Raw genomic sequence first — 72,089 nt, 5'->3', positions numbered from 1 at the left:
GCCAGGTCGCAGTTGTAAATGAGACCTTGTTCTCAACTGGCCTTAAATAAAGGTGACATTTTTGTTTTATTTTTTAAACTTGAACTCTATGAAGCATTTATTTGGGCTGCAATCTGAGGCTGGTAACTCTAATGAACTTATCCTCTGCAGCAGAAGGAACTCTGGGTCTTCCTTTCCTGTGGTGGTCCTCATGAGAGCCAGTTTCATCATAGCGCTTGATGATTTTTGTGACTGCACTTGAAGAAACTTTCAAAGTTCTTGAAATGTTCCGCATTGACTGACCTTCATGTCTTAATGATGGACGTAATGATGGACTGTCGTTTCTCTTTGCTTATTTGAGCTGTTCTTGCCATAATATGGACTTGGTCTTTTACCAAATAGGGCCATCTTCTGTATACCACCCCTACCTTGTCACAACAACTGATTGGCTCAAACGCATTAAGAAGGAAAGAAATTCCACAAATTAACTTTTAATTGAAATGCATTCCAGGTGCCTACCACATGAAGCTGGCTTGAGAGAATGCAGAGTGTGCAAAGCTGTCATCAAGGAAAAGGGTGGCTACTTTGAATAATCTTTATTGGTTACTACTTGATTCCATATGTGTTATTTCATAGTTTTGATGTCTTCACTATTATTCTACAATGTAGAAAATAGAAAAAATAAAGAAAAACCCTGGAATGAGTAGGTGTGTCCAAACTTTTTACTGGTACTGTATATATATATATATATATATATATATATATATATATATATATATATATATATATATATATATGGTCCCGGTGGTTCTGTGTAACGTTCACAAACTGAGTTATTTGGATCTAGCTAGTGGTTGACAACAAAACAATAAATCGTTTTGCAAAACTATTCATGGTTAACCCTGTACAGTCAATGAGTTAATCAGCTGCTGTCTTCTTTCATTGAAAAGCAAATCTATAAAAAATAAACTAAGTATAATGTTAAACAAAATTCTTCAGGTTGAATGATTAGTGTTTCCAGTTGATCCCATTCCTCACTTGAACCCCATGTAAAGCAATGTGCTCAAATGTACTATATGTCTTCTTGTTTGTCTTCCTTCCAGCAGGCTCTCTCTCCACCCTCTGATGGACTGTCTCAACCTTCCACCACCATTTGCCAAATACTCCGACTTTTCACAGCCTGAAACATATGTATGACAACAGTTTTCACTCATAATAACATATTATTTGTTGAACAATTACGGTCCATCCATTCAGGTTTACAATACTTTTTTTTTGCAATACTGTACCTTCCACCAATGTGTGCCAAATACCCAAAATGTGAATCTGAAGGCAGTCACCCTGAGCCTGAGCTGGGCACTGTATACCCATTGATTCTTGAAGAAAATAATATATAAATGCTTGTTGAGCTTAGTGTAACTGTTCTTCCCATCAGAACCAATCATAGGCCTGTTTAACTGAAAAAAAAGACTGTATAGCCTCAAAACATGGTTAAAACTATAATTTGTATATAATGGATGGCCAGTCCTTGCATCCATTGCTCCTAAATGTTTATGGGCAGTGCTAACTGGAATCCTTGGGACGCCCCTAGCCTAAACCATAACCCTTACACATAACCAAATCCTTTACCTAACCATTTTAAAATGTCAACTTCAGTGTAGTAGGGATGTCCAAATGATCTTAAAATTGCACGGACATATGTTTATCATCTGAGAGCTGTATCCATGAATACTAGGCAGGGGACACAAGATAAGCTAGACTGGTGTGAGTGACCTTAGATTGACCATTGAATTAGGAATTAGAATGCTATTATGACAGCCTGAAAATAGAAAATAGTTATTTTCAGAGGAAAATTGATCCGAGGCCTTTGTGGCCTGCCGGTTGCCCATAACTGACCTATATATATATCTATATGGCATCCATGGACCAATGTCTTTCGACACAATATTTTCCAGACTAGTATGTCAAACAACTGACCAATAAACATTTTTGAGATGGTGAGACAGAGAAGTTTGTCAATAAGGTTGCTGCAGCTTGCACCAGACAAAGACGGAGGCAGAAAGGTTAAGACCGAACACAGCAAGGAAAGAGCGGATAGATCCAGAGAGATGTAGATACAAAACATACAGTGCATTTGGAAGGTATTCAGACCCCTTGATGTTTTCCACATTTTGTTATGTTACAGCCTTATTCTAAAATTGATTAAATATTTATTTTCCCTTCCCAATCTACACACAATACCCCATAATGACAAAGCGAAAACCGTTTTTTAGACATTTTTGCAAATGTATTGTGACGACCCTGGGCGCAGTGTCCCTTGGAGGTGTGGGTTCGTATCCCACTTCTGACACCAATGTAATGAAACAGGCAAGGAGCAGGTCTCGAACCCTCGACCTTCAAGCCCGAGGTCCGGAGCGCTATCGACTGTGCCGCAAAAGCATGCTCAAGCGGCAGAGTCGATTTCCGCGCTTATAAACCCAGGGTCGTCTCACTATAAAACATTTCAAACAGAAATACCTTATTTACTTAAGTATTCAGACACTTTGCTATGAGTCTCGAAGTTGAGCTCAGGTGCATCCTATTTCCATTGATCATCCTTGAAATGTTTCTACAACTTGATTGGAGTCCACCAGTGGTAAATTCAATTGATTGGAAATTATGTGGAAAGGCACACACCTGTCTATATAAGGTCCCACAGTTGACAGTGCATATCAGAACAAAACCCAAGCCATGAGGTTGAAAGAATTGTCCGTAGAGCTCCGAGACAGGATTGTGTTGAGGCACAGATCTGGGGGAGGGTATTTAAACATTTCTGCAGCATTGAAGGTCCCCAATAACACAGTGGCCTCCATCATTCTTAAATGGAAGAAGTTTGGAACCACCAAGACTCTTCCTAGAGCTGGCCGCCCGGACAAACTGAGCAATCGGGGGAGAACGGCCTTGGTCAAGGAGGTGACCAAGAACCTGATGGCCACTTTGACAGAGCTCCCGTGTTCCTTTGTGGAGATGGGAGTACCTTCCAGGAGGACACCCATCTCTGCAGCATTCCACCAATCTGGCCTTTATGGTAGAGTGGCCAGATGGAAGCCACTACTCAGTAAAAGGCACATGACAGCCCGCTTGGTGTTTGCCAAAAGGCACCTAAAGGACTCTCAGACCATGAGAAACAAGATTTTCTGGTCTGACGAAACCAAGATTGAAATCTTTGGCCTAAATGCCAATTGTCACATCTGGAGGAAACCTGGCACCATCCCTACAGTGAAGCATGTTGGTGGCAGCATCATGCTGTGTTTTTTTTCAGATGAGGGGGAAAAAAAACAATTTAATACATATTAGCCTGGAAAAAGTCAAGGGCTCTGAATACGTTAATCCAAAAAATGTCATGTGAAAAAGTAGATTTTCAGCCGGTGCCTGATATTTCTGGTTTGAGCAACATTGTAACCTGTTTGAGACCAATGCGTGGCCTTGGTTGTGTTAAAAGCGTGCCTGTCTCTCTCACAGAACTAGAATGAGATTCACTCCCCCTCTCTGCTCTGACAGACATCTCTCCAGCATTGCACTTCATCATTTAGTTCCTTATAGAATCATAAGGGTTCTGGAGTAGTTGCAGCACCCCTGATAAATTGAAATACATTTGGAAAAAATGTTAGTTATTGCGGTTTGTTTAGATATAAATGTAATAATTCAGAATAGTCTACTACACCATGAGAACGCCTATATTTTTGCCCCAGAGGATCAGTAACGTCTTATAAAAAATAGCCTAGCTGTGGAGTGTAGCCCAAAAACAAGGCATAGCTTACAGTTGGGAATGCGCAGCAAATCTGTCATTGAACAAACAGCTTGCAGACAAAACAGGCCATTTTGCAATATTTCAAATACAGTCGCGGGTAAACACAGGTTGGAAAGGAAATTTCTCCTGCTGAAAAGAGAGAAAGAGGCTTTTGGCACGAGTGCATCGGCCATCACCAGCGAGTAAGCTGCGCATTATTGGGTGAGTCAGTGAAACTGGATATAATTTTTAGGACTATAATTTCCTCATATTGTACCCTGCAATATGTGTCTCCACACATAGGCCTAGAGCTAGAATATTGATGGATTCAAGACAAGGTAGTTTTTATTTAGGACGTAGAATTGCATGAAAAAAGTTTGTTTATAAAAGGCAAACATTTTCCCGGACCTAGGCCACTAAAACTTTTCCCATGTGTGCAAATTCTGTAATGCCTCTACTCTTCTGCTCTATGCCACTATATCAATGCGATGATATGCATGCAATGCTATGTTATCATAACGTTTTTTTTTTTTTTTCTCATGCAGTTCGGTACCTCAGAGCTCCCCAGGTCTCCCCCCTCTTGCGCTCACTTTTTGTTCCAGCACCTCCCGATTTTCAAGTTAAGCACTGCCTAGGACCATATAATACCACCATAAATGAACATGGACTATAAATGGAGACAAGTTTTTTTCTAAGGCATCAAACTGCCGACGTATTTACCTCACGTTCATGTAATGTGACACGTACACGTCATGTAGACAGAGAGTTCACCTCGTGTACATGTGATACTGGCACGTCATGTGTCAGTTTGTATGGGGGGGTGATAAGGGCTGTAATTAAGCCTTGTGAAGCTACTCTCACGAAGCCACTTAACGTCTTCCTAGCACCATAAAATACCGGCATGAATTAACATGGACTGTCAATGGAGACAAGTTTTTCTCTAAGGCGTCAAACTGCCGACGCGTTCACTTCACGTGACACGTACACGTCATGTAGATGTAGTGTTCACGTTGTGTAACTTGTCACTGACACGTCACCTGTCAGTTTGCTTGTAAGTTTATTATGAACAATCTTACCATGAAAGCCTTAAAAACGTCTACGTGTTATGCGTCACGTGTTAGTTTGTCTGTGTCACGTCCTGACCCTAGTAAGATGTCATTTTCTATAGTAGAGTAGGTCAGGGCGTGACAGGGGGTGTTTTGGGTTTTCTATTTCTATGTTTAAGTTCTAGTTTGTCTATTTCTATGTTGGGGTTGTTTGGGTTGATCTCCAATTGGAGGCAGCTGATCCTCGTTGCCTCTGGTTGGAGATCATATTTAAGTTGAGGTTTTTCTTCCTGGTTTTTGTGGGTAGTTGTTTTCTGCTTAGTGTATGTCACCTGACAGAACTGTTGGCTGTCGTTTTGTTGTTTTTGTAAAGTGTCGGTTTCATTCAATTCAATTATGAGCACTCAACACGCTGCGCCTTGGTCCCCTTTATACGACCTGCGTTACAATCTGTTTAGTATATTCTTAACGATCTCACCGTGAACGCCTTACAAATCATGTACATGATTTTGTAAAAAGTATTTTTCATTGCCAAAGTAATCAATTTAATTTGTTGATTTAGCTAAAATAGGCATATCACCTCAATACAAAAATTATTAGGCTAGTTGATATCGCAGCCAGCCACAATTACTGTGTAGATATGCCTATTTATCATCAATACAGACACAAGGGCTTCTTTGTTGGAGGTAGCCCTATTCAGAAATAAGAGGTAGCCTAGGTCTCTACTGGCGCATTCAAAACAACTCGGAAGTCGGCAATCTCTGACTTCCAACATCAGTGCGTTCAAGACAACTGGGAATTCTGAAAACAACGAGCTCAGATTGGGATTTTTTTTGAATGGTCAATTCGGAATTCCTATTCAAACTCTGGCATCTTTCTCTGACCTGAAAATCACTGATGTCATGATTTGACCTATTTTTTTCCCCCACTTCCCAGTTTACCAGATTAACAGACACAATCACTGTCACCATGCAATCTTTAGGCTATACATTTCTGTGGAGACGTCTTATGGTTAAAATCAGGGTTCGAATTGAGGGGGTATGTGAGGATATAGGCCTAAACCTTGTTATAGAGATGGGCAAAAAGCATATGCTACCCTTTGTTTGCTTAGCCTTAGGAAAAACAACGGCCCAGATTATATAAAGCGATCTAGGATTATATCCGCATAGTCTACTAGCCTATCGAAGGTCTTGCTCAGCCTCAACATCACAGGAAAATGTGGTTGGTTTATTAAATGCTCTGCAATGTAGAGCTATGCCTACCGCAAAATACCAAACAGTTAGAATCAGTATGGGTCTATGCATAGACCAAACAGTTTAACAGATAAAAACATTTATTATTCAGGAGAATCCCATTGAATCAGGCTATTAATTTCTGTGTGTTCTTTAGCACAACCTTTACCGTAAACGGAACCGAATACACCCCAGCCTGTTTTGATCATAGATCAGGATGAAGCCTGAACATTTCAGCTGTTAGAATTTGATTTAGCCCACAATCACCTACAGAGTTGATACACATGAAGACCTTTATTTAATCTGGATTTGTCAAACAAAAGCCTGACTAGCATCTTGACTTTCTCCCACATCATATTTGTTACCAATTAGGCTAAATGTATTCCTATTAATAAGCTTTTGTTTTCCTATTAATTTGCATAGGCTAACCATTGCGATTAATATTATTTACCATCTTCTGCTTTTTCTGAATAAACAGGCATTGGGCTAAAAAATATGATTTCGATGCCACCCCACACATTGTTACTTATCTTACTGTCATGACTTTCCCTCCTGGGTGAGGATCAAAGAGAGCCCCCCTCTCCCACCAGAGAGGAAAGGGGGAAGTGGGCCGGTCTTATGACTTTAACGACAGGTCGTAAACTCTCTCTCTGGACCTGTAGTATTGAACAAAGGAATTCTGATGTGTGTAGAGAGAGAATCTATTGCCAAAACTTCCAAAAGTGGATAATGAAACAATATTCCTAACATAAAGAATGTGGGAAATAATTGGTGGGGATCGAAACAATAATCATGTCGTATCATTTAGCATTTTGCGATGTCATTATGGCTAGTATAACAAGATAACTGTATCTTTAAGAGCTTTCACAATGTAGATATCAGATTTACATCTAAATGTTGTAAAACTTATATGATTAAATATGAAACTATTTGTGAAAAGATAATGTGAATTTACCCTTCTAAATGAGATAATTGTTGTCATATAAAGTTTTACCCAGTCAGTAACCACGCCCACGTGAGCACAGACATTTTGCCAAAATGATGGAAAGCCCTTTTTCCAGAATGCATAAAAGGACTGCTAACAATATTTACATTAGACCAGAAAGCATGGCTACACATTGAAATGGTTTAAAACTAACATACCAGAAAATGGTAAGACTCAAACTTGAGTGAAGAAGATAAAGACTACATCAGAACATTCAGTCTGCTGCTGTTTAAGTACTTTAGTCTAATAAACTCGACGAAAGTGTGATGTACCCAATCTAACGAACACTCAGAGACAAAGAAGCCTACAACTGAGGACATTGTGACCTCTGGTGGACTACAAGAGACTTACACAACCAGAAACTTTCTGTCGAACTATTCGTCACAGACGGATCGAGTGGCTTCAGAGAGACGACAGACAAAGGCGTCTGAGCGTAAATATATGTTGCATTTCTAAATCCGAATGAGCGGTTGTTAGGGTGCTAAATATCCATATTTACAGTGAAAGTATTATTCAACTGTATGTACAATAGCTGAATTCCTTTGTCTCTCCTTCTCCCCCTCTTTCTTTCCCTACCCCTTTCATTGTGTAACAAGCTGTCATATCGGTGCTGTCATATCCACTGGAGTCATACACCTTAACAGTACCTACCTAGAAGCGGCTGTTACTTAACGTGACCCAGTGGTTAGCCTTGATATTTACTATTTGGAGAAACCCCTGGGCCAGTGTTGGTACTGCTGACAGCATGGCGATGCCGCCCACCACGAGGAGGTAAATGCAAATAGTTATAACCTGAGATGTTTATATTCACCTTAATGGATGGTGACACCAGCTAGGAGCGAAACAGCACCAAGGTTTCCCAGGTCTCACCTTCCTTTCGTCCTTCTTCCAAGCCAAGTCATTCACCCGGATGTCAAAGCACTTGGTCTCCTTGATTCTCCTCCGGTGGCTCTCCTTCTGTTTCTCCTGTGCCTTGTCCATGTTAAGTCTCAACTTGATTGATAATAGAAATAATAAATGGTGGTGGGGAGTTAAGATAATCAGAAATACTATGAAACATCCCCACTATTAGCACATATTTGCAAGCAGGCAAAGTAACATGTGTGCGCTGAGGCATGTGAGATCACTCAACATTGACAGGACTGACAAAAAGACATGCTCACATGCAAACAAAAGATAACGTGTCTAACTTGCACCTATGCAATTATTAGGAGACTAAATACAAATAGCTAATCCTGGCTACCAATGTTCTAGCATTAATTTATTGAGGCAAGTAGATCAGAGATGTCAAGGTGGTACCCAAGCATATGCCATGTGTATATGGAACACACACATATGTATGGTCATATTGTTGATGTTTTATTTTGTTTGTTATTTTATGGAGCCATTTTCTATAAATTTTTGTTTTCAGCCAGCAGCATACCACCACTGCTGGCTTGCTTCTGAAGCTAAGCAGGGTTGGTCCTGGTTAGTCCCTAGATGAGAGACCAGATGCTGCTGGGAGTGGTGTTGGAGGGCCAGTAGAAAGCACCCTTTCCTCTGGTCTAAATAAATATCCCGATGCCCCAGGGCAGTGATAGGGGACATTGCTCTGTGTAGGGTGCAGTCTTTCAAATGGGATGTTAAATGTGTGTCCTGACCCTGTGGTCACTAAAGACCCCATGGCACTTATTGTAAGAGTAGGGGTGTTAACCCTGCTGTCCTGGCTAAATTCCCAATCTGGCCCTCATACCATCATGGCCACCTAATCATCCCCAGATTACAATTGGGTCAATCATCTCCCCTGTAACTATTCCCCAGGTCGTTGCTGTAATTGAGAATGTGTTCTCAGTCAACTTACCGGGTAAAATAAGTGTTAAATAAAAAATAAACAGAACAATTCTAGACCTCCCAGGTATTTACATTTAATGTATGTATATGATTACTGCTGCTAGGGGGAGCTGTGACATCAATAGAGTGTGTTAGTGAGATTTTTTTCGTTTCTCCGTCTCATTATTTTACCCTATTAATTCAGGTACAGTTGAAGTCGTAAGTTTACATACACTACAGGTTGGAGTCATTAAAACTCGTTTTTCAACCACTCCACAAATTTCTTGTTAACAAACTATAGTTTTGCCAAGTCGTTTAGGACATCTACTTTGTGCATGACACAAGTAATTTTCCCAACAATTGTTTGCAGACAGATTACTTCACTTATGGGAAAATCCAAAGAAAACAGCCAAGACATCAGAAATTTTTTTTAGACCCCCACAAGTCTGGTTCATCCTTGAGAGCAATTTCCAAATGCCTGAAGGTACCACGTTCATCTGTACAAACAATAGTACGCAAGGATAAACACCATGGGACCATGCAGCCGTCATACCACTCAGGAAGGAGACACGTTCTGTCTCCTAGAGATGAATATACTTTGGTGCAAAAAGTGCAAATCAATCCCAGAACAACATCAAAGGACCTTGGGAAGATGCTGGAGGAAACAGGTACAAAAGTATCTATATCCACAGTAAAATACGTCATATATCACCATAACCTTGAAATTCGCTCAGCAAGGAAGAAGCCACTGCTCCAAAACCGCCATAAAAAAGCCAGACCATGGTTTGCAACTGCACATGGGACAAAGATCGTACTTTTTGGAAAATTGTCGTCTGGTCTGATGAAACAAAAATAGAACTGTTTGGCCATAATGATCATCGTTATGTTTGGAGGAAAAGGGGGAGACTTGCAAGCCAAAAAACACCATCCCAACCATGAAGCACAGGGGTGGCGGCATCACGTTGTGGGGGTGCTTTGCTGCAGGAGGGACTGATGCACTTCACAAATAGATGGCATCATGAGGAAGGAAAATTATGTGGATATATTGATGCAACATCTCAAGACATCAGTCAGGAAGTTAAAGCTTGGTCGCAAATGGGTCTTCCAAATGGACAAAAGTTTTGGCAAAATGGCTTAAGGACAACAATGTCAAGGTATTGGAGTGGCCATCACAAAGCCCTGACCTCAAGCCTATTGAAAATTTGTGGGCAGAACTGAAAACGCGTGTGCAAGCAAGGAGGCCTACAAACCTGACTCAGTTACACCAGCTCTGTTAGGAGGAATGGGCCAAAATTCACCCAACTTATTGTGGGAAGATTGTGGAAGGCTACCTGAAGCGTTTGACCCAAGTTAAACAATTTAAAGGCAATGCTACCAAATACTAATTGAGTGTATGTAAACTTCTGACCCCCTGGGAATGTGATGAAAGACATAAAAGCTGAAATAAATCATTCTTTCTACTATTATTCTGACATTTCACATTCTTAAAATAAAGTGGTGATCCTAACTGGCCTAAGACAGGGAATTTGTACTAGGATTAACCTCTATGGGCTAGGTGGCACATCACCATCTCACTCTATTCAACAGCCAGTGGAACAGCGTGGTGCAAAATACAAAAACCTAAAAAATGCAATAATTTAAATTTTTCAAACATACAACTATTTTACACCATTTTAAAGATAAGACTCTCGTTAATCTAACCACATTGTCCGATTTAAAAAAGGCTTTACAGCGAAAGCAAAACAATAGATTATGTTTGGAGAGTACATAGCCCAAAATAATCACACAGCCATTTTCCAAGCAAGCATATATGTCACAGAAACCCAAAACACAGCTAAATGAAGCACTAACCTTTTTTGATCTTCATCAGATGACACTCCTAGGACATTATGTTATATAATACATGCATGTTTTGTTCAATCAAGTTCATATTTATATAAAAAAACAGCTTTTTACATTGGCGTGTGATGTTCAGAAAATGTATCCCCACCGAAAACTTCCGGTGAATTTACTAAATTACTCATCATAAACGTTGACAAAATACATAACAATTATTTTAAGAATTATAGATACAGAACTCCTTTATGCAATCGCTATGTCAGATTTTAAAATAGCTTTTCGGCGAAAGCACATTTTGCAATATTCTGAGTACATAGCTCAGCCATCACGGCTAGCTATTTTGACACCCGCCAACTTCGGCACACTAAACTCAGAATTAGTATTAGAAAAATGGTTTTACCTTTGCTGATCTTCGTCAGAATGCACTCCCAGGACTGCTACTTCCACAAGAAATGTTGTTTTTGTTCCAAATAATCCATAGTTATGTCCAAATACCTCCGTTTTGTTTGTGCGTTCAGGTCACTATGCAAAGGGTACCGCGCGAGCGCATTTCGAGGCAAAAAAAATCAAAATGTTCCATTACCGTACTTAGAAGCATGTCAAACGCTGTTTAAAATCAATTTTTATGGTATTTTTCTCGTAAAATAGCAATAATATTCCAACCGGACAATAGTGTATTCATTCAAAGAGGAAAAGAAAAAACAGTGTGGTCTCGTGAACGTGCAAATCCAATCTCTTAGTCACCTGAGAAACTGAGCTACCATACTCTGCCCAGAGACAGGAGACGCCTCAATCTGCTTTCTGAAGGCTTTAGAGAGCCAATGGAAGCCTTAGAAAGTGTTACGTAACCCCAGAGATACTGTAGTTTCGAAAGGGACTAGAAAGAAGAACTACAAATTCTCAGACAGGCCACTTCCTGCTTGGAATTTTCTCAGGTTTTTGCCTGCCATACGAGTTCTGTTATACTCACAGACACCATTCAAACAGTTTTAGAAACTTCAGAGGGTTTTCTATCCAAATCTACTAATAATATGCATGTTCTCGCTTCTGGGCAAGAGTACATTTACATTTACATCATTTAGCAGACCCTCTTATCCAGAGTGACTTACAAATTGGTGCATTCACCTTATGATATCCAGTGGAACAACCACTTTACAATAGTACATCTATATCTTTTTTTGGGGGGGGGGATGAGTAGAAGGATTACTTTATCCTATCCCAGATATTCCTTAAAGAGGTGGGGTTTCAGGTGTCTCCGGAAGGTGGTGATTGACTCCGCTGTCCTGGCGTCGTGAGGGAGCTTGTTCTACCATTGGGGTGCCAGAGCAGCGAACAGTTTTGACTGGGCTGAGCGGGAACTGTGCTTCCACAGAGGTAGGGAGGCGAGCAGGCCAGAGGTGGATGAACGCAGTGCCCTTCTTTGGGTGTAGGGACTGATCAGAGCCTGAAGGTACGGAGGTGCCGTTCCCCTCACAGCTCCGTAGGCAAGCACCATGGTCTTGTAGCAGAGTAGAGTAGTAAGAGTAGTAACCAGTTTAAATCGGGTACGTTTTTTATCCGGCCGTGAAAATACTGCCCCCTAGCCCAGACAGGATAAATGTCAGGAATTGTGAAAAACTGAGTTTAAATGTATTTGGCGAAAGTGTATGTAAACTTCCAACTTCAACTGTATGTAATGTGCAGAAGTGCAATATGCCTCAAAATATTGAGGTTAATTACATAGTCCATGAGTTTGGTGATGTTTGGTGATGTTTGAAGGCAATTGAAGGGAGTTTTAACGGAGTGAAAAATTGGTTTGTATTTTCCCCATTGTAAGTAATGGAGTTAGGCTAGGTTGCTAATGATTTCCATGTAAGAGAAAGGATTAAGATGGCGTCCGAACTTTCTGTACTTTTTTTCAACAACGTTTTAGATCCAATTTGTTTTATTTTCTATGAACAAAGGCTCAGTTTACTTTAGGTAATATATGTAAATATGTGATGTCACGATAAAATATGTTAGCGTTAATATTTGTACGAAAATAGCATTTAACAGTTCGCTAGCTTGATGCTAACAAAAATGTAGCTTGCCTAAGTGCAGGGTTAGCTCTAGGCTAGTTGGTTTTAGTCAATGTTAGCTTACATGTTAGTGCCTAATAGGCCTCCAGTAATTAATAAAAATTGAAATTGACACTGATAGTACAGTGAGTTATATGTAGTGTGAATGTGTAGATGTATGGTGACTCCAGGTTTGGATGAAGGGACCAACGGGACTGCGATGGGCAAGTCCCTTGACGGCTACTAGGAATGGTGGGAGGACAATCTGAAGGTAATTGTCTTGGCACACAACAGCAGTGTCCAGGCCTCCAGAGTACTCACCCTATCGCCTGCTGTACGGAAGGGAGCCGCAGCTGTTTACTGAGGTAAACAATGCAATTGTATATACAATTATCGCATATACTGTAGTATAAAACATTTGTGTTTGACTTAGTGTTTTTCCATTGCTATTTTTGTAGAACGTACTTTGAGATCACTGATACTCCATCTGATGTGGTGGAAGATCTGAACGCCTTCGAGGACCACTGAAAGATTATTGGAACCTGTGTGGGTATCTGGACAGGTAGGATGACGGACAATAGTGAAGGTGAACAGGTCAGGAATGGATGAGACTGAGGCAGGAATTCCTTTAACCACAAAGTGGTATATTTACTGGGTAATTTCTAGAGGTCGACCGATTATGATTTTTCAACGCCGATACCGATTATTGGAGGGCCAAAAAAAGCCGATATCGATTAATCGGCCGATTATTATGATGATTTTTTAAATATGTATATACACACACACACACACACACACACACACACACACACAGCTCTGAAGTGACAACGATAGTGAAGAGTCTGCTTAGGAGACAAATACTCTCAACTGTTTGAATAATAAAAATAGAGTTTAAGTTACCTGTGATGAATGCTGAAAACAAAAACTGTAATTTCTATATGCAGGAAATCCTATTTTAATAATGGGCATGGTAAGAATTGACTACCAAAGTGCGAGTCACAATTCCCATGACACCTTCTAGCAAAATCTGAAAAGTGGTTTGTTCATTTATTCCATAGGATATTTTTAGGTTAACTTAAAATAAGGTCTGTGTTTGGTTTAGGCTTACACCACCTTGCCAATTTTATAACTGTGTAGATATCCATAGGATATAACTCTGATCAATATAAGCGAAGATCATTTTTTTTGTAGAGTGGATTTATGAAAATATGTTGACAAACGTTACCTAGTGAGATTTACACGGGTATCAAAACGCCGAGGCGGTTTAAGCACAAAACACAGACCTTATTTGAAGTAGATCAAGACATTCTCTATGGAAGACATAACAATAAAATAACGAAGGAACACCTTTCAAGTTCAGCCGCAAGTTATTACAGGAATTATGACGCGTCGACTAAACCATATATCTTTGACTATTACGAGCCTGCTGCTGCCTACCACCGCTCAGTCAGACTGCTCTATCAAATATCAAATCATAGACTTAACTATAATATAATAAACCTTAGGTCATTAATATGGTCAAATCCGGAAACTATCATCTCGAAAACATTATTCATTCAGTGACATACGGAACCATCTAACGGGTGGCATCCATAAGTCTAAATATTCCTGTTACATCGCACAACCTACAATGTTATTTCATAGTTCCGTAAAATTCTGGCAAATTAGTTCGCAACGAGCCAGATTCTGTATACCCTGATTCTGCGTGCAACGAACGCAAGAGAACTGACACAATTTCACCTGGTTAATATTGCCTGCTAACCTGGATTTCTTTTAGCTAAATATGCAGGTTTAAAAAGATCTACTTCTGTGTATTGATTTTAAGAAAGGCATTGATGTTTATGGTTAGGTACAGTCGTGCAACGATTGTGCTTTTTTTCGCAAATGCGCTTTTGTTAAATCATCCCCGTTTGGCGAAGTCGGCTGTCTTTGTTAGGAAGAAATAGTCTTCACAGTTCGCAACAAGCCAGGCGGCCCAAACTGCTGCATATACCCTGACTCTGTTTTCAAGAGAAGTGACACATTTTCCCTAGTTAAAAGAAATTCATGTTAGCAGGCAATATTAACTAAATATGCAGGTTTAAAAATGTATACTTGTGTATTGATTTTAAGAAAGACATTGATGTTTATGGTTAGGTACACGTCGGAGCAAAGACAGTCCTTTTTCGCGAATGCGCACCACATCGATTATATGCAAAGCAGGACAGGCTAGATAAACTAGTAATATCATCAACCATGTGTAGTTAACTAGTGTTTATGATTGATTGATTGTTTTTTTATAAGATAAGTTTAATGCTAGCTAGCAACTTACCTTGGCAAAGTAAAGCAGGTGGTTAGAGCGTTGGGCTAGTTAACGTAAGGTTGCATCCCCAAGCTGACAAGGTAAAAATCTGTCGTTCTGCCCCTGAACAAGGCAGTTAACCCACCATTCCTAGGCCGTCATTGAAAATAAGAATGTGTTCTTAACTGACTTGCCAATTTTAAATAAAGGTTTAAAAAAATAAAAAATAAAATAAAAAAAATAGGCAAATCAGTGGCCAAAAATACCGATTACCGATTGTTATGAAAACTTGAAATCGGCCCTAATTAATCGGCCATTCCGATTAATCGGTCGACCTCTAGTAATTTCTGTGCTGCATAACAAAGGAAACAGAATAACATGTATCCAATCAAATTCAAATCAGAAAGTCAAATCATAACAATCATTCTCATTATTAACAGAATGAGGTAATTCAGCAATAAGGTTCCATTGGAATTCAATATGAAGCAGAATGGAGTCATTTAGGATCATAACCATTCATCATAATCATGAGAAAGATAATGCATATAAAAATCGATCAGTTATTCAATCCATAATCTCCATTAGTCTGATATCAGAATTTCAGTTCAGCAAACAATAATTACGTTTCATATTTGATCCTTTCAGGTTTGTCTTCATATGTACATGTTATTTCATTACATATTAACTCTTGAGGAGCCCTTCGAGATACAATCCCGATAACGGGATTGGTTGGACAACAACCAGTGAGATAGCACGGCGCGATATTCAAAACAAAATAATCTCAAAATTAAAATTCAAGTATTATACGGCATTTTAAAGATACTCTACTCGTTAATCCAATCACATTGTCCGATTTCAAAAAGGCTTTACGGTGAAAGCAAAACATTAGATTATTTTAGCATAGCACCTCAGCAAAAAAAAGAGCTATTTTCCAAGCACGATAGCCATCACAAAACCAGATATACAGCTAAAATTAAGCACTAACCTTTGACAATCTTCATCAGATGACACTCCTAGGACATCATGTTAGACAATACATGCATTTTTTGTTCGATCAAGTTTATATTTATATCCAAAAACCCAATTTTTACATTGGCGCGTGACGTTCAGAAAATGTTTTCTCCCCATAACTTACGGTGAATAGGCACATTTAATTTACAGAAGAACTCATAAACGTTGATAGAATTTATAACAATTATTTAAAGAATTAGAGATAATCTACTCCTTTATGCAACCACTTTGTCAGATTTCAAAATAACGTTACGGAAAAAGCACATTGTTCAATATTCTGAGTACAGAACTTAGCCTTCAATGCTAAGCTATACAGATAGCCTACAACCACGACGTCGACAAATCTCTAACAATATGTTCGAAATATTTACTTACCTTTGCTGATCTTCGGCGGAATGCACTCGGATGGGCACCCACTTCCACAAGAAATGTTCATTTGTTCTGCAAAGTCCATCATTTATGTCCAAATACGTCCGTTTTGTTGACCTATCCAGAACACTTTACAATGCCATGTGGCGTGGACGCAAATCCATAGACGAAATGTTCAAAGTTCCATTACCGTTTGTAGAAACACGTCAAACGATGTTTACAATCAATCCTTTAGGGTATTTTTTTATGTAAAATTGCGCTACTTTTACAACCGGGCAATAGGTATCCATCCCAGAAGAAAAAAAAAAAAACGAAGTCACGTGCACGAGCGTCATAAGACACTCTCCTCAGACTGGCCAGTGATTGACTGAGCCATAATTTTCTGCCCGGTAACAGATGACGGTTGAAACCAGTTCCTAAAGATTGTTGACAGCCAATGGAAGAGTTAGGAGGTGCAACGTAAATCCTATGTCACTGTAGTTTTTCAAGGGATTCAAAACAAAAACTACATTTCTATTTTCTCCCACTTCCTGATTCAATTTTTCTCAGGTTTTTTGCCTGCCATATGAGTTCTGTTATACTCACAGACACCATTCAAACAGTAATAATATGCATATTCTATTTTCTGGGCCAGAGTAGTAACCTGTTTAAATTGGGTACGTTTTTCATCCGGCCGTGAAAATACTGCCCCCTAGCCCCAGGAGCGCCTTTAGCACCTCGGATTCAGTGACCGCCTGCAGGGAGAAACTTTATAGTGGGCAGGGGGAAAAGAGGGAGGAGCCCCGGGGCTAGTCGCATTAGAAGAGGTGGGAGATGAGAAAATGTTGGACGGGCAAGGAGGCATGGCTGAGTCAAATAGGAATCCTGACTTAAAGAAGTGGTGGTTAAAGAGCTCAGCCATGTGCTTCTTGTTAGTAACAACCACATCATCAGCATTATTATTAAGGGACATGGGCAGCTGTGAGGAGGATGGTTTATTCTGTAGGTCTTTTGAACTGTTTTCCAGAACTTCTTGGGGTTAGACCCACAGAAAGAGAACTGCTCTTTAAAGTAACTAACTTTGGCCTTCCAGATAGCCTGAGTGCACTTATTCCTCATTTGCCTGAACGAGAGCCAGTCGGCCTGAGTATGCGAGTGCTGAGCCTTTTGCCAAATGCAATTCTTGATTTGGAGTAACTCTGTATGATCACGGTCGAACCAGGGGCTGAACCTGTTTTTAATTCTCATTTCTTTATGGGGGCGTGTTTGTTAACAGTACAACTGAAAATATCAAAAAAGAAGGTCCAAGCATCTAACAGAGGGGCTCAAGCTGATTCTATACCAATTTACAGAGACCAGGTCATGAAGGAAGGGTTGCTCATGAAAGTTTTTTAGCAAGCTCTATGACAAATCAGGACAGGTCGTTTCACTGAGCAGCCATTACGAGCACAGGCTGTAAAACAGTGATCAATAAGGTCATTACAGAAAACCCTGATACCTATCAGGATTTATTTGTGAGGATAACATCGAGGAGAGTAGCCTTTTCTGGGTGTTTGTGGGATTGGTAATTATCTGATAAAGATTTAGGGAGTCCCATTGCTTTAGGGCTTGGTCAGGTGGTTTAAGCATGTCCCAGTTTAGGTTACCTAGCAGGACAAATTCAGACATAGTGTAAGGGGCCAGGAGAGAGCTTAGGGCAGGTAGGGTACAGGCCGGTGCTGATGGAGGACGATAACACCCAGCAACAGTCAACAGAGAGCTATTTGAAAGTTTAATGCTTAAAACCAACAAATTAAATTGTTTGGGGACAGACAACCGAGCACTGAAGGTGATCCTTGGTTAAAGATTGCCACTCCACCACCTTTGGAAAATCTGTCTTGCCCAAAAATGTTATAACCAGAAAGGTTACCATCAGTATTCAACACTCTTCCTTAAACACATCTCAGTAATGACCAACACATCTGGAGTGGTGCTGTGAAACCACACTTTCAATTGATCCATTTTAGGTAATAAGCTTCTAGTGTTAATGTTTAGAAAACCCAGGCTTTTACGAGAGCAGAAATCAGTGAAGCAGATATCAGAGCACAAGTCAGAATTGGGGCTAGCAACAGTAGATGGGCCAGGGTGTACATGCACATTTCCAGATATCATCAGCAGTAGTAATACAATCTGGAGGGAAGTTTATCCTGTGGAGGGTAGCATCCTGTAAATGTGAGAGCTCGCATGCAGCTGTGTGTCTCTCCCTCTAGTACTAATTATGGCAAATAATATATAGCAAATAGAAATCAAACTTGATGGACATCTGAAATAGATGGGAGGGTAGAGGAAGGACAGGACTAAAAACAAACAAAATAATACTATTGTAAAATAGATTGTGTCCGTAAAATGTATATAGCGTGTATAAGCTGGAAGTAGAAGCCTATGTGTTCTTGTTCATTCGTTTACTCTAATTAGGGGAGGGGTGATAGGGTTAGAGGAAAATTTAAGGAAAATATATTTTTAAAAGACATATGTATGTATGTATGTATGTATGTATGTATGTATGTATGTATGTATGTATGTATGTATGTATGTATGTATGTATGTATGTATGTGTATATACACAGTACCAGTCAAAGGTTTGGACACAGCTACTCATTCAAGGGTTTTTCTTAATTTTTTACATTGTAGAATAATAGTGAATACATCAAAACTATAAATTAACACATATGGAATGATGTAGTAACCAGAAAAGTGTTAAACAAATCAAAATATATTTTATATTTGAGATTCTTCAAATAGCCACCCTTTGCCTTGATGACAGCGTTGTACACTCTTGGCATTCTCTCAACCAGCTTCATGAGGTAGGCACCTGGAATGCATTTAAATTAACAGGTGTGCCTCGTTAAAAGTTAATTTGTGGAATTTCTTTCTTTCTTAATGTGTTTGAGCAAATCACTTGTGTTGTGACAAGGTAAGGGTGGTATACAGAAGATAGCCCTATTTGGTAAAAGACCAAGTCCATATTATGGCAAGAACAGCTCAAATAAGCAAAGAGAAATGGCAATCAATCATTACTTTAAGACATGATCATCAGTAAATCTGGAAAATTTCTAGAACTTTGAAAAAGTTTCTTCAAATGCAGTCGCAAAAACCATCAAACTGGCTCTCATGAGGACCGCCTGTAACGTACACGCTGGGAGTCAGGAAGCAAGTACAGGGAGTGCAAATTGAATAATAAATAAAACATAGTACAAGACAAGAAACACAAAAAGCTTACAGACATGAAACAGAAACATAGTCAATAACACCTGGAGAAAGAACTAAGGGGAGTGATAGATATAGGGGAGGTAATCAGGAAGGTGATGGAGTCCAGGTAAGTGTCATGAGGCGCAGGTGCGCGTAACGATGGTGGCAGGTGTGCGTAATGATGAGACAACTGGTGACGTCGAGCGCCGGAGAGGGGGAGCTGCAGTAAACGTGACACCGCCACAGGAAAGGAGGACCCAGAGTTACCTTTGCTGCAGAGGATCAGTTAATTACAGTTACCAGCCTCAGAAATTAAAGCCCAAATAAATGCTTCACAGAGTTCAAGTAACAGACATATCTCAACATCAACTGTTCAGAGGAGACTTTGTGAATCAGGCCTTCATGGTCAAATTGCTGCAAATTAACCACTACTAAAGGACACCAATGAGAAGAAGAGTCTTGCTTGGGCCAAGAAACACAAGCAATGGACATTAGACCGGTGGAAAGTTGTCCTTTGGTCTGGACACACACACCAGCAGAAGATCCTGTTTACCAGTTAGCCAGTGGGGGTAAACCAACCAATAATACCTCATACAATAATAATGATCAGAGTAACTCAGAGGCAACTTCATAAAGTCAACAGACAATAAAGAACCCAGCAATCAACAAAGGATTTACAATAATCTATATTCCTTCCCAGATGGAGGAGTGACTGGGTCATGAATGTGTATTTGTGTGTGTGTGTATAGACAAAACAAAAAAGGCCTTCAAATGTCTCAAAGTCTCTTTGGCCAAATAACAAAAGTCCCACAAAAATCTATCCAGTTCAATCAATTATCCAAAATAATAAACAATCTCAAATGCACACTCCATTGAACACCACTGTCAATAATAAGTCCTGAAAGCAATAATAGTTCAGCCGCACTGAACATACCAGTGCGTGCAGCGCTAAAAAAAGAAAGTTGAGCGAGAGGGGGCTATGGTCTTAGCTGTTAACTTTAGGCTTGCAGTTGCACTCGTCCGTCCGTCCAATAGGGGAAAGGGGGATACCTAGTCAGTTGTACAACTGAATACATTCAACTGAAATGTGTTTTCCGCATATAACCCAACCCCTCAGAGAGGTGCGGGGGGCTGCCTTAATCGACATCCATGTCATCGGCGCCTGGGGAACAGTGGGTAAACTGCCTTACTCAGAGGCAGAACGACAGATTTTTACCTTGTCAGCCTGAGGATTCGATCCAGTAACCTTTTTTGCTACTGGCCCAACGCTCCTACCCCCGTTGGTTTGGTTTGTTGGTTTGTTTGCCAAATCTACTCAACAGTGTTACCAGTAATCCAGGAAATCAAGGAAATGCCTGACAGTTTGAAAGACATTTTGGACACTACAGTGAAAATGGTTAACTTTGTTAAAGCAAGGCCCCTGAACTCTTGTGTATTTTCTGCATTATGCAATGATATGGACAGCGACCATGTAACACTTTTACAACATGCTGGTTATCAAGCGGCAAAGTATTGACACGTTTTTAAATTGAGAGACGAGCTTAAAGTGTTCTTTACTGACCATAATTTTCACTTGTCTACCGCTTGCATGATAACGAGTTTCTCACATGACTGGCCTATCTGGGAGATGTTTTTTCTCACCTGAATGATCTGAATCTAGGATTACAGGGACTCTCATCGACTATATTCAATGTGCGGAACAAAACTGAGGATATGATTAAGAAGTTGGGGCTCTTCTCTGTCTGCATTAACAAGGACAACACACAGGTCTTTCCATCATTGTAGGATTTTTGGTGTGCAAATGACCTCAAGCTTACAGACAATGTCATCAAATTGCAACAACCGGTTTTCTGAAAATTGAATTTAATCAGAAGCTTCTGACAGATTTCTGGTTAGGAGGTATCCTGCCTTGGTTCAGAGGTATCCTGCCTTGGCAAATCGTGCTGATAAGACACTTAAAATTTTTTATTTAACCTTTATTTAACTAGGCAAGTCAGTTAAGAACAAATTCTTATTTAGAATGACGGCCTACTTCAGCCAAACACCGATTCCCTTTGCAACAACGTACCTATGTGAGAGTGGATTCTTGGCCCTCACCAGCATGAAAACTAAATACAGGCACAGACTCTGTGTGAAAATGATTTACAGTTTTTCTCAATTACTAAAACACTAAAACCCATTGGCTGAACAAAGTTCTCAGTTGCCTGGACTCATTTAGCTAATTATACAGTCTGTTGTCAATACCTTAAACCATTTCACATGGTAAAACACAATTTGCAGATCTCACTTAGACTTTTCAGCAAAACTCTAAACACATTCTCATTCTAAAAACACATTCTGCACTCTAATGCACATGTCATCCATACTGGTAAACAAGTGGCAACAATCAAATACAAACAGAGAACACATGTCATTGGTTGAACACAACCACTCAAAAATTGATTTAACCTGTTTCAAATGATGCGACACAACCAATATAATCCAGTTCAGAGAGCAAACAGGTTGTTGAAGGTGGGAAGGAGAAAGTCTAAGAATGGATAGAAGAAACAATGTGAGAGGACGAGGACGAGTGCGTATGCGAGGTGGGCGACGAGGAGGAGGAGGAGGGCAAGAAAGAGGAAGAGGAGGACGAAGAGGAAGAGGAAGACAAAGAGTGCAAATATCTGATGAAATTCGAGCAACAGTTATAGACCATGTTCTTGTCCATGGACTGACAATGAGGGAAGCAGGACTTAGAGTGCAACCCAATTTGAGCCGATTTTCTGTGTCCACCATAGTAAGAACATTCAGAGAAGAGAACAGGTACAGTATACTACTGTATTTTTGTAATTGCAAATTTACTGTACTACACTATATGCAGCTGTTTCAATAGACATTTGTAAAGTTAATCACTGTATGTATTGTACTGCATGAATATGTTTTGTAACTGCACAACTACTTTTTGTAGAATTGCAAGGCTGCCACATGCAGGTGGAAGGACAGCTATATTCACTCGGGAGCAAGAGGCCGTTATAGTTGGCATGGTCCTTCAAGATAATGCAATACGACTCAGAGAAATCCAGGAACAAGCGATACAAGACAACACACACTTCCAGGGAATCGACAGTGTGAGCATTTCCACAATTGACCGTGTCCTCCATCGTAACAGGATGCGAATGAAACAAGTATACAGAGTACCTTTTGACCGCAACTCACCAAGGGTGAAAGCCTGCGAGCTCAGTATGTGCAAGTAAGTGTACATTCAGAAACATTTACTGTAATCCAGATTGTCTACTGTACTAACACATACTATGTGAATGACATTACTCTTCAGTACATACAATCTATGTGAATCAGAAGTGCATACAGTAGGCCTAATTGTACTCTACAGTATAGCACTGTCTCTGTATGACTTACAAAATCCTACATACAGTATATTGTATTTCTACACAGACAATATTTGACTTGGAATCCTTGGACAGACCCCATGAGTTAATCTTTGTCGATGAAGCAGGCTTCAATCTAACAAAGAGGAGAAGGAGAGGCCGAAACATGATTGGACAGCGGGCCATTGTTGAAGTCCCTGGTCAACGAGGTGGCAATGTCACAATCTGTGCTGCTATCAGCAACCATGGTGTTCTACATCACCATGTTACACTCGGGCCATATAACACCCAGCACCTTCTAAGATTTATTGCCAATCTAAGAGATATTTTATTTGAGCAGCAGGTTCAAGAGCAGCAGGGTCAAGAGCTAAATGAGAATCCCATTCCCAGTGTGGGACAATGTCAGTTTCCACCGAGCTGCTCAGGTAAGGGAATGGTTTAACATCAATGGGCAGTTTATGAACTTGTACCTCCCTCCATACTCGCCTTTCCTGAATCCGATTGAGGAGTTTTTCTCCTCTTGGAGATGGAAAGTGTATAATAGACAACCCTACACCAGAGTAAATCTGCTGCAAGTCATGGATTTAGCCTGTGGTGATATAGGTGAGGAATCATGTCAGGGCTGGATACGGCACACAAGAGGCTTCTTCCCCCGTTGCCTCAGGAGGGACAATATTGCTTGTGATGTCGACGAAGTGCTCTGGCCTGACCCAGCCCAAAGACAAGAAGAAGTACATTGATCACATGTTTACGCCTGTGATTTGTGTCCCTTTTAGTATTGTATACTGTAGTACAGTGCATTGTAGGCTGTATACTGTACAATGGACAAATTGTATGGAGCGTCTGCTAAATGACTTAAATGTAATGTATGGCCCTGAACATTGTGCTTTCCATTTATTAACAGTACTGACTGCTCAATAGATTTTGACTGATTGCAGGTTCATATCAACAAAGAACAAGAATTACAGTATCACAGAGACAAAGGACAAGTTTGTGAGATGCAGGGTACAGTACTGTAAAAATAGGGGTACAAGGAGGAGGAAGAACAAAAAACTAAATTGCAAAGAGCAAAGCAGAGTAGTAATACTACTATGATAGAACATGTTTTCGTTCATCAAAAGACAATGACGGAAAAATATGAATATTTTTTTAGATTAAAAATGTACTTCTCCCTGAGAATTTTGTATGTTTTGAACAATGTGTTTTCTATTTTTCGGTGTATTGTTTACTGACTGCTTGAGAGTGTATATCATTTTGATCACTTTGTTTATGATTTGAGAGCAGTGTTTGATTTTGAACACAGGTAAAACTGTTTTGAGGTGAATGTTTCATTTTGCGAGAGGAGTCAGAGGTTATGTAAATAGTGCTTGAAGATGAGGTTTTGTGTTTAATGTTTTCAGGAAATGGAGCAAGGTTTCAGAAATTGTGTTTTAGCAATTGAGAAAAACTGTAAGACAGGCTCTCTCCAATACAACCCAACATTGCGGAGTTATGTGCATCCTTTCAAGCACACCCTTCTCATTAACCTGTGGTGAGCTATTCACCATTTATGATGAACAAATAAGGTTTATATGTAAGATGGCTAAATAAAGAGCAAAATGATTGATTATTATTATATTATTATTTGTGCCCTGGCTCTTTGTCACTTCCCACGAGCCGGGTTGTGACAAAAACTCACACTCATTTTTATGTTTAATAAATGTACCGTATAGTGTGTGTGTGTGGCAGCATTTGAGAGTGCGCTGACCCTGGTGCTAGAGGGGGTACGCAGCTGGAGGTTGAATGTATGAAGGGGTACGGGAGTATAAAACGTTTGGGAACAACTGCCTTAATGGTTTTGATTGAGCTGTGTTCATTTCTTACCATGCAATTACTTACATTGAGCATACCGCTAGAGTTTGGACTTCTGTTTTTAAGCAAAGAATGATTCTGAATCGTATTTCACTGTTAGTTTTACACAAATAATAGTTTATTTTCAGTTATAAAACTGATGATTGTTTATTTTTTTATAAAAAGTATAGATGATGGGTGTACTGTTGCTTCTAGTGTTGTATGCGTGTGCTTTCTGTGACTGTCACCCTGATATTGGCTACTAGGTAGCAACTTCCTATGCCCGTTGCCTGACAGTAGTGTCACAGATAGAACAATGAGACAGATATTTCACCGGATGTATAAATATGAAGCATCCGCTTGGCGTTTCCACTCACTACCAAATATGGTTGTGAGAGGAAGCCCAGTAGCCTGCAAAGGGAGAAAATGAAACGGATGGATTTTTGCCGACATTCTGTAGATTTTTTCAAGGTGAAATCTAGGTGATATCAATATTAGATATTTATTGTGTAGGTTGCTATCCTACTTTAAATAAACTGATGTGAGAGAGAAAAAATGGCCACGTAGCTACTGCCAATGACACTACCATGATACCAAGTAGCACACGTCAAGTAGACAAGCACAACACAGTGGCACTAGTCGCAATTAGCTGATTCGCTTTCCATACACCCACTACTTTTGACACACCCACTCGCCCATTCTCCGGTCGCCATATTGGGCTGTAGCTACCCATACTTCCTTGTCCAAAGAAAGGTAGAACCGAAAATGAAATCTAACACCATACAAGAGCAAGGTAGCATGATCTTGAGATAGCGTGTCCCTCCTTTCCAAGATCTCCATTCCGCCAGCAAGAATAAGCAAGAACTTGCAAGAATAAGGCCGTGACTTCGGCGATTTTCCTTCAAAATAAAAGTCCCACAATGAAGATGAAAAAATAATACAAACGATCGAAATTCATAATATATTATGAGGAAATGTTAGCAGATTTTGTTTAACAATATGAAAAAATGTATAAATGTAATAGCCTTTATAGCACAAATAATATTATATAGCATTGACATTATTGTTAACAGCATTAAAAGTAATAATTACTAGATAGTTATCATGGTAACAACAGTAATATAAATTACACAACATTATTTAAAAAGCCTTTATTACTACTAATAATAGTAATAACAATATTATATTACTATATTATTATAGTTTCCAAATCAAAAGAGTTTACGCCCAGAGGAGTGTCACTGCTCATTTGGCGGCCCTTATAGAGTGGCCCATCAACTTAAATCCAATCGTTTTTTGATATTGGACATATAATTATTTGATGTACTTTTCCAAGATGTATTTGAAGTCACAATCATCTGTTGAATGCTATATGTTGCATGATTATCAGAAATTGTATTTTGTCTTTCAGGAACTGAAAGCCTGGGACTTTTGAAACATAATGTTCCTCGCCAAGGACATTTGCTGAAATCACGAAGAGAACCAAGTGGAAGTTGTGTTGACCTTCTTGTAAATTAATTGTTTAAATTCATAAGCATTACTTATGACATTTATATTAGCCAAAAGTTTGAAAGCATAGATTTTAGGCCAGTTATCAATGTATGACTTATTTTCTGTTTCATTTTGTAAATTTTTTTGTGCTTTTGTACTTGTCTAATGACTCATCCTTTTATGGGTGTTTCCCAGCAGTTTGTTAGTATTTTGTATCAGGGATGGCTTCATGTTCAATCCCCATTCTACCACACCTGATTCTACTAATCAGCTTAGTAGTAGAAACATGTATGGTAGAACTGGGCTTGAACAAAGTCTTGCACAGCTTGTGGGTCCTTAAGAGCAGGCATGAGCCCTGATTATTAAGTACTAGTTCCAAAGTCTGATTATTGTAGGTTTGGCTATTAAATGGTTGTTTTTGTTGTAATAAGTCACTATTTTTACATGTATTTGAAAGTATGTTTCCATATAAATAGTTTAGTTATTGTTAATGATTTGTGTATTTCCAGGAGCTTGCTCGATTGTCTTAAAAGCGATCAGGGAAGTTATTTTTCAGTTTCTCCAACATTGGCTTAAGCAGGTATCTGTTTCTTCACTTCCCTCTTGAAAATAGGTATTTCAAAGTAGCAACAAATAAAAACTAGCATTGACATTATTTTTGTTTCCATTTGTCATTATTTTGCATTCGTATTCATCAGCAACTCACTTAAGGAGCATAACCAGCTCTATGCCTTGAATATCAGTTTTCGGTAACTTTTCCACAGATTAAGGGCCACTATAATAGTATAGATTATGTACAGTGCAATATGTATGTTCCAGAGGAGACTGGTCAGAGAAGGTATAGGAGGACAGGCTCATTGTTATTGCTGGAATGGAATCAATGGCATGATACCCAGCCTCAGGAGGCTGAAGAAATTTGGCTTGGCCCCTAAGACCCTCACAAACCTTTACAGATGCACAATTGATCATATTAATCATGTTCATTTTCTTATATATCTTGTAAACTCTGTTTACTTGGAAACTACAGGTGCTGCTGAGTAAAATGGGCCCCCTTTTGCTGCAACACAATGTACAGAAATGGTGCAAAATGTATGTCCGACATGAAATATGGCCTCAAAATGAGCAGCGAAACTACTGGGGGTGTAAACTCTGTGGATTTGGAAATGAAAAGTGCTCTTGAATAGAATGGACCCCCCCTTTTACAACGGCACAATGTATAGATAATTTTGTACAGTGCAATATGTATGTCCAATATGAAGAAGAAATGTTATTTAAGTTGATGGGCCACTCTATAAGGGCCGCTAAATGAGCAACGACACTCCTCTGGGTGTAAACTCTACGGATTTGAAAACCTCAAGTGCTCCTGAGTAGAATGGACCCCCTTTTACTGTGACACAACGTACAGATAATTTTGTACAGTGCAATACGTATGTCCAATATGAAAAAACTATTGGATTTAAGTTGATGGCCCACTCTATAAGGGCTGCCAAATGAGCAGAGACGCTCCTCTGGGTGTAAATTTTGGACACTAGTGTCCAATTGTGGATTTGGACACTAGAAGTGCTCCTGAGTAGAATGGACCGCCTTTTTACTGCAACACAACATACAGATAATTTTGTATGGTGCAATAAGTGATAGAAGTACACACACACAAACATTGTTGACCATTTAGGCTTGGAAAAAATATACATAAAAAAATAAATTACATAACATAATATGGAAATACTGTTAATTATCATTTGTATGATAATTAGTATAAATTAGTATATATGTCGATAGTTGTGCACATTTTCATTACTAATTTACAAAGCATACAGGACGGAACTTTTACTCTGAATGATTCCACAAATCCGTGACACGGAAGTACTTATTTGTTCTTGTCTTTTTCAATCACAGCGGTCTTGCCAATAACAGAAGTTAACGTGATTCTGAAAACCCGCTGATCGATGCTCGTGAATAGCTAGTAAGCGATACATGTATTATACCTCTATAGCTAATTTGTTTAAGATCTTGGGTTTACTAGCTAACATTATTAGTTAGGCGATTTGTGGACGAGTACAGTAAATTATAGCTAGTTACACTACCGGCTTGCCCAGATATAAATATTAATTCAGTCACTAGGTAAATTGAGACCTAGCTGGATGCACTAATACTATGCTAGTTAGCTACTGTTTTTTTTAAGGAATTAGCTAAAATTATGCTGGCCAGATTATTCAAGGGAAGTATGTAGAAGCTAACGTTAGTTGGCTGGCTAAATTTAGTAGCTATGAACAAGAACTTTTGTTTGCTGTAAAATTTAGCTTGCTTGCTAGCCAAACGTAAAGCTAACGTTAGCCAACGAACGTTATCTTGTAACTGTTTCTGTCATGTGTTACAGCAAATGTTTCTGTCATGTGTTACAGCAAAACAAAGATGTCACAGAAGCGTCGTTCCCAGTCTTGGACAGAGTTGAAACAAGCAGGCAACGAATTCTTTAAAACTGGACAGTATGGGGAGGCTACTTCTAGTTACAGCCAGGCTATCAAAGAAGTGGAGAAGTCAGGTAGGCAGCAATGGCTTAATGTTCTAGTAGTGTTTTCTGTGACCAGGCTACATGGTAGGGGACTACATTAAACGTTGGTTCTGGTGTTATACTTTGTATTCCATGTTATAGAGAAGCTTCTCAGAAACACATAACACTTTCATGAGGATAGGATTTACCATTGTTAAAATCTTATTTTCAAGTTAACGGAAAAGGTCAAGAAGGCAGTGGACGGGTCAAAGTTAATCCCTAGTCAATAATGGCACCAAGACACCTGGATTCTTAAATTCAACACATTTTGTCCAATCTTTCAAGATAGGTTTGTTCATATTGTTATGCCATTTTATGGGCTGATGTAGAACACAGAGGATTCAGATGAAAGTGAAATGTATTAAATTGAAATGTTATTATGCAAATGAGGCACTTAATATACAAATCACTAAGGATCTATCATGGTCCACACACAATGGTCATTAAGAGGATAGGACCGGCTCTTCCCCCTCAGGAGGATGAAAAGATTTGGTATGGGCCCTCAGATCCTCAAAAAGTTATCCAGCTGTGCCATTGAGAGCTTTTTTCTAATTTATTTTTTAACAATGCAAAACATACAAATGACAACGACCTCACCTTCCCAGACCCACCTGCTCTCACCCCCATCTCAAGATTTCGCATCACCCTCCTTCACATGCACCATTTTGTTTCTCGGTCACTGACGAGAGTTCATACAATTCCAAGTCTGGAAGGTAAAAAAACACCCTCAGACTTGATGTAAAACTTTCCTTTTTTTCAGTTTTATTTGCCCATATAAAGTCTTATGACCAGAGTATACTTTCAGTATACTTTATAAAAGAATATCTTGGTATTACTGAGAATTATTATAAAAACTTTGGGAGCCATGACGTTCTGAAGAGGTTTATTCTATCTGTAAGATTTCTGGGAAGATTGTTCCATTTAATTAGATCTGCTTTCATATTGTTGAGTAATGGGATAAAGTTATCTTTATACGCTGTGTACAAAACCTTGGAAACACCTTACTAATATTGAGTTGCACCCCCTTTTGCCCTCAGAACAGCCTCAATTCGTCAGGGCATAGACTCTACAAGGTGTCAAAAGAGTTACATAGGAATGCTGGCCCATGTTCACTCCCAATGCTTCCCACAGTTGTGTCAAGTTGGCTGGATGTCCTTTGCATGTTGGGTCATTCTTGATACACATGGGAAACTGTTGAGTGTGAAAAGTCCAGCAGCGTTGCAGTTTTTGATACGCTCGAACCGGTGTGCCTGAAACCTACTACCATACCCCGTCAAAAGTACTTCAATCTTTTGTCTTGCCCATTCATCCTCTGAATGGCACACACACAATCCATATCTCAAGGTTTAAAAATCCTTCTTTAAACTGTCGCCTCCCCTTCATCTACACTGATTTGAAGTGGATTTAACAAGTGACATCAATAAGGGATCATAGCTTTCACCCGATTCACCTGGTCAGTCTGTCATGGAAAGAGCACTTGTTTAATGTTTTTTACACTTAGCGTATATTTGTTGTTTGTGGGCACTAATAAGCATCCTAAGTATTTGATATTGTTTGTGGTCAACTTAATAGATTGCTGTAGATCATTAGTCTTCCTATTGACATTATTTTGTTTTTCCCCCAGGTGAATTTTATTAGTATTCTGAAAATAATTTTAGCAAGGGGGCATTGTTTTCAATATTGGTTAGGTATAGCAGGACATAATCTGCAAATGCGTTTAGTTTATATTAATGTTTGCCAATACTGATACTTGTTACGCTTGGGTCCTTTCTAATTCTTTCTGCAAGAGATTCAGTTGCCAGTGCCCCTTTCTTAAGCAATTTAATCAGATAATGTATTATTTGTGTATATTTTTGCATCAGCACATTTATTATTTCAGCTGGAAAGTTGAAAGCTTTCAAAGTTTTTAAAAGAAAAGGACATTCAAGATGGTCTTATAGCCTTTTTGGCATCAATAGCCATTTTGATGAATGTATACTCTATATACAGTGCATTCGGAAAGACTCCCAGACATTTTGTTAAGTTATAGGCTTATCCTAAAATTTCCCCGCTCATCAATCTACACACAAGACCCCATAATGACAAAGTAAAAACAGGTTTTTAGAAATGTTTGCAAATGTATTAAAAATAAACTGATATCACATTTACCTAAGTATTCAGACCCTATACTCAGTACTTTGTTGAAGCACGTTTGTCAGCGATTACAGCCTTGAGTCTTCTTGGGTATGATGCTACAAGCTTGGCACAACTGTATTTGGGGAGTTTCTCCCATTCTTCTCTGCAGATCCTCTCAAGCTCTGTCAGGTTGGATGGGTAGCGTCGCTGCACAGCTATTTATAGGTCTCCCCAGAGATGTTCGATCAGGTTCAAGTCCAGGCTCTGGCTGGGCCACTCAAGGCATTGGGCCACTACTGCATTGTCTTGGCTGTGTGGTTAGGGTTGTTATCCTGTTGTAAGGTGAACCTTCACCCCAGTCTGAGGTCCTGAGCACTCTGGAGCAGGTTTTCATCAAGGATCCCTCTGTACTTGGCTCCGTTCATCTTTCCCTCAATCCTGACTAGTCTCCTAGTCCCTGCCGCTGAAAAACATCCCCACAGCATGGTGCTACCACTACCATGCCTCAAAGTAGAAATGGTGCCAGGTTTCCTCCAGACGTGACACTTGGCATTGAGTTCAATATTGGTTTCATCAGACCCGAGAATCTTGTTTCTCATTGTCGGAGAGTCCTTTAGGTGCTTTTTGGCAAACTCCAAGCGGGCTGTCGTGCCTTTTACTGAAGAGTGGTTTCTGTCTGGCCACTCTACCATAAAGGCATGATTGGTGGAGTGCTGCAGAGATGGTTGTCCTTCTGGAAGGTCCTCCCATCTCCACAGTGGAACTCTGGAGCTCTGTCAGAGTGACCATTGGGTTCTTGGTCACCTCCCTGACCAAGGCCCTTCTCCCCTGATTGCTCAGTTTGGCAGGGCGGTCAGCTCTAGGAAGAGTCTTGGTGGTTACCCTTCTCCAGATCTGTGCCTCGTCACAATCCTGACTCGGAGCTCTACTGACAATTCCTTTGACCTCATGGCTTGGTTTTTGCTCTGACATGCACTGTGGGACCTTATACAGACGTGTGTGCCTTTCCATATCATGTCCAATCAATTGAGTGTACCAGAGTGGCACCTGAGCTCAATTTCGAGTCATAGCAAAGGCTCTTAATACTTAGGTAAATAAGGTATTTCTGTTTATTATTTGTAATAAATTTCCTAACATTTCTAAAAACCAGTTTTTCGCTTTCTCATTATGGGGTATTGTGTGTAGATTGAGAAATGTTTTATTTAATCATAATAAGACTAACGTAACAAAATGTGGAAAAAGTCAGTCTGAATACTTTCCCAATGTACTGTATACAAAGTATGTGGACACCCCTTCAAATTACTGGATTTGGCTAGTTCAGCCACACCCCTTGCAGACAGGTGTATAAAATCGAGCACACCGCCATGCAAGCTGACAGAACGGGATTGCTGAAGTGTGTAGTTTTTTTTTTTAAGTCTGTCTTCGGGAAGCAACGTCAGCACAAGAACTGTTCGTCGGGAGCTTCATGAAATGGTTTCCCTGGCTGATCAGCCGCACACAAGCCTAAGATCATCATGCGCAATGCCAAGCATCGGCTGGAGTGGTGTAAAGCTCGCCGCCATTGGACTCTGGAGAAGTGGAAACGCGTTCTTCGCTTCACGAATCTGGGTTTGGCAGATGCCAGGAGAATGCTACCTGCCCCGAATGCATAGTGCCAACTGTGTTGGAAGAGGAATAATGGTCTGGGGCTGTTTTTCATGGTTTGAGCTAGGCCCTTTAGTTCCAGTGAAGGGGAATCTTAAATGCATACAGTGCATACAATTCTGTGCTTCCAACATTGTGGCAACAGTTTGGGGAATGCCCTTTCCTGTTTCAGAATGACAATACCCTTATGCACAAAGCAAGGTCCAGACAGAAATGGTTTGTTGAGATCGGTGTGGAAGAACTTGACTGGCCTGCAGAGCCCTGACCTCAACCCTATTGAACACCTTTGGGATAAATTGGAACGCCGACTGCGAGCCAGGCCTAATCGCCCGACATCGGTGCCCGGCCTCACTAATGCTCTTGTGGCTGAATGGAAGCAAGTCCCCGCAGCAATGTTCCAACATCTAGTGGAAACGGGGGACCAACTCCATATTAATGCCCATGATTTTGGAATGAGATGTTCGATGAGCAGGTGATTAGGCTATTGTGGTTTGTGGAATCCCAGTCCACAATCCCAGTGTGAAGTTGCTGGTTATTAATGGGAACTGGAACACGCTGTTGATCAAGAGCATCCCAAACATGCTCAATGGGTGACATGTCTGAGGAGTATGCAGGCCATGGAATAACTGGGACGTTTTCAGCTTCCGGGAATTGTGTACCGATCCTTGCGACATGGGGCCATGCATTATCATGCTGAAACAGGAGGTGATGGCGGCGGATGAATGGCACGACAATGGGCATCATGATCTCATCACAGTGTCTCAGCATTCAAATTTCCATCGATAAAATGCTACTGTGTTCGTTGTTCGTAGCTTATGCCTCCCGATACCATAACCCCACCGCCACCATGGAGCACTCTGTTCGCAACGTTGACATCAGCGAACCGCTCACCCACACGACGCCATACGTGCTGTCTGCCATCTGCCCGGTACAGTTGAAACCGGGATTCATCCATGAAAAGCACACTTCTCCAGCGTACCATTGGCCATCGAAGGTGAGCATTTTCCCACTGAAGTCGGTTACGACGGCGAACTGCAGTAAGGTTAAGACCCTGGTGAGGACAAGGAGCATGTAGATGAGCTTCCCTGAGACGGTTTCTGACAGTTTGTGCAGAAAATCTTCGGTTTTGCAAACCCACAGCTGCCCGCGTGGCTGGTCTCAGACGATCCCGCATGTGATGAAGCCGGATGTGGAGGTCCTGGGCTGGAGTGGTTTTACGTGGTCTGCGTTTGTGAGGCTGGTTGGATGTACTGCCATGGTAGAAATAACATTCAATTATTTGGCAACAGCTCTGGTGGACATTCCGGCAGTCAGCATGCCAATTTGCACACTCCCTCAACTTGAGACATCTGTGGTATTGTGTTGTGTGACACAACTGCACATTTTAGTGGCCTTTTATTTTTCCCCGCACAATGTGCACCTGTGTAATGATGATTCTGTTTAATCAGCTTCTTGATGTGCCACACCTGTCAGGTGGATGGATTATCTTGGCAAGGGAGAAATGTAAACAAATTTGTGGATGAAATTTTAGAGAAACAAGCTTTTAAAATTATAATTGGTTTGGCGTCTATTCTTTGTCCTGTCTACATTTGTAATGGTAAAGGTTTTTATTTACATATTTAATAAGAGCATCTTGACTGGCTGAATCACCGCTTGGTGACTGCAAGGTGGTACAGAGGGTAGTGGGTATAGCCCAGTACATCACTGTGGGCCGAGCTCCCTGCCACCCAGGACCTCTATACCAGGCGGTGTCAGAGGAAGGCCCTAAAAATGGTCAGACTCCAGCCACCCAAGTCATAGACTGTTCTCTCTGCTACTACAAGGCAAGCGATGCACAAAGTCTGGAACCAACAGGACCCTGAACAGCTTCTACCCCCAAGCCATAAGACTGCTAAATAGTTAGTTAAATAAATAAATTGATCCTTTTTGCACTGACTTTTTTGTCTCATCACATACGCTGCTGCTACTGTTCATTATCCGTAAATTTTTTCCTTGTTATATTTGCATATCTACCTCAATTACCTAATACCCCTGCACATTGACTCGGTACCCTAGTATGTGTGTATATATACACACACAAGTTCTTTATTTATGAATTATTTATTACTTTTATTATTACATTTTACTTTTCTATTATTTCTCTCTGCATTGTTGGGAAGCATTTCACTACTAGTCTACACCTGTTGTTTACTAAGCATGTGACAAATAACGATTTGAAATGAAGCATTACGGAATACATCATTTAAGCCCAATAATTGAAGGTAGCCTAGTCATATTATTAACAAGACTTTATGCAAAACTGAGAGATTAACAATTTATGAAATTGGAATACAACTTTATATACTATCTTATGCAAATTAGATATTTAATATGCTAACGAATCTGTAAGAAAAGAAAAAAGATAACAAATATAGCCCATTCATCTTTGTATCTTTCTGTGCATCTAGCCAGTTTATGGATTGAGGGTAGAAACTGTTCAGTGTCCTGTTGGCTCCAGACTTGGTGCATCGGTACCGCTTGCCGTGCAGTAGCAGAGAGAACAGTCTATGACCTGGGTGGCTGGAGCTAGCCAGCTGCACAGAAAGATAGATGGGACACATGTTCAATTAACTGCTATTTAGCAATGTTTTTATCGATTGTAGGGCTGCAGCCACTGATTTCTGGTAGTTTTTACTTGAAATAATAAAACCATCAATCACAAAATTCGCAGCTGGCAAAATACAGTCAATGCCTCGCAGTGCTGCTGCACGCCCAGCTCGTTGCCTCAGCGAACAGGCACTCCCACTACCACGAACTGTGTCAGACACTCCCACAAAACACGTTCCATATCCCACAGCTAACAAGCTAGCGCTCATCATTGAAATGGTAGTGGCGACAAGTGAATTAGGACCAATCCCTGACGACCTATACATAAACATTAGCTACGAAACTCTACTTTGTAACGTGATGTTTTTTTCGTGTCTCTGAAAACATCAATGACAGAAGCGAAGGAAAAACATTTCACCATATATTTCAGACAAAAGAGGTCTGATGACAGTGAAACACCCCCAACTTTCCCCTATTGAGCTTGCTCTGATGTGTTGAGGAATACCCATCGCAAATATAAATACACAGAATTCGTGGGTTTCACATAAAGGGCTGTCCCACGGATTTGAACGTTCTTTAGCACGGGACTTTACATTTGGGCTCATATCGCATAAATATGATAACGAACAGTATTGGGATTTTTAGACATTGGTAACAACTGCCACATGAACGTTTAAGTTATTTATTTTGTATTTTGACGACCACATTATTGAAAATATGTGTTTATTGCGTTTCTTTTGGTACAATTCTCGCATAGCGTCCATTGTTTGTCGCGTCACCTAACACCATATACATGTGTTTTATATTGTGTGTCATTGAAGTTTTCTAAAACCAGAACAAGCTTTCGATGTTCTGATACATTGTTAACACTGTAAATACATTTACAGGAAAGAAGAATCCAGAGGATCTTAGTATCCTGTATTCTAACCGTGCAGCCAGTTATCTGAAGGATGGAAATTGTTGGGACTGTGTGAAGGACTGTACAGTGTAAGTAGCCTACATTGTGGACATTATGTTTTGTCGTAGGCCATGAAGGCCTATTTCTTCGGCTCTACAGTTGGTTCATACTGCTGCAGTAACACTCCTACCTAAGCCATATTGGAATGAAACTGGCAGCGCTTATAAACCCAGGGTCGTTAGAATATCAACATCATCTTTTCCCAATATACTGTAGCTCATTACTTTGTCCGGTGTTGCTTAGATTGTCTTTCTTTGTCCATACTACTGCAGTAACACTCCTACCCTAAAACTTATCAACATAACATTTTCCCAATTTACTGTAACTCATTACTTTGAAACTGTCCAGTGTTGCTTAGGTTCTGTTCTGTCTTTCCTTGTCCATACTAGAGGTCGACCGATTATGGTTTTTCAGCGCCGATACCGATTATTGGAGGCCCAAAGAAAGCCCATACCGATTAATCGGCCAATTTTTATTTATTTGTCATAATGACAATTACAACAATACTGAATGAACACTTATTTTAACTTAATATAATACATCAATAAAATCAATTTAGCCTCAAATAAATAATGGAACACGTTCAATTTGGTTTAAATAATTCAAAAACAAAGTGTTGGAGAAGAAAGTAAAAGTGCAATATGTGCCATGTAAAAAAGCTAACGTTTAAGTTCCTTGCTCAGAACATGAGAACATATGAAAGCTGGTGGTTCCTTTTAACATGAGTCTTCAATATTCCCAGGTAAGAAGTTTTAGGTTGTAGTTATTATAGGAATTATAGGACTATTTCTCTCTATACCATTTGTATTTCATATACCTTTGACTATTGGATGTTCTTATAGGCACTTTAGTATTGCCAGTGTAACAGTATAGCTTCCGTCCCTCTCCTCGCCCCTACCTAGGCTCGAACCAGGAACACATCGACAACAGCCACCCTCGAAGCATCGTTACCCATCGCTCCACAAAAGCCGCGGCCCTTGCAGAGCAAGGGGAACAACTACTCCAAGTCTCAGAGCGAGTTGCGTCACCGATTGAAACGCTATTAGCACGTACCCCGCTAACTAGCTAGCCATTTCACATCGGTTACACCAGCCTAATCTCGGGAGTTGATAGGCTTGAAGTCATAAACAGCTCAATGCTTGAAGCACAGCGAACAGCTGCTGGCAAACGCACGAAAGTGCTGTTTGAATGAATGCTTACGAGCGTGCTGCTGCCTACCATCGCTCAGTCAGACTGCTCTATCAAATATCAAATCATAGACCTAATTATAACATAATAACACACAGAAATACGAGCCGTTGTTCATTAATATGGTCGAATCCAGAAACGATCATTTCGAAACCAAAATGTTTATTCTTTCAGTGAAATACGGAACCGTTACGTATTTTATCTAACGGGTAGCATCCCTAAGTCTAAATATTGCTATTACATTGCACAACCGTCAATGTTATGTCATAATTATGTACAATTCTGGCAAATTAATTACGGTCTTTGTTAGGAATAAATGGACTTCACACAGCTCGCAACGAGCCAAGCAGCCCAAACTGCTGCATATAGCCTGACTGCTTGCACAGAAAGCAAGAGAAGTGACACAACTCCCCTAGTTATAAGAAATTCATGTTAGCAGGCAATATTAACTAAATATGCAGGTTTAAAAATATATACTTGTGTATTGATTTTAAAGAAAGGCATTGATGTTTATGGTTAGGTTTGGTGCAACGACAGTGCTAAATCATCACCCGTTTGGCGAAGTAGGCTGTGATTCGATGAGAAATTAACAGGCACCGCATCGATTATATGCAACACAGGACACGCTAGATAAACTAGTAATATCATCAACCATGTGTAGTTAACTAGTGATTATGTTAAGATTGATTGTTTTTTATAAGATAAGTTTAATGCTAGCTAGCAACTTACAGAGGCTTCTTGCTGCCCTCGCATAACAGGTAGCCAGCCTGCCACGCAGGCTCCTCGTGGAGTGCAATGTAAGGCAGGTGGTTAGAGCGTTTGACTAGTAACCGGAAGGTTGCAAAAACGAATCCCCGAGCTGACAAGGTAAAAATCTGTCGTTCTGCCCCTGAACAAGGCAGTTAAACCACCGTTCCTAGGCCGTCATTGAAAATAAGAATGTGTTCTTAACTGATTTGCCTAGTTAAAGGCGTCAAATACAAATAAATAAAAAAAGCCAAAATTGGTGTCCAAAAATACCGATTTCCGATTGTTATGAAAACTTGAAATCGGCCATTCCGACCTCTAGTCCATACTACTGCAGAAACACTCATACCTAAAACATATCACGATAATCTTTTTCCAATATACTCAAGTAGCACATTACTTCGTCTGTTGTATAGGTTCTCCGGCTTCTTTGTCCATACTACTGCAACAACACTGCTAACTAAAAATGTTTTATTTTATAGATCTCTTGACCTAGTTCCGTTTGGCATCAAGCCTCTCCTTCGCCGGGCTGCAGCGTATGAAGCATTGGAGAAATACAGATTAGCCTATGTGGACTACAAGACGGCCTTACAGATCGACTGTAACATACCTGCAGCCCATGATGGTACCAACAGGTATAACATGTTGCACAAATCCATTTTCACTTACAAAAAGCCTTTCAAGTCCTTTAACTTCTGAGAACTTCTGTCATATATAGGGGACATAATCAAGATAGTGGAATGTACAACTTGTTAACCCTCTTTCCTTCTAGAATGACAAAGTGTCTGACAGAGGTGGATGGACTCTCATGGCGAGAGAAGCTCCCACTTATTCCCACTGTTCCGATGGCCGTCAAAGAAAAATTGTCTCTGGCAACAAGCCAACGAACAACGCAACACAATGGCACCAGAGAAAATGAGAAATCTGGTTGGTCTTTCATAGGATTCAGTCTCTCAAATATGAGTAGAAACACAAAATGCTGTTAATAATTTGGCTATTACTATTGGATTCTCATATTTGTACAACCTGTAACAGATGTACAGTAAATAATAAGATGTATCATTTTTTATTTCAGTCCCAGGAGAGGATTCTATTAAAAAAGCCCTAACCCTGAAAGAGGAAGGCAATGCGCAGGTGAAAAAAGGAGAGTACAAGAAAGCCATAGAGAAATACACTCAGAGCCTCAAACACAGTTCCTCAGAAATCACAACCTACACAAATAGGTGAGACTAATAATGTCTATCTGGTGTGTAGACAAATGCCAACAAAGCCTTGGGAGTGGTATTCCCTACTTTGCATTGTTATATAGTTCTGTGAAATGTTATTGCCCAGCTCCTGTTGTACAATGGATGTGCATAATTCCTATATGGAACTAATTTGTGCCTTTTGTACTATATAGGGCACTTTGCTACCTCTCTGTGAAGATGTACAAGGAGGCAGTGCAAGATTGTGAAGAGGCCCTGCGACTCGACCCCGCTAATATCAAGGCCCTGTACAGACGAGCACAGGCACACAAGGAGCTAAAAGTGAGAGCCTTTCTGATGAACAAAAAATTGTTAGTACATTGTGAGGAGTTTTTGCATTTTGTTTGATGTGTTCATTTTGCCGTTCAGGACTACAAAGCTTGCATTGAAGATCTAAACAGCTTGCTGAAAGTTGAGCCAAAGAACACAGCCGGACAGAATTTACTGCTGGAAGTGCAAAAGAAGAAATGAGCTTGTGATTTGGATGGTTGCCTGTGGATGTGAAGGACCCTACGCTGACCTGGTGTACATGCCTGAAGTGCCTGTATTCACTCACAGAAGCAGGTTTTCCAATCTATTTCCTTGCCTGTTTAACTTAAATCCACTCAAGATGGAGTATTGCTTTGACTACTACAGAGGAAGCACAGTCAATGCAGTGCATATTTAGCCTTCATATACATCATGCAATCACTGCATGAAACTGAAAATATAACATTCAACCATTGTTTCACAAGGACAATGCATTTGTATGCATTTCCACTAGCATAAGAGATTTTCACGATCAACTACTGTTGTAGTTGAAGATATAGTTCACCCAAATTACAAAATTACATTGGTTTACTTAGACTTACTCTGTAAGCATTCTATGGACGAGGTAGGACAGCAATCCATGCATCGTTTTTGTTTACCTGGCAACTGTTTCAAATGCTAACTTTTTAGCATTTATGGCACAAATCCAATGCAAGTCTATCGTACCTATATTAGCATCCTCGCACTTAATGTCCAAATCATTTTAAGTAACTTATGAGTTACACAATCAATTTTTAGATACTTTAGGATGATTTGGACATGAAGCATGAAAATTGTAATATAAGCACCTATTTATATTATCTTTAATACATCTATAGGTTAACTATCCCTTTAAGATCGTAGTTATCTTGGGCTTCCGAGTGGCACAGCGGTCTAAGGCACTGCATCTTAGTGCTAGAGGCGTCACTACAGACACAGCCGTGATTGGGAGTCCCATAGGGCGGCGCACAATTGGCCCAGCGTCGTCCGGGTTTGGCCGGTTTAGGCCGTCATTGTAAGTAAGAATTTGTTCTTAACTGACTTGCCTAGTTTAAATAAAGGTAACATTTTTTAAAAATCGTAACATTTTATGGGTATTTTCATTGAGTCGAGGAAAGTAACACTATACCAGAGAAACAGATGGTTACCGTATTATTGTGAATTTAAGAGCATATTAAAACATTACCACCTGTATCACCTAACATGTTGACAATTCTATCAGTAATGCATAATCTTTAGATGACATTTTTTTTGCAGATTAGGATTCAGGAAACAAACAAGGGACAAATCAAACTCTCATCCTCCCTGATGGGGGCTGAATTGGATGATACCAGTTGTGAAACTAGTTGTTTTCCATTGTCCAGTTGTTGCTTCAATTACGGAATGTTTGAACATCTTTTTTGGTAAATTTATCTTTGGAATATCAGTGCTTTTGCAGTGGTGACGCAAGTTAGTCTGAGTGTTTTACATTTCAGCAATGTCATCTGGGTATATTGGTGATTGCAGCACTTTTTTTCAATTCTGTGAAATGTTGGAACGCTTACCTCATGGTGCAAAATAATAAAGATATGACTTTATACACCATGTAATTTCAATATGTCAATAAAGGGTCAGCAATATTTCCCAAATGCACGTATCCTACATGGTCAAAGGTATGTGGACACCTCCTTCCAAAATCATGGGCATTAATATGAATTTGGTCCCCCCTTTGCTTCTATAACAGCCATTAATCTTCTGGGAAGGCTTTCCACTAGATGTTGGAACATTGCTGCAGGGACTTGCTTCCATTCATCCACAAGAGCATTAGTGAGGTCGGGCAATGATGTTGGGCGATTAGGCCTGGCTCACTGTTGGTGTTGCAATCCATTCCAAAGGTGTTTGATGGGGTTGACATCAGGGCTCTGTGTAGGCCAGTCAAGTTCTTCCACACTGATCTTGACAAACCATTTCTGTGTGGACATCGCATTGTACGCAGGGGCATTGTCATACTGAAACAGGAAAGAGCCTTCCCCAAACTGTTGTCACAAAGTTGGAAGCACAGAATTGTCTTGAATGTCATTGTATGCTGTAGCGTTAAGATTTCCCTTCACTGGAATTAAGGGGGCTAGCCAAAACCATGAAAAACAACCCCAGACCATTATTCCTCCTCCACCAAACTTTACAGTTGGCACTATGCATTCGAGCAGGTAGTGTTCTCCTGGCATCCACCAAACCCAGATTCTTTCATCCGACTACCAGATGGTGAAGCGGGATTAATCATAGAACGCGTTTCCACTTCTCCAGAGTCTAATGGTGGCGAGCTTTACACCACTCCAGCCGACGTTTGACATTGCGCATGGTGATCATAGGCTTGTGTGCGGCTGCTCGGCTATGGAAACCCATTTCATGAAGCTCCCGGTGAACAGTTTTTGTTCTTCTTGACGTTGCTTCCAGAGGCAATTTGGAACTCTGTAGTGAGTGTGCAACAGAGAACATATGATTTTTACGCGCTTTAGCACTCGGCTGTCCTGTTCTGTGAGCTTGTGAGGCCTACCACTTCGCGGCTGTGCTGTTGTTGCACCTAAATGTTTCCACTTTACAATAACAGCACTTACACAGGGCAGCTCTAGCAGGGTAGAAATTTTAGAAACTGACTTGTTTGAAAGGTGGCATCCTATGGCGGTGCCACGTTGGTCACAGAGCTCTTCAGTACAGGCCATTCTACTACCAATGTGTCTTTTTAAATTTTTGATTTCACCTTTATTTAACAAGGTAGGCCAGTTGAGAACAAAGATAAAGCAAAGCAGTGCGACACAAACAACACCGAGTTACACATGGAATAAACAAATGTACAGTCAATAACACAATAGAAAAGTATATATACAGTGTGTGCAAATGAAGTAAGATTAGGGAGGTAAGGCAAATAGGCCATAGTGGTGAAATAATTACAATTTAGCAATTAAACACTGGAGTGATAGATGAGCAGAAGATGAATGTGCAAGTAAAGATACTGGGGTGCAAAGGAGCAACAACAACAAAAATAACATGGGGATGAGGTAGTTGGGTGGGCTATTTACAGATGGGCTATGTAGCGGTGCAATGATCTGTAAGCTGCTCTGACAGCTGATGCTTAAAGTTAGTGAGGGAGATATGAGTCTCCAGCTTCAGTGATTTTTGCAATTCGTTCCAGTCATTGGCAGCAAAGAATTGGAAGGAAAGGTTTAGAGAGTTGGCTTTGGGGGTGACCAGTGAAATATACCTGCTGGAGCGCGTGCTACGGGTGGGTGCTGCTATGGTGACCAGTGAGCTGAGATAAGACGGGGCTTTACCTAGCAAAGACTTATAGATGACCTGGAGCCAGTGGGTTTGGCGACGAATATGAACCAAGGGCCAGCCAACGAGAGCATACAGGTCGCGGTGGTGGGTAGTATATGGGGCTTTGGTGACAAAATGGATGGCACTTTGATAGACTGCATCCAATTTGCTGAGTAGAGTGTTGGAGGCTATTTTGTAAATGACATCGCCGAAGTCAAGGATCGGTAGGATAGTCAGTTTTACGAGTGTATGTTTGGCAGCATGAGTGAAGGATGCTTTGTTGCGAAATTGGATCTAGATTTAATTTTGGATTGGAGATGCTTGATGTGAGTCTGGAAGGAGAGTTTGCAGTTTAACCAGACACCTAGGTATTTGTAGTTGTCCACATATTCTAAGTCAGAACCATCCAGAGTAGTGATGCTAGTCGGGTGGGAGGATGCACTTAGTTTTACTTGCATTTAAGAGCAGTTGGAAGCCACGGAAGGAGAGTTGTATGGCATTGAAGCTTGTCTGGAGGTTTGGTAATGAACACAATGTCCAAAGAAGGGCCAGAAGTATACAGAATGGTGTCTGCGAAGAGGTGGATCAGCAAGGGTGACATCATTGATGTATACAGAGAAAAAAGTTGGCCCGAGAATTGAACCCTGTGGCACCCCCATAGAGACTGCCAGAGGTCCGGATAACAGGCCCTCCGATTTGACACACTGTACTCAGTCTGAACCAGGCGACGCAGTCATTTGAGAAACCAAGGCTGTTGAGTCTGCCGATAAGAATGTTGTGATTGACAGAGTCGAAAGCCTTGGCCAGGTCGATGAAGACGGCTGCACAGTATTGTCTTTTATCGATGGTGGTTATGATATTGTTTCGGACCTTGAGCTTGGCTGAGGTGCACCCATGACCAGCTCAGAAACCAGATTGCATAGCGGAGAAGGTACGGTGGGATTCGAAATGGTCGGTGATCTGTTTGTTAACTTGGCTTTCGAAGACTTTAGAAAGGCAGGGTAGGATAGATATAGGCCTGTAACAGTTTGGGTCTAGGGTGTCTCCCCCTTTGAAGAGGGGGATGACCGCGGCAGCTTTCCAATCTTTAGGGATCTCAGACGATACGAAAGAGAGGTTGAACAGGCTAGTAATAGGGGTTTTAACAATTGTTGCGGATAATTTTAGAAAGAGAGGGTCCAGATTGTCTAGCCCAGCTGATTTGTAGGGGTCCAGATTTTGCAGCTCTTTCAGAACATCAGCTATCTGGATTTGGGTGAAGGAGAAATGGGGGGGGCTTGGGAAGTTGCTGTGGGGGGTGCAGAGCCATTTGACCGGGGTAGGAGTAGCCAGGTGGAAAGCATGGCCAGCCATAGAAAAATTCTTATTGAAATTCTCGATTGTCGTAGATTTATCAGGGGTGAAAGCATGGTCAGTCATAGAAAAATGCTTCTTGAAATATTTATCGGGGGTGACAGTGTTTCCTAGCCACAGTGCAGTGGGCAGCTGGGAGGAGGCGCTCTTATTCTCAATGGACTTTACAGTGTCCCAGAATTTATTGTAGTTTATGCTACAGGATGCAAATTTCTGTTCGAAAAAGCTAGCCTTTGTTTTTCAAACTGCCTGTGTATATTGGTTCCTAACTTGCCTGAAAAGTTGCATATCGCGGGGGCTATTCGATGCTAATGCAGTACACCACAGGATGTTTTTGTGCTGGTCAAGGGCAGTCAGGTCTGGAGTGAACCAAGGGCTATATCCGTTCTTAGTTCACATTTTTTTTGAATGGGGCATGCTTATTTAAGATTTTGAGGAAAGCACTTTTAAAGAATAACCAGACATTCTCTACTGACGGAATGAGGTCAGTATCCTTCCAGGATACCCGGGCCAGGTCGATTAGAAAGGCCTGCTCACTGAAGTGTTTTAGGGAGTGTTTGACAGTGATGAGGGGTGGTCGTTTGACCGCGGACCCATAACGGACGCAGGGAGTGATCGCTGAGATCCTGGTTGAAGACAGCAGAGGTGTATTTAGAGGGCAGGTTGGTCAGGATGATATCTATGAGGGTGCCCATGTTTACGGATTTAGGGTTGTACCTGGTATATTCCATTATAATTTGTGTGAGATTGAGGGCATCTAGTTTAGATTGTAGGACGGCCGGGGTGTTAAGCATATCCCAGTTTAGGTCACCTAACAGTACAAACTCTGAAGATAAATGGGGGGCGATTAATTCACATATGGTGTCCAGGGCACAGCTGGGGGTTGAGGGGGGTCTATAACAAGCGGCAACAGTGAGAGACTTATTTCTGGAAAGGTAGATTTTTAAAATTAGAAGCTCGTACTGTTTGGGCACACACCTGGATAGCATGACAGAACTCTGCAGACTATCTCTGTAGTAGATTGCATCTCTACCCCCTTTGGCAGTTCTAATTTGGCGGAAAATGTTGTAGTTGGGATGGAAATTTCAGAATTTTTGGTGGCCTTCCTAAGCCAGGATTCAGACACGGCTAGGACATCAGGGTTGGTGGAGTTTGCTAAAGCAGTGAATAAAACAAACTTAGGAACAAATGATAGCGCCTGGGGAGTAGGTGTAGTACTGGGGGCTACAGGGCCTAGGTTAACCTCTACATCACCAGAGGAACAGAGGAGTCGAACAAGGGTACGGCTAAAGGCTATAAGAACTGGTTGTCTAGTGCATTCGAAACAGAGAATTAAAGGAGCAGATTTCTGGGCATGGTAGAATAGATTCAAGGCATAATGTACTGTACAGACAAGGGTATGGTAGGATGTGAGTACAGTGGAGGTAAACCTATGCGTTGGGTGACGATGAGAGAGGTTGTCTCTGGAGGCGTCAGTTAACCTAGGTGAGGTTTCCACATGTGTGTGGGGTGGGACAAAAGAGCCATCTAAGGCATTTTGTGCGGGACTGAGGGCTCTACAATGAAATAAAACAATGAAGATTGCATGGCTGTTTATGGAGATTGCATGGCTGTGTGCTTGATTTTATACACCTGTCAGCAACAGGTGTGGCTGAAATATGCTGAATCCACTAATTTGAAAGGGGTGTCCACATATTTTTGTATATAGGGTATATGTAGATGGGGGTAATATAAGGTTGAAAAGTTGTGGAGTTGCACTTTAAAGTTTAATCATAGGCTGGCTATTTCACCCAATTCCAGGCCATAACATTTCTACATGCATGCTAATGTGAATAATGTATGAGATGTATCATATAGGCTATGTAGTAGTAGGAATTAAATTGAGAGATTTGTTTTTTATTTGAAGCTATCCATTTGAAGTTGCTTGATAGTGTAACTCTGAAGAGTGGTCAGCCAAGCCACTTTATGCTGATTGGTTCTTGTTCTCAGAAGTTGAAAATCTATATAATAATACTGTAAGCCACTTAACTGCAGGGAAACTATGCAGATTTTCTTAATTTTAGGTTCACTGACTAAATTATTTTCAGCTGTTGTTTTGTATTTTTGTTTATTTTATCTTCAACTGCATATCTCATGACCCACTGCCCTGTTCTCCCCAACTTCCCCAACTAAAAATAAAAAATCCTGTCAAATAATGCAAGGTACACACTATACTGTTTTTATACCAGCCGATTCTGGGTTCATGGTTGGCCTATCACAACATTGAATTTTAAAGAGAAAGCAAGTGCCATGATGATCCCATAGGAAATAAGCAGTGTTGGGGAGTTCAAAGGAAAAACTCCCTAAATAGGAAAAATCCATGAGAGTAACCAGACTTCAAAGAGGGAGCCCCACAGAAATGACTATCTCAAGGGGAAGCCCATCCTCAGATTTTCAGAACCGCTGGTCAATTCCTGGGGCTATTCAATCAATTTTGATATTTGGCAATCTTTTGCTGGTGTAGCAAAATCATTTCCCCCATTTATCTTCATTGTGGTCAATGACTGCACTTCAGGATGTATCTAGTGCCCTGATGCTTCATTTCAATTTCTAGGTTGTGTGCAATAGTATATAGCCTAATTCAAGAGCCCATAGTAGAAAGGACCAAATGAAAATAGGACGCCAGAGGAACAAATTAAGTGCTCTATTCAATCAGATCCGCTTTCAGACATCAGCATAGCGGTTGTTTTGGCAGTGTCAAAGGTGAGCTGCGTTAGAGCTGTCAAATCCAAAAGCAGCTCATGGCATTATACCTAAAGGGGACATTGCCATTGGCTGCACGGAGTCGCATTAAGAGCAATCCCATGCAGCCTTGTTCACAAGTTCGAACAGTGGAATGTGATTTGTAGGCCTAATCTACTCCTCAGTTAGGTTGATAGAAATCCTCATTCATTATTTCAAATTTAAGCGTCATTTCTATATAGCCTACACTTTCTCATTCTGAACGTCTAATGCGAGCAGGGCGGTGTGGCTTAATGACAATGATCAAGAGCAGCTTCTCACCAATTTGGCAGCTCCAATACAGTTACACCTTCGACACTGCCAAAACATCAGCTATGCGGGTGTTGGCTATCCGGTTAATGCTTGATCTGATTGAATCTTCTTTGGCTGCATTTACACAGGCAGCCCATTTCAGACATTTTTTCCACTAATTGTTCTTTTGACCAATCGCTGATCTGATTGGTCGAAAAACCAAGTAGTGAAAAACATCAGAATTGGGCTGCAAGTGCCTGTGTAAATGCAGCCAATGTGAGGTGTAGTGCAATTTCTGTCAACTAAATAAGTAGCCTGTTTTAATTGAGCATTAAATAATGCTTATCAGACTAAGTAAAAATGTGGTCCCGTGTGGCTCAGTTGGTAGAGCATGGTGTTTGCAACGCTTGGGTTGTGGGTTCGTTTCCCACGGGGGACCAGTACGGAGAAAAAAATGTATGCATTCACTACTGTAAGTCGCTCTGGATAAGAGCGTCTGCTAAATGACTAAAATGTAAATGTGGGCGGGAGTGTTTAACTCTGTCAGACAAACCACTCGTTACAAAAACAAAACAGGACAATTTGGAACTGATAAAACTTTTATTTCACTTTAAATTGTCTTTTACACTTTCCTGATAACATGTAGGGTGAAACTAGAACTGTTTTAAAAGACATACAAATCTAGTATTACGTCAATAACCAGGGGTTGTTTTTTTTGTGTATTTTTGTTTTAATGCTATTCTAAATTTTCACAACCACGTGCGCGCTAGGCAATATAAACCATCACAGAAGCAAACTTTAGGCAGAATACTGGTCAGTAAAAACAATGCAATTGGAGATACCAGATATACAGACAGGCTCGGTTCCACATTCACTACTGCATTTTTTTTAATTAAGCGTAGAATAACTGCCATTTATTCAGCTAAGGGGGAGATTTTTCTTCAGTGCATGAAACATTGTCTTCAGCAAGACTGAACCAGATGAATTCAACACCTAAGTGGAATGTTATGGTGATGACAAATAATTGTGACACTGAGTGAATTCAGCTACTTCTACAAGTTCCTTGCGTTACTCCAGAATCTAACCCATCCACTGACCGCATTCCACTACAATATGGTCTCCTCTGATAGACCCTTAAGTCTGGAGATAGACTAAACAAAAGCATCAATGCCATCTCTGACTATGACAACTTACATTAGGGGACTTGCTTACACACTCTTCGTGGGCAAGAGCATGCATTCTCTTAGATATCGTTTCCTTTATGAAATGATAAACTTTTGACTGGTCAGTTTGGACTGTCAGCATAAGGCCTTCAAGATAGGCTTTAATAACCAATATGTAAAAGTTCAACGTAAAACAGCTTTAAGGTGTTTCTTTGCAAGCAGGTTAACAACAAAATTTAAGACAGATTTAAATGTACTTTAAAAGGGTTTACAATTTACAGTTTTGAACCAATGTGCAGTCATTATTACGCAAAGCAAAAAAGTAACATTTAAGAACAAAATAGTATCATTATACTAATGTCAAACAGCACCTTTGTCAACTGTTCTAGTACATAACATTAGGAGAATGCTCCAGTTTGTTCCAATTTTTTTTATAACATCTTGAAGGTAGACTCAGCGAAATGACGTCGATGCAGAAAGTAAACAGCATAGTGGGTCTATTTCCGCAACTAAGAGCGTTGAAGTGGGAGCTCAACTTTTACTCTGTTTTGGTCTCGTACCTACCACACTAACAATGTGAAGCAAACCCGTGCGCATGCACAGATACTGTGTGACCGTGTAAGACCAAAGTCTTGCGTCTTGCTCATCTCAATATCTGCAGTGCTGCGTGGCAACGTTATTTCGATGAGTCTACCTTTAATGTTAGGTTCTAATGGAATGTTTTTTTTTCTTCTTTTCAGCTGGACATGCATTGAATGGCAAAACCTAGGGTCCCTTGTATTCATTTTAGTTCCAGATCCAAAATAAAATATACAATACACAGCAATATGCATGTTAGTCAGTGTCACAATACAACCTCTTCTACCATTCTCTATGAGGCCACAGCAGAATTGCACTGCTACATACAGTACTGAATTTTAGCGACCAGAATTTATTTGTGATTATGTAGAGAAAAACTAAGCATCACAGTGTTTGTTGAAAATAAACGGACAGTTTAATGACCTTTTTGAATAAAAACCAGCAATCGCCAGTACACTAGCAAAGCAAAAAAGGATACTATAAATGCATATCTTGCTAGGTGAAAGAACATATCTTTATGAAATGTTAGGAGAGAATCAAAGGGGGGGGGGGGGGTGAATGGCCTTGCCACTCAACCGGGTAAATGTATTTTTCTTTTATCCTCACAAAACAATACTCTGCTTGTTAACAACTGAGCATATCTGAGAAAGGGCACAACTGGTAGGTCAGGTACAATTCATGCTGCTTGTCATACAGAAAGGGAGGGGGCTGGATGGAGCAGGGATGTATGGGCTGTATATGTGTAAAAGAAGAGTGGGTGGATTAACAGTGATGTGCAACGCCTTTAGTTCTCCCCTTCGCCGGCATCCCCCTCGTCACCCTGGTTTTCTGATGTCCACAGCTGCAGAGGGGGAAAAAACAAAAAAACATTGGATTCATACACTCGAGGCATTCAGTTCCAAGTCTATCGAACGATAATGCATTTGAATGGCAAGGCGCATATTGGTGGTAAGCACTTACAGTGAGGTTGTCCCTTAGTAGCTGCATGATCAAGGTGCTGTCTTTGTAAGAGTCCTCGTTCAAGGTGTCAAGCTCAGCGATCGCTTCGTCGAAAGCCTATAGGGAAAACAGGTATATGGAAGGGGGTACATTTATTTTCTTTTTTTATTAGGCCCAGAATACTACAACCTAAAATGCCTCCAAAACACTTTAAACGCATTACCCCTAAAAGGGCATACCAATTGACAAAGCTTGGTACTCCAGATGACAAAGCACCATCACAACAGTTATTTTTCATTTAAATATTTGGCAAACGCCAACAGCACAAGCACCGGTGTTAACGAGCAGGTTTGTGTAAAAAAAAAGCTGGAGGGGCGTGTTTGCACGCCGTATTGATTCGGAGGCCTAAAAAGGCTCATTCTGTATCACGCAGGCACTGCAGTGTGATGGTGGAACGTGTGTGAAAGAGTATAACGGTGCCCCACCGCCTTCGCCAAACTGCAGGCCTGCTCGGGGGAGTTGAGGATCTCGTAATAGAAGACGGAAAAGTTGAGAGCGAGGCCCAGCCTGATGGGGTGTGTCGGCTGCATGTCCTTCTTGCTGATGTCAAATGCCTCCTGGTAGGCCTGCTGGGAGTTCTCCACTGTGGCTGTGATGGGGAGAGAAGAGGCCCAATGAATAAACACCATTCACTCATCATGCTTTTGTTGAAGAGAATTAATGTTTCATTTCACTGAGCATCTCCTGTATAATGGATGCTGATTGAACATCGTCTAGATATTATGTACTGTGGACATCAAATCAGGCCAGTGATGATCCCACTTAAGCCTTAAAAAGCAGTGCAAGCAGCAGATTATAAAAATGTAGGTTTTGCTTATTTCCATGATAATCAGAGGCTGAGGAAAAGTGGCCAATTAACGATTATGGGTTCTTGGCAACAGTGTGACTCGGAAGCTTCCTCACAGAACAGAGATCTACTTACTCTTCTTTGAGTCTCCAGATGCCACCTCAGACAGATATCTGTAGTAGTCACCTTTCATTTTAAGGTAGAACACCTTGCTTTCTGCCTGAGTTGCATTGGCAATGAGGTAATTGTCGAGGAGTGCCTAAAACCAAGAAAAGGGGTTGATTGGGTGTCAGTCAACTCCACTCTTTCAACACACAGGACCAAACCAAAGATTAACCAAAAATAGATGCTCTGCAACCTTGCTTTGGTGTCAAATTCATTCCAGCTCACATTCATGCTAAATGAAAAATGCTTGTTGTGTAAATAGGGCATTTTCCCTGTACAATTTCCACTTCCAACCACATTCCCAAATTGCCTGGACTCTAAATGAATGTAACTCTAGCCCCAGTGTCACATATCACCCCGTCCCCATAGCATCAAGGGACTCCTTTAAAAGCGATGGGGGCACATAGACTAGCAAGCTCTCGCTCACCAGCACATCCTTGCAGATGTCCTGCAGCTCGGCCTCAATCTTCTCGCGGTATTCACGGGCCATCTGCTGCTTCTTCTCGTTGCCCTCGGTCTTCTGCTCGATGCTGGAGATGACGCGCCAGGAGGAGCGGCGCGCCCCCACCACGTTCTTGTAGGCCACCGACAGCAGGTTGCGCTCCTCGTTGGAGAGCTCGCCGCCCTGCTCCGTCACCGCTTTCATCGCCGCCGCCATGTCGTCATAGCGTTCGGCCTGCTCGGCCAGCTTAGCCTTCTGTACCAGGTCGTTCTTGTCCATGTCGAGGCTGTGAAATGGCACAGAGTTATTGTGGTCATAGTCACACCAAGCAACAGTTATTAGTAGTGTTAGAAAGTACGAGGTTACCCATTCTACAATCCTAGTACTGTGGACCCAAGTGGATGAACATTTTTGATCTAGTTGTATACTAACAGACCCGATTAGATGCATCTGGTGTGCTTGTGCTGGGCTAGAACATTAAATGTGCACCTCTGTGGGTCCTGAAAAGTTTTATAATGTTCTGATGTTATTAATCCATTTTGTCATGTAGCCTATTGAATACTCAGTAATTAGGCGTAATAAAATGTCTAACAAACCAATAGCCTATTAGCACAGACATCTCTCTCAGCTAAGGGAGGGCCTCATTTCTGACTGATAATAATTAGGATTTTTAAATATGCAGAAATATATGGATATAAAGACAACCCGATAGCATGTCCAGAGATGCCTGTGTGTCCAGGTTGGGGTCAATTCCATTACAATTCAGTTAATTCTGGAAGTAAACTGAAAAGCAAGTATACTTGACTGAATTTAAATGTTACTGACCCAAAACCTGCAAGTGTTCTTCAAATGGAAAATTACTGAGTATTCAATAAACATCATAAAACTTTTCAGATACCAGTCAAGAATTACTCCCTTACATGCAAACCACAGTGGCCACATTCCGTGCGCGACCGTTGCAAAATAATTGTACCAGTCAAAAGTTTGGACACTCATTCGAGGGTTTATCTTGATTTTTAGTTTTTACTTTTAACCCTTTTTCTCCCCAATTTCATGGTATCCAATTGGTAGTTACAGTCTTGTCTCATCGCTGCAACTCCCGTACTGACTTGGGAGAGGCGAAGGTCGAGACCCAACCAAGCCACACTGCTTCTTGATACATTGCCCGCTTACATTTACATTTTAGTCATTTAGCAGACGCTCTTATCCCGAGCGACTTACACTTAACCTGGAAGCCAGCCACACCAATGTGTCGGAGGAAACACTGTACTGTACACCTGGACTTGAACCAGGATCTCTAGTGGCACAGCTAGCAACTGTGATGCAGTGCCTTAGACCACTGCGCCACTCGGGAGGCCACATTTTTACTATTTTCTACAATTGTAGAATAATAGTGAAGACATCAACTATGAAATAACACATATGTAGTAACCAAAAAAAAGTGTTTAACAAATCCAAATATATTTTTTATTTAAGATTCTTCAAAGTAGCCACCCTTTGTCTTGATGACAGCTTTGCACACTCTTGGCATTCTCTCAACCAGCTTCCTGAGGTAGCCACCTGGAATGCATTTCAATTAACAGGTGTGCCTTGTTAAAAGTCAATTTGTGGAATTTCTTTCCTCCTTAATACGTTTGAGCCAAGCATTTATGCTGTGATAAGGTAGGGGTGATATACAGAAGATAGCTCTATTTGGTAAAAGACCAAGTCCATGTTATGGTAAGAACAGCTCATATAAGCAAAGAGAAATGACAGTCCATCATTACTTTAAGACAAAGGTCAGTTAATACGGAACATTTCTTCAAGTGCAGTCGCAAAAACCCATCAACCATCAAGACCCAGAGTTACCTCTGCTGCAGAGGATAAGTTCATTAGTGTTACCAGCCTCAGAAATTGCAGCCCAAATAAATGCTTCACGGAGTTCAAGTAACAGACATCTCAACATCAACTGTTCAGAGGAGACTGCGTGAATCAGGCCTTCATGGTCAAATTACTGCAAACCATTACTACAGGACACCAATAATAAGAGAGCAATGGACAATAGACAGGTGAAAATCTCCTTTGGCCTGATGAGTCCAAATTAGAGATTTTTGGTTCTAACCACGGTGTCTTTCTGAGACGCAGAGTAGGTGAACGGATGATCTCCACATGTGTGATTCCCACCATGAAGCATGGATGTGGTGTGATGGTGCTTTGCTGGTGACAATATTGTTAATTTATTTAGAATTCAAGGCACACTTAACCAGCATGGCTACCATAGCATTCTGCAGCGATACGCCATCCCATCTGGTTTACGCTTAGTGGGACTATCATTTGTTTTTCAACAGGACAATGACCCAACACACCTCCAGGCTGTGTAAGGTTTATTTGACCAAGAAAGAGAGTGATGGAGTGCTGCATCAGATGACCTGGCCTCCACAATCACCCGACCTCAACCCAATTGAGATGGTTTGGGATGAGTTGGACCGCAGAGTAAAGAAAAAGCAGCCAACAAGTGCTCAGCATAAGAGGGAACTCCTTCAAGACTGTTGGAAAAGTATTCCAGGGGAAGCTGGTTGAGAGAATGCCAAGACTGTGAAAACTGTCATCAAGGCAAAGGGTGGCTACTTTGAATTATCTAAAATATATTTGGATTTGTTTAACACTTTTTTGGTTACTACAGGATCTCATGTGTTATTTCGTAGTTTTGATGTCTTCACTATTATTCTACAATGTAGAAAATAATAACAATTAAGAAAAACCCTTGAATGAGTATGTGTGTCCCAACTTTTGACTGGTAGTGTACATGTTATTCAACCATTTCACCCACACCGCTCACAGGCCTGAACGAGCGTATGCGTAGCCAAACGATAAAATATAACTGGTCTATTTTTGAGACACTTGACACGCTGGAAGTCCCACCTCTCCCATCTACTCATTGGTTTTCAGGAGCATACAACATCACACGGGTATTTGAAAGATGACCGAGGAGAGACTAATCATAGACAACTAAACTCAAAGAGCATCATTTTGAGGTCATATGAATTTAACATTTTATTTATTCTGCCATTTTCAAAGTCATGTCCCCCCATCCTTGACTTTCTTATAAGTATTTTCAAAACACTGTGGTTGTTAGAATTTCAATATCAAAGTTTGTTATAAGTAGTTTTGAGGACATGTAATTTCTCCCCCTTGCACTTGGCTGCCATCTGACAATGGCCCATGGCTCCCGAGTGGCACAGCGGTCTGAATCACTGCATCTCAGCGCTAGAGGCATCACTACAGACTCTGGTTCGATCCCGGGCTGTATCACAACCGGACATGATCAGGAGTCCCATAGGGTGGTGCACAATTGGCCCAGTGTCGTCCGGGTTAGGCCATCATTGTAAAATAAGAATTTGTTCTTAACTGACTTGCCTACTTGAATAAAATCGACAAACATTTCTTTAAAAAAGCCGATTGGCGGTAGGTGCACCAGACTTAGCTGCCCTGAGCGCTGAGCAGGCAAAGAGTTTGCATTTTGAAACATGCGTCTGAAGTTACGAACTCTGCCTTCCAGGCAGGCCCGGAGAGCAAATCAAGTGCACTAAAGGCCTACCGCTGGCCAATCTTGCGGATCAGTTTACCGTGTCTGCAGTAATGTAGAAGGAATTTAAAAAAAGCTACAGTAAAGCTGATACTGCGAGATTTAAAAATGTTTTAAACCATGACTAGAGAGAGCTGCTGTTTTTATGAGTGAGTTCATGTAAGTCCTTACTCAGCACTGTCAACTCTTTATTCAACACTTTAATAAGCCATAAAATCCATATTCTTCCTGCTACAACCAGCACTGCAGCTGTAACGAATGAGTAGGAAAGTGTATCGATAGGCGTGCGTTTTTATTAGCGGCTTGGTTATTTTTTTTTATATCCAGGAATATTTCACTTTCTCTGTTCACAACATGAATTTGTCGTGCGTGAGTTGTCATCAGCTAGACGACGGTGTCCCTTTTTGGGCAGTGTCGGCAGAGGAAAGGGAGAGCGGCAGGACGTTGAGGCAGACCCTCAGTCAGCTGCTCTTTCCCTCCGCTGAGACTGACCATCAGATGCAGGCACCATCAGCCCAGTAAAATAAAATAAGCAAATGATTTAAATGTATGCTCAATCAGCTGTGAATCACAAGTAATACAATGACTGATCTATTACCGCTGTGATCATATAACTCAGAGGGGTTGGGAATTAAAATAATTCTTCATGCAGGCAAACTTTTTGATTTCCAAACCAGAGAAGAGCAGGTTAAGGTTTCTAAAACATGTGCATTTGCCAAACAACTTAAAGGAAAAATCCACTCAAAACCACCCATTCCTTTAATTTACAGTGTTAATGGGTAAGGGGGATACCTAGTCAACTGAAATGTGTCTTCCACATTTAACCCAACCCCTCTGAAGCAGATGTGCGCTGCCTTAATCGACATCCACGTCTTCGGCGCCCAGGGAACAGTGGGTTAACTGCCTTGCTCAGGGTCAGAATGACAGATTTTTACCTTGTCAGCTCGGGCCCAAAGCTGTGAGAACAATATGTTTTGTGAACAGATTTTTCATTTTGGCGTTATAATAAGGTTGGTAGCAACATGGAAAAATCGCTTTTTGAAATCGGTTGAAGCTCAAGTCGACAACAAAATCCACAATGCAATGCTCTCTCTATGGGCTGGCTGGCTAGGTAGCTATCAAACGTAACTACACAAAATAATACCAAAGACAATATCAGTTAGTGTAGCTTTAGGCAATTTTACAGCTATCAATTTAGGAGTCTACAATCTCACCATGTTCAACCAGCAGATCGATGTGCCTTACAGAGGAGTCTAACATTCACAACGGCAGATATACTTTTGAGGAGATGGGAAACGTTGCCCATGCTACGTCAACGGGCCGCGCAGTGCATTCTGGGACAAGAAGCACTCTCCTTTAAGGAGTGAATGGGAATCTATTGGTTACTAGCTCAAAAACCCAACATTAGCACAAATTTTGCCAACAAAATTTTAAATCTTTACCGAGATATGAGAAAAAGTACTCGCTATCTGTAGTATCGTATAGCTTTGGAATGGTGACATTACGTACTTTCGAGGAAAAAAAGCCACGTTTCTCAACATATACACTGACTTTGAGAAGGGATTTAAGCGACGATTGAACGCGATTGGTCGACAGTCTGCTGGGTGGGGCATTACACGTTCCTTCATTCATTGGATTCCTATCTTCTTTCTATAATGTCTTTGGCAAAAGCACCATGCACTATAGGCAGACAAATAGGAAAAATGTGCGACACCCTCCATTAAATTACACATTTGAGGTAAGAATATCGCAAAAATAAGCTCAATGGCTCATTCGAGAGAAGACATCCTCCCGAGTTATGACATCAGCCAGTATTTTAATCTGACATGTATGATAGACGTATTCCTTTTGATTTACAGTGTGACTATCACCGTGCTACGCCATACCGGCTGGATTTCTGCCTTAGCGAACGCCAATAACTCAGACACACATGAAATGACCCAGGGAATAGATTGAACATCAAATCAGAGATGCAAAAACACAAAATAACATTAAAAATGGGCGAACTAGGGCTAGGCGATATGGCCAAAATCTCATATCCCGATATACAGTTGAAGTCGGAAGTTTACATACACTTAGGTTGGAGTCATTAAAACTCGTTTTTCAACCACTCCACAAATTTCTTGTTAACAAACTATAGTTTTGGCAAATCTACTTTGGGCATGACAAGTCATTTTTCCAGCAATTGTTTACAGACAGATTATTTCACTGTATCACAATTCCAGTGGGTCAGAAGTTTAAATACACTAAGTTGACTGTGCCTTTAAACAGCTTGGAAAATTCCAGAAAATGATGTCATGGCTTTAGAAGCTTCTGGTAGGCTAATTGACGTCAATTGGAGGTGTACCTGTGGATGTATTTCAAGGCCTACCTTCAAACTCAGTGCCTCTTTACTTGACATCATGGGAAAATCAAAAAAGGTACCACGTTCATCTGTACAAACAATAGTCCGCAAGTATAAACACCATGGGACCACACAGACGTCATTCCGCTCAGGAAGGCGTTCTGTCTCCTAGAGATGAATGTACTTTGATGCGAAAAGTGCAAGTCAATCCCAGAACAACAAAGGACCTTGTGAAGATGCTGGAGGAAGCAGGTACAAAAGTATCTATATCCACAGTAAAACGAGTCCTATATCGACATAACCTGAAAGGTCGCTCAGCAAGGAAGAAGCCACTGCTCCAAAACCACCATAAAAAAGAGACTATGGTTTGCAACTGCACATGGGGACAAAGATCGTGCTTTTTGGAGAAATGTCCTCTGGTCTGATGAAACAAAAATAGAACTGTTTGGCCATAATGACCATCGTTATGTTTGGAGGAAAAAGTGGAACGCTTGCAAGCCGAAGAACACCATCCCAACCGTGAAGTACGGGGGTGGCAGCATCATGTTGTGGGGGGGCTTTTCTGCAGGAGGGCCTGGTGCACTTCACAAAATAGATGGCATCATGAGGAAGGAAAATTATGTGGATATATTGAAGCAACATCTCAAGACATCAGTCAGGAAATTAAAGCTTGGTCACAAGCATACTTCCAAAGTTGTGGCAAAATGGCTTAAGGACAACAAAGTCAAGGTATTGGAGTGGCCATCACAAAGCCCTGACCTCAATCCTATAGAAAAGTTATATGCAGGGTATGCAGGGTATATGCAGCAGTTTGGGCCGCCTGGCTCGTTGTGAACTAATTTGCCGTAATTATGACATAACATTGAAGGTTGTGCAATGTAACAGGAATATTTAGACTTATGGATGCCACCCATTAGATAAAATATGGAACGGTTCCGTATTTCACTGAAAGAATAAACGTTTTGTTTTCAAAATGATAGTTTCCGGATTTGAAGATATTAATGACCTAAGGCTCGTATTTCTGTGTGTTATTATGCTATAATTAAGTATTTGATAAAGCAGTCTAACTGAGCGGTGGTAGGCAGCAGCAGGCTCGTAAGCATTCATTCAAACAGCACTTTCGTGCATTTGCCAGCAGCTCTTCGCTGTGCTTCAAGCATTGAGCCGTTTATGACTTCAAGCCTGTCAACTCCCGAGCTAGTGATTGGGGTGCACGCTAATAGCGTTTCAATCGGTGACGTCACTAGCTCTGAGACCTTGAAGTAGTTGTTCCCCTTGCTCTGCAAAGGCCGCGGCTTTTGTGGAGCGATGGGTAACAATGCTTCGAGGGTAGCTGTTGTCGATGTGTTCCTGGTTCGAGCCCAGGTAGGGGCGAGGAGAGGGACGGAAGCTATACTGTTACACTGGCAGTGCCTATAAGAACATCCAATAGTCAAAGGTATATGAAATACAAATGGTATAGAGAGAAATAGTCCTATAATAACTACAACCTAAAACTTCTTTCCTGGGAATATTGAAGACTCATGTTAAAAGGAACCACCAGCTTTCATATGTTCTCATGTTCTGAGCAAGGAACTTAAACGTTAGCTTTTTTACATGGCACATATTGCACTTTTACTTTCTTCTCCAACACTTTGTTTTTGAATTATTTAAACCAAATTGAACATGTTTCATTATTTATTTGAGGCTTATATTAAGTTAAAATAAGTGTTCATTCAGTATTGTTGTAATTGTCATTATTACAAATAAATAAAATTCGGCCGATTAATCGGTATCGGCATTTTTTGGTCCTCCAATAAATTAGTATCGGTGTTAAAATCTTAAAATCCTGATGCGCGCGTGCGCCATTGTGCATAAATGTATTTTGTCCCCACACACCAAACATGATCACGACACGCAGGCTAAAATATCAAAACCAAAAAAATTATATTAATTTGGGGACAGGTGGAATAGCATTAAACATTTATGGAAATTTTGCTAGCTAGCTTGCACTTGCTAGCTAATTTGTCCTATTTAGCTAGCTTGCGGTTGCTAGCTAATTTGTCCTGGGATATAAACATTGAGTTATTTTACCTGAAATGCACAAGCTCCTCTACTTCATCAATTAATCCACATGTAAAACGGTCAACCGAATCGTTTCTAGTCATCTCTCCACCTTCCAGGCTTTTTCTTCTCTTGACTTTATATTGCGATTGGCAACGTTCATAAATTACACACATTACTGCCACCGACCTATTTTGTCTTTCAGTCACCCACGTGTGTATAAGCAATAAGGAGATGGCACGTGGGTACCTGCTTCTATAAACCAATGAGAAGGAAGAGGCAGGACTTGCAGCGCGATCTGCGTCAGAAATACAAATTACTTCTATTTTAGCCCTTGGCAGACGCTCGTTGGCGCTCGCGAGCAGTGTGGGTGCAATAATTGAATAATATAGATTTCTACATTTATTTTGCAACGCGAGCGGTGTAGTCAGCCTGTTAGCACCAACTCACGAAACCCCCGTTTCTCGACCGTGTAAATTGGGGCTGTGTCTTTGCAGATGTAAGTTGTAAAGGCAGCTATTCTCTCCTTCCATCTTCGTGATTCTTTGCCATATGGTGTGCCGCGGGCAAAAGCCTCTCGCAACGTCTGAGTCGAGGGTTTGTTTTGAGCACTCAACTGTACTTTTTGGGTCTCATCCGTAGACTCTCTCCGTACTGTTTCACATGATTCTTGAGTAGGTGGTAAAACAGGTTAGTGGTGTTTGAGCCTGTTGTCGGGACCGGCCTGCAGCATATTTTGCAGAGGACAAGGTTCTCGGTTTCTACTCCGTGTCAGACCTTTCATACCCAAACCACGTCCATGCGACCAAAGTAGCCCCTCTTTCAGGTACGAGCTCCGTGTCATGTTCACTGTCCTCCATGTTTGTTTGTGTTGCAAATTTCCTTCCAATTCACAGAAAATATTGTCGTAAAGAGAGTGATTTGCGACAACGAAATAAACGAAGCAGCATAATATGAAACGATAGACGTTTTTCTAACGTCGCAGTATATATATCTCGTCATATTGCCCAGCCCTAGGGCGAACCTTTCCTTTAAAATTAAGGCATGGGCTCTATTTCAAATGATCACATTTTTGTAGAATATTACAGCCGACATTCCATGCGTTCTACATGTGAGCACTTGCGGCAGCATAGCCATTAACTACTAAACAACTATTTACTTAACAAAACTTAAAATATGATTCTGTTCTTTTGAAATACAAATTATTAGTTTTAATATTTCTAAAACCTGCCCTAACAAAATAATAACTCATTTCTTTGTGATGGTGTATAACACTTAAATTGTGGTGTTTTCCAGTAAAAGAAAAAGGAGCATATGCATTTCAGGTTAAAAAACCCAATGTTAATCTCCCAGGGCAAATTAGCTAGCAAGAGCAAGTCAGCTAAATGTCCATGAATGTTTACTGTGTGTTTGACATGCCCCCAAATTAATATAGTTGATTCAATTCACGGTTGGTTTTGATATTTTAATATGCATGTCATAATCGCATCTGGTCTGGATGGACAAAATCAACAGGCGCACATGTGAGGCCGGTGTAGTCAGCAGGTTCATTTTTTGTTCTCCAGTTGAAACTATCTACATTTATGTACAATACTAGTTACATAATTTCTATATTTTAAGTAGGGCTGGGCAATAGCCAAAAAAAACTATCTACATTTGATTAACTTAAGGGCAATTTACGATATACAGTACCAGTCAAAAGTTTGGACACAGCTACTCATTCAAGGATTTCTTTATTTTTACTATTTTCTACATTGTAGAATAGTGAAGACATCAAAACGATTAAATAAGACAAAATCATGTAGTAACTAGGGATGCACGATATATCGGTGAAGATATCGGAATCGGACGATATTGGCTAAAAATGCCAACTTTGACACTGGCTCGATGTCTAGTTTAACGCCGATGTGCAAAACTGATGTCAAAGCTGACGTGCATACCGATATAACGTAGGTACATGACGTAATGACGGCAAGTAAAATTTTGCGCTACATGTGCAACACAGCATTCCTAACCTAGCCCACGTCTGCTGTGTGGATCGAGCAGTCATTTGAAAGAGTAAGAACATTTCAGCGAGACAGCTCAAAGGAGAAATCCATTAACGCCAAGATAACGCTCCATTCGAACAACTGACACGAGAAATAAGCTCATCAACTGCACCTGCAGCAGATGTGATACCCTCTGTCATGGCATTGAACCACTGCTCAACAAAACAGCCTACTGGCTGTGTTCAAGCCATTTGGTGGCATGCTCTCCACTGTCGCCACCATGCTCGATGCTATGTACACAAGGACCGCTACTTCGATGCAGACTAGAAACAGGGTTTGCGTGAAATGTTACAAACAGCTGGACAAGATGGAAACGGACACAGTGACAGTGCGCACCAAGGTAGAGGCCACAGACAGAGCTGAAACTTCACTGCTTGACATGTATGATGAAATCCTAGTTGAGAATGAAACGACGAAAAAAAAAAACAGCACAACAAGCAAGTGAAAGAAATAGGTTTTGATTATGTTTTACTGGTAATGGGGACATAAATGCCAACAAAATAACGTTTTGGTCAGTGTGGTGTGTAACCTTTATTCAACTAGGCAAGTCAGTTATGAACAAAATCTTATTTACAATGACGGACAACCCCTGCCAAACCCGGACAGCATGTGGCCTTTTGTGTGCCGCCCTATGGGACTCCCAATCACAGCCAGATGTATTTGTATTTAATATGGATCCCCATTAGCTGCTGCCAAAGCATTCACAGATTTCACAACACACTGTGTGCCCTCAGGCCCCTACTCCACCACATATCTACATTACTAAATCCATGTGTATGCATAGTGTGTATGTTATCGTATGTGTGTATGCATGTGTCTGTGCCAATGTTTGTGTTGCTTCACAGTCCACGCTGTTCCATAAGGTGTTTTTTTTAATCAAATTGTACTGCTTGTGTCAGTTACTTGATGTGGAATAGAGTTCCATGTAGTACTGTGTGCCTCCTATAGTCTGTTCTGGACTTGGGGACTGTGAAGAGACCTCTTGTTGCATGTCTTGTGGCGTATGCATGGGTGTCCGAGCTGTGTGCCAGTAGTTTAGACAGACAGCTCGGTGCATTCAACATGTCAATACCTCTCATAAATAAAAGTAGTGATGAAGTCAATCTCTCCTCCACTTTCAGCCAGGAGAGAGTGACATGCATATTATTAATATTAGCTCTCTGTGCACATCCAAGGGCCAGCCGTGCTGCCCTGTTCTGAGCCAATTGCAATTTTCATAAGTCCTTTTTTTGTAGCACCTGACCACAGGACTGAAAAGTAGTCAAGGAGCGACAAAAAAGTTGGAGGACCTGCCTTGTTGATAGTGTTGTTAAGGCAGAGCATCGCTTTATTAGACAGACAGACTTCTCCCCATCTTAGCTACTACTGCATCAATATGTTTTGACCATGACAGTTTACAATCTAGTGTTACTCCAAGAAGTTTAGTTACCTCAACTTGCTACATTTCCACATTATTTATTTCAAGATTTAGTTGAGGTTTAGTGAATGATTTGACCCAAAATACAATGCTTTTAGTTTTAGAAATATTTAGGATCAACTTATTCCTCGCCACCCACTCAAACTAACTGCAGCTCTTTGTTGAATGTTGCAGTCATTTCAGTCGCTGTAGTAGCTGACTTGTATCGTGTTGAGTCATCCGCATACATAGAAACTCTGGCTTTACTCAAAGTCAGTGGCATGAATTGAAAAAGCAAGGGGCCTAAACAGCTACCCTGAGGAATTCCTGATTATAACTGGATTATATTTGATAGGCTTCCATTAACGAACACCCTCTGTGTTCTGTTAGACAAGTAACGCTTTATCCACATTATAGCAGGCTGTGTAAAGCCATAACACATACGTTTTTCCAGCAGTAGACTATGATCAATAATGTCAAAAGCTGTACTGATGTCTAGCAAGACAGCCCCCACAATCATTTTATCATACATTTCTCTCAGCCAAATCAGTCAATTGTGTTATAAGCATGCTGAAATTCTGTTGTCAATTTGTTTACTGTAAAATAGCATTGTATCTGGTCAACAACAAAAAATCCAGAGGTTTACTAAGGGTTGGTAACTGGCTGATTGGCTGGCTATTTGAGCCAGTAAAGGGGGCTTTACTATTCTAGGGGAGCGGAATGACTTTAGCTTCCCTCCAGGCCTGAGGGCACACACTCTCTAGTAGGCATAAAATGAAGATGGGGCAAATAGGAGTGGCAATATTGTCAGTAATCTTCCATCTAGATTGTCAGAGTTGATAGACAATTTTTTCACCTCTTCCACTCTGACTTTACGGAATTCAAAAGTACAATTCTTGTCTTTCATAATATGGTTCGATATACTTGGATGTGTAGTGTCAGAGTTTGTTGCTGGCATGTCATCCCGAAGTTTGCAATATCAATGGGCTTCGTGATGAATGAGCCATCTGATTCAATAAATGGAGCCGAGTTGGCTTTTTTCCCCAAAAATGTCATTTAACCTCTACGGGCTAGGGGGCAGCATTGAGAATTTTGGAAAAAATATGTGCCCATTTTTAACTGCCTCCTACACCAACTCAGAAGCTAGAATATGCATATTATTGTTCAGGTTTGGATAGAAAACACCCTAAAGTTTCTAAAACTGTCTGAATGGTGTCTGTGAGTATAACAGAACTCCTATGGCAGGCAAAAACCTGAGAAGGTTTCATGCAGGAAGTACCCTGTCTGACAAGGTGTTGTTGTTCTTGCTTCTGTTTATTGAAGAGTCAGGATCTTAGCTGTAACGTGACAATTCCTAGGGCTCCAATAGGCTCTCAGAACCCGGGAAAAACCTGAACGATGACGAGGCAGCCTCAGGCTGAAACACAGAATCCCCTTTTCCAAGTGTCGCATCAGAGGACAATAGAATTTGGTGCGTGCGCGATTCGACCCCGTGGAGTATTTACCTTCGGCTGTTTAGCTAATTGCAGATTCCCGGTCGGAATATTATCGCTTTTCTACGAGATAAATTGCATAAAAATTGATTTTAAACAGCGGTTGACATGCTTCGAAGTACGGTAATGGAATATTTAGAATTTTTTTGTCACGTTCTGCGCCATGCGCACGACCGTGATTTAGCATTCTGATAGTGTCTAGAACGCACGAACAAAACGCCGCTGTTTGGATATAACGATGGATTATTTGGGACCAAACCTACATTTGTTATTGAAGTAGAAGTCCTGGGAGTGCATTCTGACGAAGAACAGGAAAGGTAAGACCATTTTTCTTATAGGAAATGTGATTTTGGTGAAGGCTAAACTTGCCGGGTGTCTAAATAGCTAGCCCGTGATGGTTGGGCTATGTACTTAGAATATTGCAAAATGTGCTTCATCCGAAAAGCTATTTTAAAAATCGGACATATCGAGTGCATAGAGGAGTAATGTATCTATAATTCTTAAAATAATTGTTATGCTTTTTGTGAACGTTTATCGTGAGTAATTTAGCAAATTGTTAGTAAATTCCCCGGAAGTTTGCGGGGGGTATGCTTTTTCTGAACGTCACATGCTAATGTAAAAAGCTGGTTTTTGATATAAATATGAACTTGATTGAACAGACATGCATGTATTGTATAACATAATGTCCTAGGTGTGTCATCTGATGAAGATCATAAAAGGTTAGTGCTGCATTTAGCTGTGGTTTGGGTTTTTGTGACATTATATGCTAGCTTGAAAAATGGGTGTCTGATTATTTCTGGCTGGGCACTCTCCTGACATAATCTAATGTTTTGCTTTCGTTGTAAAGCCTTTTTGAAATCGGACAGTGTGGTTAGATTAACGAGAGTCTTGTCTTTAAATAGCTGTAAAATAGTAATATGTTTGAGAAATTGAAGTAATAGTATTTCAAACGTTTTAAAAATCGCGCCACTCGATTCAACTGGCTGTTACGTAGGTGGGACGAATTCGTCCCGCCGGTCCCATAGAGGTTAAGGAGACCCAAAGCTTTTTACTATCATTTTTTAAATATAATTTCTTTGTTTCATAGTGTAGTTTCTTTTTTTAGTTTAGTCACATTTCTTAATTTGCAGTACTTTTGCCAATCAGTTGGGTTGGCAGACTTAATTGCCATACCTTTTGCATCCCTCTCAACCATACAATTCTTAAATTCCTCATCAATCCAAGGGGATTTAAGTTCTTCGGCGGAGGGGGCAGTATTCGGAAGTTTGGATGACTGAGGTGCCCAAAGTAAACTGCCTGCTACTCAGGCCTAGAAGCTAGGATATGCATATTATTGTTAGTATTTGATAGAAAACACTGAAGTTTCTAAAACTGTTTGAATGATGTCTGAGTACAACAGAACTTATTTGGCAGGTGAAACCCCGAGGACAAACCATCCAGGATTTTTTTGTTGTTGAGGTCACTCTCTTTTCAATGGGTTATCTATGGGGATCTAGATTTCTAAGGCACTTGCTTGCAGTTCCTATCGCTTCCACTGGATGTCAACAGTCTTTAGAAATTGGTTGATGTTTTTCCTTTGAGAAATGAAGAAGTAGCCCTGTTCAGAACGAGGGTCGAGTCTAGTGTACGGTTGTGGTTGGGGCGCGTGACCTGAAAGCTCGCTCCACTTTGTTTTTATCCGCTATTGAACGCAGTTTATCCCGTCGTAGATTTTATTGATTATTTCCGTTAAAAAAAACTAAAGTTGGATTAGGAAAGTTGGTTGAAATGTTTGGGCAAAGATTACAGGTAATTTATTAGATATTTTGTAGTCTTGTTGAGCGAGTTGGAACCGGTGTTTTTCTGGATCAAACGCGCCAAATAAATGGACATTTTGGGGATATAACAACAGAATTTATCGAACAAAAGGACCATTTGTAATGTTTATGGGACATATTGGAGTGCCAACAGAAGACGCTCTTCAAAGGTAAGGCATGAATTATATTGTTATTTCTGAGTTTTGTGTCACGCCTGGCAGGATGAAATACGATTGTCTGTGTTTGTTTGATGGGGTGCTGTCCTCAGATAATCGCATGGTTTGCTTTCGCCGTAAAGCCTTTTTGAAATCTGACACCGTGGCTAGATTAACAAGAAGTCAAGCTTTAATTTGACATATTGCACGTGTATTTTCAAGAATTTTAAATATTTACAATTCTGTAGTTTGAAATTCACGCTCCGCAATTTCACTGGATGTTGGCCAGGTGGGACGCTACCGTCCCACGTACTCTAGAGAGATTAACAGTTTTTACAGTCATTTTTTAAAAATGGTGTAAAAGTCATATGTTTGAAAAATTGAACTTTTAGTATTTTTGAGGTATTTGTAATTCGCGCCACTCTATACCATTGGATATTGGTGAGACGTTAGCGGAACGTCTGTCCCTAACAGGTTTTAATTGGTGCGTGCTTATTAGGAACTGGAATATGTAGTTTCATAAATGCGTCAAGTGCAGTGTCGGGTTTCTCATTACACACCACAGACCAGCAAATATTCTTTACGTCAACATATGAATCACTACAAAACTTATTGTATGACCTCTTATACACTATATTAGGCCCAGCCTTTGGAACTTTGGTTTTCCTAGAAATGGCTACTATATTGTGATCACTACATCCTATGGATTTGGATATTGCTTTAAAGCAAATATCTGCAGCGTTAGTAAAAATGTGATCAACACATGTTGATGATTTAATTCCTTTGCTGTTTCTAACTACCCTGGTAGGTTGACTGACAACCTGATGCAAGTTGCAGGCACTGGTTACAGTTTTACGTTTTTTTCCTGAGTGGGCAGCTTGATAAGAGCCAGTCAATATTTAAAAATCACCCAGAAAATATATTTCTCTGTTAATATCACAAATTCAGCAAAAAAAGTAATGTCCCTTTTTCAGGACCCTGTCTTTCAAAGATAATTCGCAAAAATCCAAATAACTTCACAGATCTTCACTGTAAAGGGTTTAAACACTGTTTCCCATGCTTGTTCAATGAACCATAAAGAATTAATTAACATGCATCTGTGGAACGGTCGTTAAGACTAATAGCTTACAGACGGTAGGCAATTAAGGTCACAATTATGAAAACTTAGGACACTAAAGAGGCCTTTCTACCGACTCTGAAAAAACACCAAAAGAAAGATGCCTATCTGTGTGAACGTGCCTTAGACATGCTGCAAGGAGGCATGAAGACTGCAAATGTGGCCAGGGCAATAAATTGCAATGTCCGTACTGTGTGACGCCTAAGACCGCTACAGTGAGACAGGACGGACAGCTGATCATCCACGCAGTGGCAGACCACGTGTAACACCTGCACAGGATTGGTACATCCAAACATCACACCTGCGGGACAGGTACAGGATGGCAACAACTGCCCGAGTTCCACCAGGAACGCACAATCCCTCCATCAGTGCTCAGACTGTCCGCAATAGGCTGAGAGAGGCTGGACTGAGGGCTTGTAGGCCTGTTGTAAGGCAGGTCATCACCAGACATCACGGGCAACAACGTCGCCTATGGGTACAAACCCACCGTCACTGGACCAGACAGGACTGGCAAAAAGTTATCTTCACTGACGTGTCACGGTTTTGTCTCACCAGGGGTGATGGTCAGATTTGCGTTTATCGTCGAAGGAATGAGCATTACACAAAGGCCTGTACTCTGGAGCGGGATTGATTTGGAGGTGGAGGGTCCGTCATGGTCTGGGGCGGTGTGTCACAGAATCATCGAACTGAGCTTGTCGTCATTCTCAACGCTGTGCGTTACAGGGAAGACATCCTCCTCCCTCATGTGGTACCCTTCCTGCAGGCTCAACCTAACATGACCCTCCAGCATGACAATGCCACCAGCCATACTGTTCGTTCTGTGAGTGATTTCCTGCAAGACAGGGATGTCAGTGTTCTGCCATGGCCAGCGAAGAGCCCGGACCTCAATCCCATTGCGCACGTCTGGTACCTGTTGCATCAGAGGGTGAGGGCTAGGGCCATTCCCCCCCAGAAATGTCCGGGAACATGCAGGTGCCTTGGTGGAAGAGTGGGGTAACATCTCACAGCAAGAACTGGCAAATCTGGTGCAGTCCATGAGGAGGAGATGTACTGCAGTATTTAATGCAGCTGGTGGCCACACCAGATACTGACTGTTACTTTTGATTTTGACCCCCCCTTTGTTCAGGGACACATTATTTCATTTCTGATAATCACATGTCTGTGGAACTTGTTCAGTTTATGTCGCAGTTGTTGAATCTTACGTTCATAAAAAATATTTACACATGTTAAGTTTGCTGAAAATAAGCAGTTTACAGTGAGGACGGTTCTTTTTTTTGCTGAGTTTACATTATCACGCATTTCACACATATTATCCAGATACTGACTGTTAGCACTTGGTGGTCTATAGCAGCTTCCCACAAGAATTGGCTTAGGTGAGGCAGATGAATGTGTAGCCATATTACTTCAACAGTATTTAACATTAGATCCTCTAAGCTTTACAGGAATGTGGTTCTGAATATAGACAGCAACACCACCTCCGTTGCTATTTCTGTCTTCTCGGTAGATGTTATAACCATGTATTGCTACCACTATCATCAAATGTATCATCTAAGTGAGTTTCAGAGATAGAATATGAATGTCATCTGTTAAAGATTAATTCTAAATAAATCACCAACAGTGTCACCAGCAAAGCAGCCCCGCACCTCCTCCTCCCTGCTTCACGATGGTAACCACACATGCGGAGATCATCCGTTCACCTACTCTGCGTCTCACAAAGCCACAGCAGCCACAGCATTACACCACCGGTGTAATGTCCGTTACTCGTGTTTTTTGGCCCAAGCAAGTCTCTTCCTCTTATTGGTTTCCTTTAGTATTGGTTTCTTCGCAGCAATTCAACCATTAAGGCCTGATTCACGCAGTCTCCTCTGAACAGTTGATGTTGAGATGTGTCTGTTCCTTGAAATCTGTGAAGAATTTATTTGGGGTGCAATTTCTGAGGCTGGTAACTCCAATGAACTTATCCTCTGTGGCAGTCCTCATGAAAGCCAGTTTCATCAAAGCACTTGATAGTTTTTGCGATTGCACTTGAAGAAACTTTCAAAGTTCATGAAATGTTCTGTATTGACAACCTTTATGTCTTAAAGAAAGGAGAGAAAGAAGTGATCTCATCTTTGTTGTTGGGAGTGGCAGGGGGGAGGGCTTGGTGTATGTGTGTAAATGGGAAGGTGCACAGCACACAAGGAGCCAAGACACAAAACGACAACATGAGAACAAACGCTCATAAAAAAATACAAAAAATAAAGTTATTCTTGTGATACAGGCATTTGATTGAATTAATTTTATATATTGCCTTGCCCTAATTGTAAGGTTCTAGGACTGCCATACAGGCCATCATTGTAAATAAGAATTTGTTCTTAACTGACTTGCCTAGGTAAATAAAGGTCATTAAAAAAACAGTATAAATATACCTTTGAACACTTTCAGCATTTTTCTATGGTGAGAGGCAAGGAACCCCTTTCTCTGGGACAGTAACACAAATTCAATGTTATAAAGAAAATCTTGTCCACACCGGAACGGCTAAATAATGCTGACATAGGACAATATAAGATCAGCTTGGTAAATGTTAGGTATTATATTTGATTGGCCACAAACTTGGTCATTATGATTGGCCACAACTCAAAAAAATCCAATATTGTGGTTTTCTGATCATTTATCTTGAAAACACGACATTCTTAGAAATGTCGATTTGTCCCATTGGGGCTCTAGAAAGTTTAAGCCATAATCACAATACTTTCTTTTTCTAAAACAACCATTATAGGAAATTAACCATATAACTTTTACCTGAAACCCAGCTCTAGACGCAAGGTATGTTTTCAAAGGACATACATCCCTAAAACATAACGTGAAGTAGTGCCAACGCAGCAGGTGATCTTAGCTTTATTGTTTAACCAATGTATTATTATAGTTATACGGCTCGTGGCCATGTTATCTCAAGTCAATTTCGACTGAGATAAAGTCGGATTTGCTCACAATGGCTGTGTCACTTGCGCCAGTTGAGATCAGTTTATTTAAAAACCTGGTATACTATGACAGTATGGTATCCTACATTACCAAGGCTACGTCTTAATTGTCACTGTGTTTCACTATCGCTACAATTTCCTCCAACATAACCATCTTTCGATCGTTAGCAAATACTCGCTAACTAGTTATGATCACGGATGTCAAATTTAACGTCCATGGCGGAAATACTGCAGCATTGCGCTATAAAATCGGTAGCCAACCTAATCGCTAAAGCGCTAGCTTGCTAGATTCCAGTCCGGCATTGAAGATGGAGCTGGAGAGCTAGTAACGCCCTCTCTGTCGCATTCCCTTGCGGAATTTTAATATGAAAGCTGCCGTTAGCAAACCAGCTAACGTTATCTAGCAACAGTTCTAGTTATCGAATGCTACCAATGAGTTGGATATACTTAACGATAATTTAATAAGTAGCTATTAAGCACCAGTGCCATCGCAAAAACCTGTGCATTGCAGTCCATTCACTTGTAAAATTAGCTGGAGATAGCGTCACGTTAGCATTAGCTTGCTAGCGCTGGTAAGGTAGCTACTGTAAGTCTTGATTTCACGACGACCAGGCAGGTAACATTATTAGCCTTGCAAAAAAAATAATATGTAATAGTTTTCTGTGGATATATACATCGGCATTACGGTACAATTTTGGATTTTGATTCATATTTCCCAGGGCTGATCTGAGATCTCCCCTACGTGGTTTACAATAACCTAATTCCTAGCTAGCTTGTGAGCTCTAGCTCGCTATTCAATCACACGTCTCGGCCTAAATCCTTGTACCCAGCCCCAATAGGCACCTTCCGCAACAGATAGCGATTGTTGTGTTATTATGAACCCACAATTACCGATCTTACCCAGGAGATAATAATATAATCGAACTTATGCAAGTGAACTCACATTTAGCTTGTATTTTGAATCCTGCTTTTTCTCTAAACGATGGGAGTACCAAGCTGTCCTCGGTTCGCTGCTTGGGATTTTCAGGGCAGTACCACTTCCGCCTGCGCTAACACTTCCGCTTCCTCTAAACTCCACCCCTCCCCCCGCCAGTATCTATGGTAACAGCACTCCGGGGTTTCCTAAGCATTTTGCAGGGTTGTTGACGTAATAAAGAGTATGCGATCCACTATGCGATGACGTAAGTGGTCACCATAGTTACTGTCTCCAAGCGATTGCTTACAGTCAGATGTAAAGTGTAAATCATAGACCACAGATGTTGAGACAGGATAGTCTGGCTGTACTGTTTATATAAAGTTGCAGGAGCGCAACTTTATATAAAAAAGAAAATAATAAAAATAAGAGAGAGAAGGAGAAATAAAACAAAAGGAATTCTAGGCCTCTCTTAATCATTCACAGAAGTCAAGAATAGTACTCTCAAGTCATGGGTACAAATGTTTAACACCAGTGTTTGCAATGCACTCGTATCCATGACCTATGAGGGGTTCCCACAAGATGGCCAAGCTGCAAAGTCAAAATTGTCTACAGTGGCTTGCGAAAGTATTCACCCACCGTGGCATTTTTCCTATTTTGTTGCCTTACAACCTGGATTTTTGGGGGGGGTTGTATCATTTGACTTACACAACATGCCTATCAATTTGAAGATGCAAAATATTTTTTATTGTAAAACAAAGAAGAAATAACACAAAAAAAACAGAAAACGTGCGTAAGTATTCACCCCCCCAAAGTCAATACTTTGTAGAGCCACCTTTTGCAGCAATTACAGCTGCAAGTCTCTTGGGGTATGTCTCTATAAGCTTGGCACATC

The 72,089-nt window shown here is 40.8% G+C and overlaps 2 protein-coding genes across 2 annotated transcripts; one reads left to right on the top strand and one right to left on the bottom strand.

Annotated features, from left to right (window-relative positions):
• Positions 1–28,132: 28,132 nt before the first annotated feature.
• Positions 28,133–40,251, top strand: LOC115151090 (mitochondrial import receptor subunit TOM34). Its single transcript, XM_029695070.1, has 8 exons — positions 28,133–28,212; positions 28,652–28,791; positions 36,033–36,132; positions 38,521–38,673; positions 38,811–38,965; positions 39,114–39,261; positions 39,438–39,564; positions 39,652–40,251. The coding sequence occupies exons 1-8, from the start codon at positions 28,196–28,198 to the stop codon at positions 39,751–39,753; spliced, it is 942 nt and encodes a 313-aa protein (XP_029550930.1). The 5' UTR covers positions 28,133–28,195; the 3' UTR covers positions 39,754–40,251.
• A 7,564-nt stretch (positions 40,252–47,815) lies between these two features.
• On the bottom strand, positions 47,816–71,355 carry LOC115151089 (14-3-3 protein beta/alpha-1). The gene is made up of 6 exons (XM_029695069.1): positions 71,225–71,355; positions 51,350–51,650; positions 50,893–51,016; positions 50,396–50,559; positions 49,932–50,027; positions 47,816–49,812 (listed from the first exon to the last, which is right to left on the bottom strand). The coding sequence occupies exons 2-6, from the start codon at positions 51,641–51,643 to the stop codon at positions 49,756–49,758; spliced, it is 735 nt and encodes a 244-aa protein (XP_029550929.1). The 5' UTR covers positions 51,644–51,650; positions 71,225–71,355; the 3' UTR covers positions 47,816–49,755.
• Between the last annotated feature and the right edge of the window lie 734 nt (positions 71,356–72,089).

Source organism: Salmo trutta, chromosome 16 (assembly GCF_901001165.1).
Source record: "Salmo trutta chromosome 16, fSalTru1.1, whole genome shotgun sequence".
Taxonomy (NCBI): Eukaryota; Metazoa; Chordata; class Actinopteri; order Salmoniformes; family Salmonidae; genus Salmo; species Salmo trutta.
The sequence above is the reverse complement of the archived record's forward strand: the minus strand, read 5'-3'. Positions and strand labels throughout refer to the sequence as shown.

Bases quoted from the DNA above. Each gene is read 5' to 3' on its own strand.
- LOC115151090 (XM_029695070.1), top strand. The intron at 28,792-36,032 runs GTAGGCAGCAAT...ATACATTTACAG, and splicing joins CAAAGAAGTGGAGAAGTCAG to GAAAGAAGAATCCAGAGGAT. The intron at 36,133-38,520 runs GTAAGTAGCCTA...TTTATTTTATAG, and splicing joins TGTGTGAAGGACTGTACAGT to ATCTCTTGACCTAGTTCCGT.
- LOC115151089 (XM_029695069.1), bottom strand. From the start codon at position 51,643: ATGGACAAGAACGACCTGGTACAGAAGGCTAAGCTGGCCGAGCAGGCC. The intron at 51,017-51,349 runs GTGAGCGAGAGC...TCTTGGTTTTAG, and splicing joins ACATCTGCAAGGATGTGCTG to GCACTCCTCGACAATTACCT. The intron at 50,560-50,892 runs GTAAGTAGATCT...TCCCCATCACAG, and splicing joins ATCTGGAGACTCAAAGAAGA to CCACAGTGGAGAACTCCCAG.